Genomic DNA, 72,089 nt, shown 5'->3' with positions numbered 1-72,089 from the left:
GGACATACCATAAACCTTTCTTCCTTTTTGCACAACCATAAAAAGTACAGAAGTGTAAGATATCATTAAAGGCTTGCAAAATATACAGACCAGCTTATCACAAATCAGGTCTTAAGGTAATTTTAGTTCTCACCTGACCCAGGATCCTTTACCATTTGGCATTCTTAGAATTTTGGTCATATACGTTTTCACTGAAACTACAAATATAACTACAATCCTACGCACAGATACGCCATTGTAGTGAACTGCTTTAGGCACACCTAACTTAGCAATGAATTATATACAAGAGGCAAATGTCTACGGCAAAGAAGCCTTAGAACAGTACACTTTAATATTACACCACATGTCAATTTAAGAACTTTGTCATACCACAGGTACCACTTTCCAGAATGACTGGACTTCAGACATTACAAGAATTAGTGAAAGGGCAAGCATATTTTACATACCACAAGTTTTTTTCCTAATTTAGGTGTAAAAACAATAAAATTTGCTTCAATATCAAGATGGATGGCTCCCAGATCATCAATTATATCACCCAGTTCGTTTGTTATTCTAATGTCATCATAAGCCACAGGAACGCCTTGAAAACTGCAAGATAAGAGAAACCACTTGCTGATGATCAACATGGAGAACAAGACCAAAAGCACTTGAAGATTTTAAGGGCACTAAAATTTGATCTTATTAAGAGGAATTATTGCATAGGGAAAGGATTCACCACTAAGTAGAGTTAAGAACTTCATAGGGATGTTTGTTCTGGCCCTTTTTTGACCATGGAAAAGTAAGAGAAAGATGTCTCACATCTGCTACAGATCAAACTTTACATTTTTACTTTTAAGGAATACTGAGAATCACATATAGCCATGAGACAGGCAGAAGATTGGCTGTGGTTTAAGTTTTCCCTCAGTGCTTAAAGAACCCTTGTCATGCCAACCAAAATCCACCTGGAAAAGCAAAAAAAAAAAAAAAAAAAAAACAATCCATCAGGTCATATGGAAAGCAAAACTGCAACAATTTGGTGCACTAACAATGCCACCCTAAGCAGTTATACCCTTCTGTGGTCTTAGAAGGCTGAAACTATGCTCACGATGGCCCTGTGAATGTAATAACAGAAAAAAAGAGAATATAACCAGCCCTTTAAAAGATACGGCTTAGCAATCAGACAATACGCTCTTCAACCTTTCGTGGCAGGAGAGACACAAGCACCTTAAAAGCTAACAAGATTTTTGAGGTATACGCGTTTGCTAGTCAAAACTCCCTTTGTCAGGTACCAGTATCTTATAAAGGGAGTATTGACACTTAAAAGTTTATACCCAGAAATCTTGCTAGTTTTTAAGGTGCTACTGGACTCTAATATTGCTCTTCTACAGCAGACCAACATGGCTACCCACCTGAAATGATCTCCCGAAAAAGACAAAGAACCCTGAGCAAATGCAATGCAATAGTGCTGCCATGGAAATAAAGAAAACCCCTCATAAGCCATGGTAGATACTGCAGGAGAAGCTTGAAACAAGTGCACATAGCAGCAGGGTGTTGCAAAACTGCAGCCTGATCCCCAGAGGCACAAAAAATTCACCTCCCAACCTACGTTGATGCCTACCCAAGGCAAGGATGAAATGCATTAAACAATTAATGGTAAGGATTTATCTGCCATTTATATATCACTGAGAGCGTTTAACTGTTGCCTGCAAAACTGGCAAAGGGCTTCCTGCACATCCCAGGATGGTCTGTGCCTGCAGAACATTTGCCAATGCTGGCCCTACTGTCAACAGTCTGTGCACAAGACTTGAGTAGAGCTGAAAATACGTAACAATATGTATGCAACTAGATATAACATGGTCTTGTTTTGATGTTTGATCATTACAACACTGTATCGATACCTTAGGGTTTTGTTTTCATTTTTTTAAACAACAACAGGAAGGGGACTGTGATGTTACCAATGACACCGACACCCTCCCTTGAAAATCCTCATTATATGCACAAGAAAATAAACTGACTCCACAACTGTTAAAATGCACAGGGAGAGTAGACATGCAAAACAAGCATGCCCAAACCGATTTTAACGCTTGTGGATCAGCAACCAAGAAAATCAGGAATAGGTGGAGTGTGTGGAAAAGTGTTCAGATGGGTTCAACTGTACCACATTACCTCTCTGCCTGTGACGTTTATACTATATGCCTTCCTTTGTTCCACCTGGGCTTTAGCTCCTCCAAATGGACAGCAAGATCCCTGCTATTTCTGGCAGGAGCCTAAGGAAGTTAAAATAAGAGAAGGGACACAGTCTGGCTGTGGCCCACGAAGCACAATCTTATGACTGGCTATTGGGAAGTAAGGCCCACTCTATTCAGTGGGGCACAGGAACACAGCCTGCATGGGCTGCTGGGGAGAAAGGAGAAGGCCAAGCAATTCAAGTGGAACCTACTTCTCTTCAGCCGAATGGCAACGGGGATCTGCAGAAGAGAGGAAGGCAGAATGTTTCCCTTCCTTAGCAGACACCCGCTTGTGTAATAAACATATTATGCTTGTATACAAATAAAAACATGTTGTCATCTTTTAAAGGCGCCTATACACCCAGGCAGGGTTGCCAGGTCCCTCTTCACCACCGGTGGGAGGTTTTTTGGGCAGAGCCTGAGGAAGGCGGGGTTTGGAGAGGGGAGGGACTTCAATGACATAGAGTCCAATTGCCAAAACGGCCCTTTTCTCCAGGTGAAGTGATCTCTATCGGCTGGAGATCAACAGTAATAGCAGATCTCCTGCTACTACCTGGAGGTTGCAACCCAAAATCAAAGCACTTCTGTGCCACTACCGTAAGGTTTGGAAAACAGCACAGGAACGATATAGTACAAAAGTGACAACAACTATATTGTGTTTAAACATGCAGTAATAAACAAGCAAGTGGGAATACACACACGTAGCTCATTTACAAATATATACAAGATATACAATCCACGTTTGATACAGTCTTTGTGCAATACAATTTTCTTAATATATATTTGTAGGAATATTCATTAAAAAAGTCCATAAGGTACATATATGAATAATCACTAATTATATTAGGTACATATATGATTATTCATATATGTACCTTATGGACTTTTTTTAATGAATATTTTAATGAATATTTAATATTTAATGAATATTCATTTAAAAAGTCCATAAGGTACATATAATTAGTGATTATTCATATATGTACCTTATGGACTTTTTTAATGAATATTTTAATGAATATTCCTACAAATATATATTAAGAAAACTGTATTGCCCAAAGACTGCATCGAACGTGGATTGTATATCTTGCATATATTTGTAAATGTGCTACTTGTGTGTATTCCCACTTGCTTGTTTATTACTGCATGTTTAAACACAATATAGTTGTTGTCACTTTTGTACTATATCGTTCCTGTACTACCTGGAGGTTGGCAACCCTACACCCAGGGCGCTCAGGTACCTCTCCGAATAGCGCCGGAGGTCAGCGTCCAGCTGCACGCGGATCCCCGTCCGCTTCCGATGCAAGAAACGAGGCGGCAGCGCGATGTGCCTCCGGTGCGGCGTGATCACCAGGCAGGAGTAGCGGCTCCGCGCCAACGCTTGCGCAGCCTCGAAGGGCGGCAGCTCCACGCGGGGAGGACGAGGCGGCGCCGGAGCTAAGGCGACCGTTGCCTCCGCCGCCGGGCCCGTCCCGTTCTCCCCCTCGGCCATGGCGCAGCAAGACCCGGCCTCTCGGCAACTGCACAGCGCGACCACGAGGTCCTCCGTCGCTCTCTCGCTCGCTCTCCGTCGCTCAAAAATGACGTTGCCGAAAGGAAACGCCTTCGAGTGACAGGACAGGGAGGAGACTCAGTGACCTGAGGAGCGGGTGCCTGGCAGCCATCTTGTGTGTGGCTTGTGCGGCGACGACAAAGTAGGATTTAGCATTTGAAAGCTCCAGCTCTTAAGAAACGGCATAGTTTGAAAGACTCGGTATTGGCTGGTTGGTTTTAAAGCAACAGATTTAACACACCTGCCTGTCTAGAACGTGTTGAAAACTATCCATTAGAAGTCCCGCCTGGGGAGGAAACAAGAACTGCCTCATCCGGGTCCCTGCACGAACAGAGTTTTCAAATAAATGGGGGGTGGTGGAATGGGCTGTCAGCCGCGCATGCGCCCTTGGAGTCGGACGCCACGGCTTGCCCAGAATAGAAACTCCTCCCAACTGTGAGCGATCAGCCAATCGTTGTCTTTCTTGCGTTTGTTTAGTTGTACCTGTCCGGTGCAGCTCTGCTCATATTTCCAGCGTTGGGGAAGGGGTTTGGGTTGCATGTTTTTTTGTTGCGCACGATTTGTTTTTCTCACAATATTTATTATTAGTAGATGATGTGTTGAGAGTTAGGCTAAATGTTTGCTTTTTCCCTGCTTGTGCTGTAGTCTCAACGCTTACGAGGGAAAAAGCGATAAACGGATTTCAAATAGCTTTTTTTTTAACAGCAGGATCTTGTTAAAGGGGAATAGCACTTTAACTAAACAAGTTGAGGAAGGAATTGAACTGATAGGAAGGATAAACGATTGTCAATCACCTTTCTCCCATCTGTCCTTTCAATACACTTTTAGTGATTTTTAATCATTTATTCTCCTGTTTCCCTGTCTACAGCAGCATCAAATATCCATCAAGCCATAGTTTAAAGAAACAAAACAAATAGGCTATATAAGCCAGGTCAGGCGAATTTAATTTATGCAGGTATATCTATGGTATATGCATATGACAGGGTTGCAAGTCTCCAGGTGGCGGCTGGAGATCTGCTATTACAACTGATCTCCAGCTGGTAGAGATCAGTTCACCTGGAGGAAATGGCCACTTTGGCAATTGGACTGTATGACATTGAAGTCCCTCCCCTCTCCAAATCCCACCATCCTCAGGCTCCACCCCAAAAATCTCCAGGTATTTCCCAACCCGGACCTGGCAAACCTACACACAACACAGAGATCTCCAGCATGCAAGCTGCTTAACATTAAACTTCGTTTTTTAATATGCTGTGAGCCAGTTTTTTAAGAGCTTTTTTGGGGGGTGGGTGGGCAGAATCTAGGATCCCGGGCAAGGCAGGGTGAACCTTCAGAAAAAGCGAATATTCTAAAAGAGCTGTTCTCCATACTCAGGGAGGGTAAACCTCTGAACACTGAAGCTTTGACCTCTGGTTGGTTAGACCTTCAGTGCAATTGTTTGACAACCATGCAATGCAAGATGCTGGAGTAGATGGGCCACTGGTCTGATTGCAGGGCCCTTCTTATGATCACTGGCTGCCAGAAGTTATTGCAAGTGGGATAAGTAATCCTGAATGCCCCCCTCCATTTGTCAGTTGCCCCCAGAACTGCTTGTGGTAGTACCTTTAAAACTTGTGAGAAGTAGGCAGAAGAAAAATCCAAAAACGAATTGCTATGGAGGACTTTTTATTAAGACCAACCAAAATGACACAAAACTGTGTGCAGATTTAGGGACTTGGGCGGTGCTCGGTTGTCATACCATGCAGGGAGGGGGGATTCTTTCTCCTCTCCAATTGGCAATATTTTTCTTATCTGAAACCTCTTTAAAGTATATAGAACCCCCTATCTTGTTTGTGGGCAACTCTGGCTTTTTTTTAACGAGCAAAGTTTATGCGTTTTAATTTTTAACCTTTGGAGAAAATATGATAAACTTTACAAAGATTTTAGAATTGGGCAAGTGTAAATTTAAATGTATAGGTAAATATCTACATGAAAATGCATAAATGCAGTTTAGGAAAGAATCACCAGATGGCATAATTGAGCCTTGAAAATATATCTAAGCGTCCTTGTTTTTAATGAAAATAAAATCCCAATTCCACTAAAATCAATGGCAACATTTCCTATTGTGGTTTATATCAACATTTTCAAACTCTGTATCCCTCAGAATATCTGCTGAGTTGCGACTTCTCAGTCATCACAAGGAAAGATGAAATAGATACATTTGGATGACCGCAGTTCTCTTCCAGAGGGTAGCCATGTAAGTCTGCTGCAAAGAAACAAAACCCAGAGAATCTTGTGGCACCCTTAAAGATTAATTTATTGTGGCATAAACCTACAGATGCACTTCTTCAGATGCATGAAGTATTATTTTCAGCAATTACGTGTCTGCTGATTTTCATCTGGTTTATTTAGGATATCAGTATTGGGGTATTTCTGGGAGAGTCTTTACTTTCAACCATTTTTTTGTCTAGCAAGCCTTTGAATATGGTGGTGCCCAAGACATTTTCATTTAAGTCACTTAAAAAAAAAAAACAGTTGTGTATTTCAAAAAGATTACAAAAAATAAACCTTGATATAATCGACAGGTTTCTTTTCTCAATGTATGGCGTGATTCAGTACTCACCTTCCTTAAATGCTATTAGTATGCTCTTATTAATCAAGTGTACAGCCTAATCCTAACATATGTGCTCAGAAGTGGGAATCCTGAATCTACTGTAAAAGCTTGCTGGGTGACTTTGGGGCAGTGAGTCACACAGTCCTATCATGAACACATGAAGCCACCTTATACTGAATCAGGCTGTTGGTCCGTCAAGGTCAGTATTGTCTGATCAGACTGGCAGCGTCTCTCCAGCATCTCAGATGGAGGTCCTTTATATCACATACCATCTGATGCTTTTAGCTGGATATGCGGGGGATCAAACATGGGACCTTCTACATGCCAAGCTGCTGTTCTACCACTGAGCCACAACACCTCCCTTTAATCTTGGTCTAACCAACCTCCCATGGTTGTTGTGAGGATAAAATGGAGGAAAAGAGAATTATGTGAGTTGCTTTGGGTCCCCATTTGGGGGGAAAAGCTAGGTATAAATGAAGTAAATAAATAAAATAATATGTCGAATTGATTTCAATTGATCTTTGAAGTCAGTGCATTTAGTTTGGTATTTGGGGTACCAAATACCACTTTTCTGGTAGTAAATCTCATTGAATAGACCTGTGTAGGTTTATGACTAGGCCTGCTTAATTTCACTTCAAGATCTATAAAATATTTACAGTTGTAACCCACAATCCTTAAACTAGCAAACTGAAAGTTGAATTACAATGATGAATGGGATGCTATCATAAAAAGAAATTATTCACGAATGATGGAAGTGGTTGAAGGGTGTAGGCCACTACCCTAAGGATAAAATTGGTCAAATTCAACAACTGATGGCGATCCAAACTACAGCACGGATTGGGTACATTCATGCCTTACTTTCTAAAAAAAATTCAAAAGGATCTTATTACTATTTATCTGATATGACTCAGGTAGTAATAGAGACAGTGTAGACAGCAGGAGACTGCAAAAAAGGTAATACCAGTGAGTGATTTGTACCATGATCACTTCCATTGAAGGAAGGTCTCATCATGGTGTGCTGCAGAAGAACCCATTCTGCATAGAGTTAATGACCGCTTCGTTGGAACATCTAGGATGCATAACAGAGAGTGAAGAAGAGCAAGTTCTCAATGTAGTGTTTGTCTGCACAGTGACTGTACTCTGGTCAGTACTAAAATGAATCTGATTTAACCACCTGCTGGCCTGCAACATCTATCCTGAATACATCTGAGGCGGCATTTAAATTTCATCTGCAACTGTATGCACAATCCATCACACTGCCCTGAAAAGAGATGAATATAAGATAATTCTATACTTAGAGAAATACCCCTATCTGGTCACAGATTTGGATGCCCAGCTCCAAGGGACTCGGTTGAACCCAAGGGTATGTGGATAACTCGTGGATCTTTCTGGTATTGGAACATTCCAGTTAGCTCTTTGTTTCTTTTGGCAATGACAACTATTCATGGCTTTGTTTTGAGCCAAAAACAAAGTTATTGGGATACGCTGAGCAAAATTATTCCATTGCATTTATGACTTGAAGCAGGAAGTTTTAAAAGTCTCATGTGATTTCTATCTCATTTACGAAGCAAAGAAGTTTGGATAAACTTTCAAGGAGAAATTTGTTCCAAATCAAACTTTGAAATGTTTTTTGAATCCATCTCCATTTTTTTCTCATAGTGATGAAGAAGGTGCCCCCATAGCTTCTTCAAACAGAAAGGAAGAAGTCTATAACAGGCTTATTACAAAAGGTCTTGTTGGTGAAATGTACGGCTTAATGATACACTTCTTCAGTTAGTTTAGGTCCCTTTGATTAAATGTAGTCAAATCGGCATAAATGCACGTGTGCTGTCTTCCACACCTTGAAAATTGCCACGTCTAGCTTTTACCGTTTCACCCAGATATCTCTTTCAAGTTTTGTTTGTAAAAACAGTTGTTTTGTAAAAGCTGTGAAAACGGCCTAGCAAGATTAATTTGCTTTGGGTTTTTTCCTGTACCAATTATGAGCTACTTGGTATCAACTAATAGGTTTGGATCTTAAATAGCATTCATGAGGCATGGTTTCTGGATTGCTCTGAATAAAACACTTGCAATGCCAGAGCCAATATTTTGTAAACTCAGCCAGACTCCATTTCTTTTTTACTTGGAAGGAACTTGAAGCCTCCTTACTCCTGAAGGTACGAAAGGTCCTGCTGAGAATTCACTTGTGAGAGCTTCAGTGTTGCATTAACCTCCTTGTTGTTTTGAGATCTTCTGTTGTTCCTCTTCTTCCCACTCAGCTCAAGATTTAACTTGGCAGCCCTCTAGGTTCTCAGTGTAGTTGGTTCCACCATCCCATTCATCCACCCACATGCAAAAAACTAAAATCCCAAGATGTTGAAAGTCAACACTGTATTTTTTTTTTTTTTTTAGAAAAACAAAACACGAGAATCATGGAATATCTGAGAACTGTGGCAGAGAAATAACCTCTGTGCGCCCACGTATTTGTAAGAATTCTGAAGGAACTGGCCTGCAGGCTAAAGCTTTTTTTGCCAGGTTGTTTCTAAGTGACTTGGTAGGAAATTTGCTCCACTGTTGTGACTACCATGTGTTTTGAATGTGGGACCAGTCATATGTATCTTTCATGTGCTTCCAAATTACAAAAGTATTGTATCAATGAATAAAGGCCAAATAAGGGTAAGTCCAAGTAAAGCATTTTTAAGTGCCATGGATTTCAGTTGGGGAACTGAACACGTGCTTACGGCTTCCCAGAGAAACTAGTGGGATGCAAACATTGATTGGGACAGTTCTTGTAGGTTTCCTGCGAAACGTCAGGAAAGAAAATACCAAGACCACCGTCACACAGCCCGGATAACCTACAAGAACTGATGAACTCTGACCGTGAAAGCCTTCGACAATATATTGATTGGGACATTTGGCTGGATTTGAAGATTGCAGCAATTTCCTGCCCCTTTTCTATGGGACTCAAAGTGGATGCAGTCTGTTTGGATAAGTACAACTCAGTGGTTATAACTTGAACTTGTGGTTATAGCAGAACTTGTGTGTGTGTATTTAGTATCTGATTTGAGGTTTCAAAATGTAACAATTAATAAACTTAAAAATGCATACTCAATGTCCTGCCAAAATTAAACAGATTATCTATCTGTCCATTCATCCATCCGCCCCATTTCTAGTATTCTGTGGTGCTCTCCCATATTCTGTGTTACTTTCAAGCACAACCACGGCTCAGAACCCAGGGTAGGTCTGTACAGTGCTAGTGTGGATTGTAGTGGCTCCCATGGAGTTTTTTGTGTTAAACAGGCTGCAATCTGTAACACAGCTAAGGCAATAACCCTGCGGGTGACAAGTTCGTCACGAGTCCTTGAAATGTATTTTTTTTTAATGCACAGAGCCTGTCCTCCACCCCATCTTCCACAATTTACATTGCCATTTTGCTAGTTTTACAAGAAATGTCTTAATTTTTGTTATACAATGATCTCTTTTTCTCATTTGAATTATCTGCTGAGTGTATGTGTGTGACCGGGTAGGTGGGCGAAAAAATAATATCCTGTTTCCTGGAATATGCCACCAAAATATGCAGCTAAGCTGCTTGAACGTTCTGTATGTGAAACCAAAATGGATTTCCCTGAGGGCTACAATTACTGCAAGTACACTGAGATTAATAATGGAATAATGGTGTGTGGGTGTCTGAGGTCATTATTAGCCAATAAGTAGAAGATTAAGAATTGATTTGAGGATTTAATGGCTGCTTGAGCTAAAGTCTCACTAAGGTCCTCCCCCCTTCCCCCAGGACTCTTTTATCCGAGAGACCTGGCTACCTGCAGGACTTAGTCATCTAATATAACTTATTTTTAGAAAATAAGCTCAGGCATAATAGCATATATGGTGAATTTTCCCCAATGTGTTTAGCCTGTATAGCTGTGAGTTTATATCCGGAACTTTCTATGTGTCTTATATTCATATATGAAAATAATCCAGCCAAGCTTAATTAATGTATTTAAACTCCATTAATTTCAATTAAAGAATTAAGCAAGTGCTGAAATCTCTTTCTCTTTAAATCAATAGCAATTTAAAGCACTTAACTTTGTCTAGATGTGCCCTATATTATTAACATAAGCATATGCATTTGTGTATGCCTTTCTGAAGTCAAACTAAACTATTTCCTGACATTCGCATTTCAGGGGGAAAGTTCCCTATTTTAATGTCAATTGCTTTACTTTAATCATGCATTTATTATTATTATTCACTCCCTCTCCATTAATGGGAAGATCTTACAGCACTGATGTATTGATTTAGTATGACTGAGATTCCTACCTTTAGCTATCATATGTTTTTGGTAAGAAATGGTAGATGTGCTTCCATGGTAAAGGAGCAAGAGTTCATAGATTTACAAATGAGTGTACAGCTGCCAAGTTACAAAATAATATGTAGAAGTAAAGTTTGTTTTAATTTCTGCGGTGCTATTACAAACATGAGAAGTAAAATGTCAAAACCTAGCTCCTTTGAAGAGGGGGGTTACAGTATTAGACGCTTGATTTTAAATAAATGTACTGTTTTGACAGTCACGCTAATATTTGTCAGGAAACTGGAGAGGACCCTCAAAAAAGTCAAATACTAACTAAAACATCACTTCAGATAACATAAGAGAACACCAGCATGCCCCATATAAAACACACACCGACTTCAGTTAAAAGCTCTGTGGAATAAAACTTAACTTGCCTTATCAAAACTTTGTCACAAAATTTGTCACAAAAATTTGTGAAGAGTTCCATAACTTGGGTGCACCACTGAGAAAACTCTAGATGTTGTTGTGACTACTTAGGGCGGTAAGGGACACTCAGCAAAGAAACTCCTTAGCTCAGGGATGGGGAACCTCAGGCCCGGGGGCCGTATGCGGCCCCGGAGGACATTTTTTGTGGCCCTCGGGAGCTCTGGGGCCCCGCCGCGGAGGCTCAGCATAGGGCGGCCCTCCCTGAGGGTGTCCCTGGGGCCACGGCTTGCAGGGGTGCTGTGGTGCCCTTTGGACCTCCTCTCGCCAACTGACGACTGTTGGCCGGCGAGAGGAGGGAGAGGGACGCTTCCCCCAAGGTTGCCCCCTATAGCCGCAGCGTGCAGGAACGCCGGGGCACACTGTAAGCCCCTCTTGCTGCCTGTCGGCTGTTGAGCAGCGAGAGGGGGGGGACAAGGCCCACAGCTCCCGGCGGCAAAGCATGCACGCAGGAGCCGATCGGGCTTCAGGGGGCCTTTTGTGGACTCTGGGGCGGGGAGGGCATGGAGCCTGGGGCCAGGTCGCGTGGGGCGTGTGTGTGTATGTGGGGGGAGGCTTTTCTCTCTCCCTCTCTTTCTGTCTCTTTCTTTCTCTGTCTCCCTCCGTCCTTTTCTTTATCCCCCTCTTTCCATTTCTTTCTCCCTCTCTCCCTTTTCCTCTTTCTCTGTTTTCCTTCCTTCCTCCCTTTCCGATTGACCACGGGCTGCGCCTCCCTGGCGCCTCGTTTGCTCAGGCCCACCGCTGGCTGCCCTCCCGCCTGGGAGGGGGGGAGGACCAGGGGAGCCCTCCAGGCCTTCTCTACGTGGCCTCCCCTGGGGTTGCCAACCTCCAGGTGGTGGCCAGCGACCTGGCAACCCTAGCCTCTCCCACTGGGAGATCTACACCTGGTTTGGCCCCCGAATGATGTTATAAATGTGCAAATGGCCCTTGGCAGGAAAAAGGTTCCCCACCCCTGCCTTAGCTGATGGTCAATTTTTGAGAAGGACAGTATGACATGACAGAAGGTGTGTCTTCAGGTAAACTGGGCCAGCTGACCAATGGAGACCCCATAGGGTTTTCAAGGCAAGAGACATTTGGAGGTGGTTTGCCATTGCCTCCACATCACCCTGGTATTCCTTGGAGGTCTCCCATTCAAATACTAGCCAGAGTCAAGGCTGAGAGTGTGTGACCAGCCCAAGGTCACCCAGAAATCTTCCATGGTGCGAGTGGGGTTTTGAACTTGGGTTTACCAGTTCATAGTGCAACACCTTAACCACTACCCCACATTGGCTCTGTAGGGCCAGGCTATACGGAACTTCAAAACAGAATCCTGAACAGCACCGAAAAGAGTTGTATGTCTTCAGGATACTAATAGTTATTTCTCTATGTGTGAAAGCTTTGATTTAGGATGTTCATCAACATGAATAGAATCTCAAAGCAACATATTGTGCTGTACCAGTATAGAGTGGTTGCTATGTTTTTGTTATACCATTTCTCCATAGGGGTTCAGATGCACCCCAAGGCTGAATACGTCTAGATGAAATATCGGTACCACTTTTGATGGAGCTCACTTCTTCCACAGATATAGCAACACGGTGATGGGTGAGATGGCCACATACGGACAAGCTCCCATACCTACAATGCTTGCATACAAGAAGAAAATACGGAAGATGTATCATATGCAGCATGACATGTTAGCGTTCTGGAAGGATAAGAAAAGCTACATGCCCTGTCTCTTTGCATCTGGTCACACTAGCAATGCAAGGTGTAGGTTTGGCTCAGACCAAGATTTGGCACTTCAACAGTGAGTCCAGAAGGAGCTTTGGATTTGATTGTGTTACTCTCCCCTTCCCTCTTTCTCTAATGGACCATGATCTAATTAATTACTTTCTGGATTGTGGCATACCATTCTTTACCACTACATCCGGAGCAGCAAACCCTTTCCTCCTTTTCATGATTTAAATAGTTTCTCCAGAACGATTAGCTATATCCATAGCTAACCACAACATTGGAAGGATTATATATAAACCAGGCCCTGACTTGGATGGCCTAGGCTAGGCAACACTCATAAGATCTCGGAAGCTAAGCTTGTTTGGGAGACCAGCATGGAAGTCCAAGGTTGCTACATGGAGGCAGTTCATGTCTTGCCTTGAAAACCCCATGAGGAGTCACAGTAAGTCAGATGTAACTTGACAGTACTTCCTATTACCACATAAACTATGGAAGAAGCATGGGAAGAAAGAGTTATATATCCTCCTACCAAACAACCCTCCCTTATCTTCAAAGCAGCCATTTGGTGCTACTAATTAATGTTTTGAAAGAAACACAAGAATTTAATCTCATCTATTTTTACCTGCATTCATAGCTAACTGTACACCAGCATTGTGTAGTGGTTGAGAGTGGCGGACTTTAATCTGGAGAACCAGATTAGATTCTCCACTCTTCCTCATGCAGTTTGCTGGGTGACCTTGGGCTAGTCACAGTTCTCTCAGAACTCTCTCAGCCTCACCTACCTCACAAGGTGCCCGTTGTGAGGGGGAAGGGAAGGTGTTTGTAAGGTGCTTTGAGACTCCTTTCTGTAGAGAAAAGTGAGGTATAAAAACCAAGTCTTCTTCTTTATTCACATTAGCAAATCTCGAGTAATGCTTTTAGAACCAGTGAAGAATCTGCTTTGATGGGTTGTTATCGACTTGATGAATAAAGCATCCCCGGGTACCAAATTAATTTTATAGCAAAATTAAATCCTATAGATAGCATTTAAATGTTAATATGTGTGCATAAGCTTTTCTGTAATTAGGGCTTCATACTACAGAAAACATTATCACTATCGAAGCATACATAGTGTTGGCCAGAAGGCCCTTTGTTTAGAAATGTTAATGAAAGTGTGTCTGTTTTATTGATTTTTTTATCTGCAAGAGGCTTGGGCCTTCTAACGTTAAGCCCTCCATATCTAAAACACTATTTGCAAATAAGAAAAACCCACAGCCAATTAAACACACATACACAGCCCCATAATGGGCAATCATGGCTACCCAAGTGTCCTCCTTTCCCCGTAAGTAGAGTAGGTATATGAGCCAGAAATCTAACCTCCAGTGGCATACCTTTTAACAAAGAAAGCATATAAGGGCTATACTATATTAATACTAAACCTGCATAAAAATAATGAATAACAAACCTACTGTAAACTTGAACCATTACAAATGCCAGTTACAGCCCCAAGCTCAAGAGAGGAGGAAGATAAAAGCAGAATGAAATACATTTTATAAGTCTGCCTTATTGTGCTTAATTTCATTGCATTTTTCTTTAACTGCTCCGTTCCCTTCCCTTACTTGTAAGGAACCTCTGGAAGAACACATGCAGACAATGTATGCAAATTTCTACACTCACCCTCTAACTCAGCATGAGGCCTTCTCTAATGATCTGCTTTAATAACATTAACAAAGTGCAGCCTCTCTTTGAGCAAGAACCCACAGGGACTTGAGAGAGAGGATGTTGCGACTGGGACCGTGCTTTCCAGTTTCTGGCTTTCCAAGCCAGTGTGGTCTCTCCCCTTCCCAAACCCTGCCCTCTGCATCCTCCACCCCCAGATCTCCAGGTATTTCCCAACCCAGAAAGGGCAACCTGAGCCCAGACTGTTCACTAAAGGCAAATGGATTTTTCTTGAAGCCATGGCCCTTATCTTTTTTATTTCACTGTTATATCACAGTCATATCACACCCATTGTGGGGTTCAGGGCAGTGAGTGTGGGATGACCTCACCCAAGCACTAACCAGAGCCAAAAGAACAAGAAAAAACTAAACAGAGCCAACCTTGTTGAGCTCAACCAGTGAGGTTGCTGCATAGAGTTGCCAACCTCCAGGTACTAGCTGGAGATCTCCTGCTATTACAACTGATCTCCATCTGATAGAGATCAGTTCACGTGGAGAAAATGGCCACTTTGGCAATTGGACTCTATGGCATTGAAGTCCCTCCCCAAATCCCACCCTCCTCAGGCTCCACCTCCTGCCGATGGCGAAGAGGGACTTGGCAACCCTATTGCTGCATCATGTTTCTTCCAACCACACCCTGTGACACCCATTTTTACTTGACAGAGAGAGAAGCATTTGCGTGTATGTGTGTGTGTGTGATATTTCATATTTTACTGTGTCTACAGTCCCATAGGAGCCCCATGGCGCAGAGTGGTAAGCTGCAGTACTGCAATCCAAGCTCTGCTCACAACCTGAGTTCGATCCCAACGGAAGTCGGTTTCAGGTAGTGGGCTCAAGGTCGACTCCGCCTTCCATCCTTCCGAGGTCGGCCAAATGAGTACCCAGCTTGCTGGGGGTAAAGGGAAGACGACTGGGGAAGGCACTGGCAAACCACCCCGCAAACCAAGTCTGCCTAGTAAAGATCGGGATGTGACTTCACCCCATGGGTCAGGAATGACCCGGTGCTTGCGCAGGGGACCTTTACTTACTTACTTACAGTCCCATACATGAGTATTGGTGAATTTTCTTGCCGTGCATGTCTAGTGTCAGTGCTGCCTGTGAGTCATACAGTGATGTGGCTGGTTTGGGGACTGATACGCTCCTATCTCATCCTCTAAAAATGGAAAATTTACAGGGCTAAGCAAGTTTGGGGTTGTTTTTTTAAAAGAAAAAATGTTCCCAAGCTATATTACTCAGAATCCAATTATATCACAACTCTTTATTACAACCTGACAGCTGGGAGATAACTGGGCACGGAAAAAACCTGGCCTCAAGGAGAGCTCTTCATTTGACTGCTGGCCCGCAGGTCTGATTCCAAATGGCTTTGTGTAAGCTAGGCCTGGAAATTCAGCCTCCTGCTGCCCAAGCAGTTGCTGATTCACCTAAACACAATTAATCTGTACTGGAGACAAGACAGCGCAAAGCTGCTAGCCGTATATCATATGCCCCAATTTGTTCCTCGTAGTCTATGCTGGGGTTTCTCTTCGAATTGTCCAAATTTAAACCATCTTCGCTCATGAAACATATAATTCAAGTCGCATAAATCAGCAGGCATTACATTTCTACAGTCTGTCAAAATGTTAATGTGCACCATAAGGGGAATTTTCACATCATTCAGATACACTTAGCTTAACCTTTGGGGAGTCACTTGAGACTATCTTGGTTCTTCATTGCAAGTTACAGCTAAGGGCTGATTCACACAGTACTTGTGACATAAAATCGGAGAGGCCCTGATGTATATGTCCCTACTTTCTGATGGATAGCTACCAGAGATAAGGCCTTCTCTGATTTAGGGAATAGTAACAGTAACATCATGCAAGTGAGATCTTTGCAAGTGAGATGTTTGAGTCATCCCGACATCAGGAGCATACTCTTAATAAAAAGGTAAAGGTCCCCTGTGCAAGCACCGGGTCATTCCTGACCCATGGGGTGACGTCACATCCCGACGTTTCCAAGGCAGACATTGTTTGCGGGGTGGTTTGCCAGTGCCTTCCCCAGTCGTCTTTCCCTTTACCCCCAGCAAGCTGGGTACTCATTTCATTGACCTCGGAAGGATGGAAGGCTGAGTCAACCTTGAACCAGCTACCTGAAACCGACTTCCGTTGGAATTGAATTCAGGTCATGAGCAGAGCTTAGACTGCAGTACTGCAGCTTAACACCCTGCACCATGGGGCTCTTAATAGGGGCATGAATTATGCACATGGATACTGGCAAAGTCTTTTTCTTTACTACAGTTATTGCACATATATGTTTTCTATACTATATTTTGGCTTTTGATTCCATTGGCAATGATTCAGTTACCACAAAGAACACAACAGAAAAATCAGACTTACCTTGCTTTAATCATTTGAGTACTCCATGCGCTTCACATTGATAATTAGTGCCAAATTACAAATAATCTGAGTAGTTTTGCATCTGAGTGGTTCTGCTCCCTGGGGCAGCATTCAGCAAAGCAGGCAGCCACTCTCGGCAGGTACTCAAAATGACAACCATACCACAGTCCCTTCAAACAACTGAAAATGTGCGCAGTGTTAATGGGGAACGTTAAATTATTCTGCATGGTATTTCAGATGCTCTGAGCACACATGTTCTCACAATGCTTCCCTACAGCTCAGCCCACCCCCCACTGGCATCTGAGCTCACCTGGATGGTGTAAGTAGGATGGCCGCCAGCAGCCATCCCATCCCACTTATGCCGGCGCAGCCCCTTTTTGGCTTCCAAAGAACTTTCGTCCTTGGAGGTCAGGAGTGGTGTGTAAGAATGTCCTTCCCCTCCTCTTCCCACAACAGATACCTTGTAAGGTAGTTGAGGCTGAGACAGTTCAAAGAGAACTGTGACTAGCCCAAGGTCACCCAGCTAGCTTCCTGTGGAGGAGTGGGAAAACCAACCAAGTTCACCAGATTAGAGTCCACTGCTCATGTGGTGGAGTGGGGAATCAAACCTGGTTCTCCAGATTAGAGTCCACCGCTCTTAACTAATCAAAAATAGAAACCAAATTGTCTCTTTCAAATCCAGTTCTCAAGAATAATGAGAATTAGTAGTCTCTGGAAATGACTGTTGATTATTTGCTGTCTTAAGAAAATGCAGGAACTAGCCTAGTCCAGAATGGAAAAGTGAAGAAAATGATGTAGCATCCCTTGCCTGCATATTTAATTTTTTAAAATTTAAACATAGGCCCTCCCCCCACAGACCGCTTGAGGATCCTGGAAAAGGAGGAAAAAATCAGTAAAATGCCAGAGTTGCCAAACTTTGCTCTGGAAGTAAATATTTTAATGGTCTCGGACACAGCAAGACTTCCTCCTATCAGTCGGAAGCTTGTCAGGCAGCAAAATCCCTTAGGTCCAAACCTTGAGGCTTTCATCTCAATTGGACAGGGGGAGTTACAGCTTAAACAGTGTTGCTTTTTTGCTGGCGCAGCCACACTGCTCTCATTGGGGCAAAATGCCCCATAAAAATTTTTTAAAAGCCAATAAAAGGCTTTTTAAAGCCTTTCGGAGGCCGGGAAACGGCTTTGGCGCTTCGGCCACACTGTCCCCGGCTGCCGAAAGCTCAGGAATGGCTGCCTGTTGGTTGAATTCTCCTTAAAAGGTAGAGAAAATTGACATATAAAAACTAACTCTTCTTTTCTTTGAATGCATATCCCTAGTACTGGTCTATGTGATTAACTTTACAAGACTCTCAGGATTTCCTTATGTAAAATATTTCTCTCCCACTCTCTCAGTCAAATATTCTTGAGGTAAGTTCATTCTATTGTATTAGTAGAGATTATTGGAGGGGTAAAGCTAGTCCTCTTCAAAAGTATTTCAAATAGGGGAAGGCTGTTTATATAATATTTTATACATCTAGTAAAATAATATATAGGGTATTCTATTTGAATAATATTTGAATAGGCTTCACACATATTTGGTATTTTAGCTGAATATGTTTAATATATAGTGATGCTTCAATAAAAAATGACATCTCTGGAATATTGTTTTTGGCAGCCAGTATTGCATAGGTCAGAGCTTTCGTCCTGAGCATAAATGTATTACAGAGTCCGTTGCCTACCTGTCTGTATTCCATAAACCTGGCAGCAATGTCTGAGAAGGCAATTTAATTATATTTTGGGTTTATTGTCCTTGGCCCAGATCCTACATTTTCAAATCTACACGTCGTAGATTCGTGTGTCCTGAAAAGTTGCAGAATTTGTGCCATCGTAGTCCAGGACCTGGATATCATCCAGATCATCTTTCTTTGTCAGCAAAAGCTTCAGTGTAATTCTTATGGTATATTGTGCAGAGAATTACCTCTCTCCCTGCAGCAGCCATGTTATCCCAAGAATACCTCAACAACAATGGTATGGTATGGGAGGCTCACTGCATACAAATGGATGAATCCAAAGTGAGTGACCAGATGTCATAGAAATGGAAGAAGCCCAGTGGCTATGGGTGGCCAACATGTGGTATGGTTGTCAAGACCCCCTAATCCAAGGGATGGGCAGTAAACACACAAACTACAAAACTTCAAGGTATGAATCTTCACTCCTCAGTCTTGGTAGCTGCCACCAGCCCCTTTCTGCCCACACAGCCAGAAGGCAAGGTGGAAAGCTTCTAAACCTCCTGGGATTAAAGTCAATAAAGTCACCCCTGGAAGGTAGACCACTTGCAGACCACTTTCACAAGAAAACAGTTAACTCAGTAGGTGCAGCCAAGTCCCAGTCTAGGTACTAAAATTAGATTGAAGCCTCCTGAAGACAAAACACTATAAGATTACAATTAAACTGATTTTGCCATCTGCGCTACTCGAAGGCAGATTTCGGGAAAATCCCTCTGTCCGACAGGCTTTGCCCTTGTGGCAACAATTGTACTGAAACGGTTGCTCATGTCTTATTTTATTGTAGTTTCTATACAGAATCTCGTAACAAACTTTTAAGCCCCCTGTTGGTTAATAGACAGAATGTCTCAGATTCTTTTAACGTTCCCTATTTATTGAACAATTGTTCGCCCCAGATATTGGAGATGGTGGCACAGTTTTTAAAGTCTGTTTTAAAAGCCCGCCACAGTTAATTAGATGGCAGTATCAACGAATGGCGCTATTCGATGTAACTGTCTTTTAACTATTCCGTAAAGTGCACTTTTTAATATCTCCATTCCTTTTGTACCCTTCTGTATTATGTTTTTATGCTAATAAAGGAATGATGATGATGAATTAAACTGATTTATTAAAATAGAGCCAGAATATTACTAAAAGAACACTGACCAGTGAAGATTTTTATTCCTGTGAGTGGTTGTATATGTAGGAGCCCCGGTGCACTGCTTTGCCCGGGGGCCTATAATGGTGTTCCACTGTGCAAATCCCATCTATCAGTGGAAATTAATGCTCGGTCCAACCCATTACTTAGGCCCATGTGAGAAAAAACCCACAAAGACAGCGGTAACCCTGCCATTTCAGGTAGAAAATATCAAGGTATCTCTGATGTCTTGACAGGTAGAATGGCAAAATAATTTACTCCAGTGTGTTTAAGGAACATTTCCCATATTGATCTAAGGTCATACAGAAATCATTGCATTTTTGAAGGTTTCATTTTATTTGACATCTTTTTATGAACAAGTTATGAAATATACTTCACAAATTGGAAATATTTACAGATTCTTTTTTTTTTTAATATGTACAGTTCCTTTACAGCAAGGCATTGTTCAAATTTTGACTTATGGCACCCTTGAAAGCATTCTGTCTTTCAAAACAAAGACATCAGTGTGGTTGCAGCATGCTCATGATTCATTCATTGGTCTCTGTATCTGAAAGGCAAGGCTTGCATTCCAACCACTGTGCAATCCAACATTTGAACTCTCGCCATTGTCATGTGTTGGCCAAGGGTTTCCAGAAATCATCAAGAGAGTAAGCGTCCACAAAGTCAGTTTCAGATCGTTCCAAAGAACCATGAAAAATTATTTAGACCCAAAAAAATAAAAAATAAAGAAGTGATAATTTCTGCTTATTTTCCAAATACGTAGTAAAATATTTCCAGACTATGGAAAAGGGAATCCCAAGAACCAACTGAAATGGGATGCCACTGTGCCATTTTAAAAACTAAAATTGGTGTAGATCAGAGCCAAGATTCATTTTGTGCCTTCTTTCCAAGTTGTTGGCATCTCCATTTTTCCCCATCAAGAGAATCCTGAAAATAGTTGTCCCGTAAACAGTGAATCTTTCAGTATGCTCTTCCATTATAAATTAAATGTGGTCCTCCATTGCTCATGTTGTCTGTCATTTCCTGTAAGAATTGAAAGCACTAATTAAAATGAAATGTGATTTAGTGTCAGTTTGATACATAGCTAATTACAAGTTTTAATCCATGCAAAGTCTGCAGCCTGGATTCAGCTCATTCTAGGTTTCCTTTTGAGAAGTATGTCCCCCCCCCACACACACACACAATAACCACCCTGCTTAGGGTTGCCTGATCTGGATTGAGAAATACCTGGAGATTTTAGGGGTGGAACCTGTAGAGGGCCAGGTTTTTGGGAGGGGAGGGACTTCAATAGGGTATAATGCCATAGAGTCCACCTTTCAAAGTGGCCATTTTATCCAGGTGAACTGATCTCTGCTTTCTGGAGATCAGTTGTAATCCCAGGAGATCACCAGCCACCACCGGGAGGTTGGCAACCCTGACCCTATGGGTGAGTTGCCCCACAGTGGCAGCGGGGGGGGGGGGTAGTCATCTGCAAGGGAAAGCTGAATGTAGAACTGCAAGCCTTAGACTTTTACATTGCCTAGCATTGGGGGGGGGTCTATATGCTTAGACGCCTACAGGATGATGCGATACTGGTTATCATCAATGGTGATTGCATGAGAGGCTCTGGAGGCAAACATCCTCCTAGCACAGGGGTCTGCAAACTGCGGCTCCCGAGCCGCATGCAGCTCTTTGGCCCATTGAGTGCGGCTCTCCGAACTTGGTTCGCAGCCCCTGCTCTCGCGCCTGCTCACGCTGGCAGCCAGGCTGCGGAGCCGGCGCGCCTGAGAGAGAGCGAGAGAGCGAGCGAGTGCAAGAGAGAGAGAGAGAGAGAGAGAGAGCAGGCGAGCGGGCGCGCTGTCTCTCACCCCCCCCCGGGTCCCCCTTTCCCTTGCCCTCAATGGTTGGGAGGCTAAAGCCTCCCCTCCCCTCTAGCCGCGTGATTGCTGGGCGGGGGGCTCTGCGGTTCCTGCCCCCCCGCCTATCAGCTGTTGGGCTGGGCGGGCTTCCTTTGGTAAACCTGGCCTCCGGCGGAGTCCCATTGGGAGGCCATGTCTACCCACTGGCTTTCTTGGCGGTAGACCTGGACTCCGAGGACTCCTTCAGAGGCCAGGTCTACCCATTGGCTTCTATGGGCCTCCGGAGGCCAGGTCTACTGCCAAGAAAGCCAATGGGTAGACCTGGCCTCCCAATGGGACTCAGTAGGAGGCCAGGTCTACCAATAGGCTTTTATGGCGGTAGACCAGGCCTCCAGACGAGGACTCCGGACAGGGAGGGGGAAATGGCAGGGACTTACAATTTAATTTTTATCAATAAATAAGATCACTATTAACTATGATATCAAGTTTTATTAAGTGTACCTATAGTTTAATTAAGACTTAAAACTTTAATTAAAGATTATTAAGTTAATAAACAGTGTACCTACCTATATAGTTTAAGTTTAAGAAATTTGGCTCTCAAAAGAAATCTCAATTGTTGTACTGTTGATATTTGGCTCTTTTGACTAATGAGTTTGCCGACCCCTGTCCTAGCACAACATGGAAGTATGTTACAAGAGTGGCAGAAGTTTCTGTACCAGTGCCAACCTTAGCCATTCCAGCATGTAGGCAAAACATTAAGCAAGACCATCCGCTACAGCCCTACACCAGAGCTTAAGGTTTGGTGGCCTGGTAGGTGCCCACCATAGCTTGTTGAGTCTTATCTAGTCTTTCCTTCCATTCCTGTGTTCCTCACTAGAACTTTTGCTTGACTTTTTCCCCTCGTGGTGGTTCTTGCGTTGCACATTCTCTCCAGGTGATGACAGCTTGCTGCTGCTCACCTACACGGATCTCACCCCAAACTTGGGCCCTCATTCCCACTTCTGTTGGAATCCCTTCCCTGGTTGCTTCATGTCTCCACACAAGATCTGGCCCTCTGTCGCTTTTTCACCCACTGATGTGCCTGGACAGCAGATTACACTCGAACAAAGGCAGTACAGCTAATGAAAACTCTTCACCTGCCATAAGCAGCTCTAGAAATGGTTTCCCTAAGCAACTCTTCCTTGCAAGTCCAGTCCTAGCTCTACCATTTCAAATGTCTGAAGGAAGATATAGAGCACATGTTCTAATTATGAAAGAGATGGCTGTTGAATTTCAATTCACATTTATACCTTGGTCTCTGCTAGGATTTCCAGGAAAGGTGCCAGATAATGCCGGTTGAAGGGAGGGTTTGGTGAAGAAGACACCTGTCTGCTGGGAAACAGAGTGAGATCAGTAAACTCACAATCCCATCAACTATTAAACAGCCTGTGGATGTGGTTCTTGAAAGCAGACAAACAAAGATCAGAGGGGGGCTCAGGAATTCTTTGGCCCCCTAAGTCACTATCTCAGCTTACATTTTTCCATTTGTAAAATCAGAATCATAGAGCTTGTTTACATAATCAGAAAGAGAGAGAGAGAGAGATAACAGAGGGTATAGCCATGGCTGGAAATTCTGGACTGTTACCGAAAATCAGCCATTTTCCCCTGGCTTCATTTCTAGTTCCAAGAATTCTACCAGAGTGTTTTAGCCTTACACTCTCATGCTCTTCCTTGGGTCAGTTTCAGGTTACAATGATTTTGCTCTGCTCTTGAGTACCACCATCTCCAGGTATTGACCATGTTATAGTTCATCGCTACACTAAGCCATAGGAAGGAAAACAATTCCTGATTATCCAAATATACATTGTCTTCCTTGCTTCAATCTCAGGTATGTCTTCTCATTACTTAAACAAATCCAGGTTTGAAATGAGATTAAAAGTTGTTATTTCATGATCAGATTGTATAAACAAACTCCTAATAGCCTACCTCACAGGAGTAGAATGAGAATGGACAAATTAAGGATGGTAAGAAAAGTTCAATCTAACATTTATTCATAGTTTTGCTGTCTTTGCAGCTAGTGAGCAAAAATTTAAACCCTCAAATTGTTCTCATTAATCACTGGCATAAATGTAATTATTTGAATGGCCCTCCCAATTCAGTATGAATGTTGGCAGTCGTTTCTTTAATTTTAAATGTTATTCATTACATTACAGCCATAATTTAGTTTATGCACAGAGTGGATTGGATCAGAGAATTCCTTTCCATTATGTTTTCCTCCTGTGGAGCAAGGACAAGGGAATCCTTGGATCTAATCCAGTGGGCTTTTGAGTGCAATCTGGGGAGGGGGGTTAGTTGTGCCACGGCTGGGGACAGCACAGCCACAGCACAGCTGAGCCACCTCCTCAGTGGCTTGCTGCACCGTGGCCAGCAACCTGGCAGGGATGCTCCCCCAATGCCCATCGAACTACCTTAAGCAGCTCCATAGGCTGCACCCACAATTTTGCCAGCATACGTTCGTGCCAGCAAAAGTGGGCGTTCCTGGGGCAAAAGGGCTCAGAGAGCTGACTACTGCATGCCCCGCCCCTGGGAATGCCCCTTTGGTGCTGGCACGAGCCTTTGCGCTGGAGGTTTTCTGCTGTCACAGCTGTGCCAGCACTCATGCATGGCACTGCCATACTACTCCCCAGAACCAGCGTTAAGTGCCTTGGCGCCAGCGTAAGTGCCTTATGCCGTCACAAGTGGCATTTGCACTGGTGCCATGGTCACACTGTCTCCTCACCGCTTTCACCCCTTCCTGCTTTGGATTGCGCTGTAAGGCATGAAGCAGCTAGTAGAAAAGGTGTAACTTTAGAACACTGGCACATCCAAGAGAAATCATTTGGATGCTTACAACTTGGAGCAATATTTTAAATGAAGAACAGATTTCTAAACGTTAGAGTTCTAAGACTTCTGGGGGTGTGCTCAAATCGTCAGCCAAGGTGTGACTATGTATTTGTCTGAAAAGCAGAACTTCCTAGGGTGACAACATAAGAGCATTGTCACTTCCTAGAATTCAGCATACCTGGGAAGCAACTCTGGTGTCGGGGGAACCACCGGGCAGCTGGGCAGGTCGGTTATTTCAATCCCCCTCAATCTCTAATATAAATATAACAGTTATAAATAACCAGAAACATACAACCAGAAACAAATGCATATGCATGATGCTACATCAGTAACAACACATAGAAAGAACAATTTGTTGTAAGCTAAAGATTTAGCAATAGGTCTGTCATAGGACTGAGCTTTGTCGTACTGTGAGAATGCTTGGAGCAGATGTTTCAATGATCCCACTACTTGCAGACATCCTACATTCAAACCTGTCATCTCAGGGGAGAAATGTCACTGGAACCTTTCTCCCTGAGAAGCTAGGGGAGAGGGCTAGGGTTGCCAGCTGCCAGGTACTAGCTGGAGATCTCCTGCTATTACAAATGATCTCCAGCTGATAAAGATAAGTTCACCTGGAGAAAATGGCCATTTGGCAATTGGACTCTATGACACTGAAGTCCCTCCCCTCCCCAAACCCCACCCTCCTCATGCTCCACCCCCAAAAACCTCCCACCGGTGGCGAAGAGGGACCTGGCAACTCTAGAGGGGGCATTCAACCATTTTGATTCCCCACTAGCACTGTGCATTCTTATTGTCTGACGAATCTTCTTCCAAAAACATATCCAGTTTGTTTGTGTCATCAACACAAATAGGAAAACGAACCCCAGGTACTTCTTAATATCAATGGCCCTGCCCTGGCTCCTGTGCATGCTGTGTAACTCTGCCTATTCATTTATGGATTCAAAAAAATTCAGGCCTCAGTACTTGCTCTGCCAGACTGCCTGCCTTTCTTAGAGCAACAAATAAAAGCCACAGCCTGGCAAGTCTGTTCTCTTGCCTCCCTTCTTGGAGTTCCAGATGTGTCCCTCTGTTCACAGTGTACCTGTGCCTGCTTTCCAGAGAGAGCCAGACATTTGTTTTTGTTTTTTTAATAATTATTATTATACACCACTTTCCCCCAAGAACTCAAGGCATAGGCTTTTAGGTCCCCCTTCTCCTTCAGCAGGAGGTTTTTGGAGTGGAAGGGGGGGGGGTTGTGCACCCCCCGAAGTGCTGCATCGCAAGAGGCCTTTACCACTCAAACTGGGAGTTTGAGTGGTAAAAGGCCCATTACGATGCGGCACTTCCGGGTGTAAAACACATCACAAGGGGCCATTTACCACCCAAACTCCCAGTCTGAGTGGTAAAAAGCCCCTTGCAATGCATTTACACCTGGAAGTGCCACGTCGCAAGGGGCCTTTTACTATTCAAGTCAGGAGTTTGAGTGGTAACCGGCCCCTTGCGATGCGGCTCTTCGGGGTGTAAACTGGAAGTGACGTGTCACAACAGGCAGGCCCACGTGCACGCATTGCCCACCAACCCTCAGCTTGTTGACGGGCAGGCAGGTGGATTGGCGGGGATTTGCTTGCCACCACCTGGCATTTGGCAACCCTAACAAGGCATCTAACACCAGAGTTCAAAAGCATCCAACAAAATCAGCAAGCTATGAACAATAAAAGTTCAAGCTCATACCTTTGCAACCAGCACATATCAAGGTTCAAGAGAAAGAGCACTTCACCAAAACATTCTCTGGAAAAGCAAATTTTGGCAGTGCTTTCTAAAAGGGGTGGAGCCTGGTACACAGCCTCCAGGAGGCCATTCCAGAAAGAGGGAGCAGCAGCAGGAAGGGCCTGATTTTTTTCAAAAAGCAGTCCAGCTAGCCTTGAGAAATGAGCACTGATCAGGGTATGGTGTACAGACTGAAAGGGGCGCATAGGTTCATACCAGGTGATCAGGCCCTTCAGATATGAGATATGATACATTGTGGAGAGTTTTAAAGGTGAGTACCTTGAACTGAACCTAGAAACAAATCAATAGGCAGTGCAATTGCTTTAACACAAGGCATCACTTTCATATTGGCTGAACCCTGTAAGTTAGTGAAATACAGAGTAGGATATCATCAGCATATTGACGGCTCCAGACTATCTCACTGAGCTGCCCATAATGGATGTTAAACAACACGGATATGTAGCTTTGCAGAACACTACATTTAATAGGTCATGCAGCTGACTCTTCTGTCTCTGGTGGAAACATTCTCTGTTAAAAAGACCAAAACTATAGTCTAGTAGCTGTACTTCCCCTTTCCTATCAATGAAATAGAATGAAATGACCCTCCATATCGAAGACGGCCAACAGATATAATAAGGTCTAATAGGATCAGTAGAGAAAATATGAGGTGACTCATCTGTCAACAGAGATGATCCCCTAGTATATCTAAGACTGTTTCCCCAGTCCATGCCTAAAGACAGGTTGGAATGGATCATGGGCAGAAGTATCATTCAGGAAAATTTGACACTGTCCTATCATTGGCCAGTTTATCTCCTCAAGCTCCACCCCAAAAACCTCCTGCCGGTAGCAAAGAGGGCCCTGGCAACCCTAGACATATTAATGACCCTAGCCAACCTGGCAAGGTTGAATGAGCTAGAAAGGGTAGGATTTGTTTGGCAGGTGATGGTCTTCACAAACCCAGGGACGCCTGCTAGTGAGAAGTTTTAACTGCCTACCAAATAGGGATACTTTCACTAACCTGCACTACACTTCACTAACCTACCTTCACTGAGAGCTTTAACCCAATTTTGTCAATAAAACAAAAATACTCTGTAAAAAGGGGGACCTTTCTTCTATGGCTGTGATTTGGCAGTGAAAGATTAATTTGGTGAGAGGCCCAATCCCTGAGCATTTCACCCACCCTGGATGGTAAGCATGAAGTTACAGTTTTTGCATGTGTTTCCTTTTGAAATATGTCTCCCATTAAAAACAACAGGGAAAAAATGAATGAATGTAATAGATTAAAAAAAAAGTATATAGAAATGAAGCAAAAATTGAGAAAAAATATTGTCTATTCCCTGTTCTTCTGCTTGCAGTGAGAAGCAGTACAATCCAACAATAGATAACACTGCTGATTGTGTCACTTGACTTTCTGTACAATTTGAATCTGTGGATAAGTCCCTGATTTGCAAACAACTTAGCAGAGGACAGAAAGGAATTTAATACTGTCATGCAATGAGGCATATTGAGAAAGGCCCATTAATTAAACAGCCTTTCCATTCTTTATGAAGGTCTATATTTAGCGACAAAGCGCTTAGAGAAGTTATACAATGGAACAATGCAGATAATGGATGTATTTTGTTGAAATGGGTATATTGCAAAAAAGATACAGTATCTAAAAATTGCTTTCCATAACAGAATGAAACTTATACAGCAGAGCAGTATTTCATTGTCCCTGTTACTCATATCTGAAAATTGAATTCCCCGGCTGCCACTGGAATATATTAGAACATTGAGTTGCTTGGGGAGAAACATAACAAAATCAGGACATTTTCCTAACTTACTTTCTCGGCCATTTCATGGGAATGATGCAGTGAGTGCTCTCGTTCCGAAAACATTCGCCTTTGCTCATAGCTGGCAAGCCGGCAAGTGAGCCATGACGAAAGGGTGCAGCCCCCAATCCCGATGCATGCCAGGGACATGGATGTAAGATGCAACGAATAGAGAACCGAGGATTTCTTTGTCAGTGCGCGAAGGAACTGGAAGTTTAGTATTCCTCCAATGAGTCCACAGATGCAGCAGGCTGAAAAAAGGATCATCTGGTAGGAGACAAGACAGATCACATTAGCACGAGGTTATCTGGAGGAGAAACAACAGAGATGTCTATCAAATAAAAACATGTATGAACAATGTAAAAAAAAAAGTGGGCACTAAGCATTATGTAGAACTATCAGCTACTTTGTTCAGCCAGTCACCACAGTTGGCCAGCACAGGTGGATGACTGTGACTTGATCACTTGGGCAGGTACCTATAGTAACCTGCCCAAGGCCACACAATAACAGTTGTAAATATGGTACAGTCCTCTCCGGTAATTTTATCAACTGAGATTTCAAATAGGTGTTTGGTTTGGTTTGAACAGGGAAGACTAGTATGATAAAAGACTCACTCAGCTTGCTAAAATATTTTGAATGGGATTGTTTTAATGGTGGAAGTAATTAAGGGAGGGGTCTACCAATGGAAACCTATGTCATGATTGGTGGAAAGTGAAGGCAAAGAAGTATAGCCAAGTTGCCTTCATTAGAATTGGACTATTTGGGGGAGGGGATATGTAATTTGTGTAATTTTAATACTTCTGGTCCCACAAGGATAGGAAGAGTTCAGTCTACAGCAGTACCCCACCATTCCACATGGCCAAAAGGGATTATGGCAGGACTAGTACAGACGGCATAGTCTGCCCTATCCATTTCCTGAACTCACTGTGGGGGTATACAAGGGGGAAAGGTACTTCCTACCCCATTATGAAGATAGATCATGATGATTTGCAGTAGTGTTCAAAATCCTCTACCATTTGCATTTCACCCAGTGATACATATTGCAAGTCATGTGAAAACTTACGACAAGTCCTGTTTTTTTTTTGGCACACAGAATTCCACATGCTCCACAAAGCAGAAACTGTAAAGAGAAGAAGGGTAATTATTTTATAGCTGAAAGCCTAGATCAATAAGTAAAACCCTGCTATATTATAAAGCAATGCAAGAAATCACAGAATATTCATTGTTTCAAATATATCTGTATCTGGATTGTAAAGTTACTCTTTCAAAGAAAGCAATTTTATATATACTTTATAATTAAGGGAACATTAGGAGGGCATGTTATTAGCCTTGTTATTAGGTAAAGGTAAAGGTCCCCTGTGCAAGCACCGGGTCATTCCTGACCCATGGGGTGACGTCACATCCCGACGTTTCCTGGGCAGACTTTGTTTACAGGGTGGTTTGCCAGTGCCTTCCCCAGTCATCTTCCCTTTACCCCCAGCAAACTGGGTACTCATTTCACCGACCTCGGAAGGATGGAAGGCTGAGTCAACCTTGAGCCGGCTACCTGAAACCGACTTCCGTCGGGATCGAACTCAGGTCGTGAGCAGAGCTTTTGACTGCAGTACTGCAGCTTAACACTCTGCACCATGGGGCTCCTAGCCTTGTTATTAGCTATTGCCTTATTTCAGAAATCCGCTCCTTTGCTAGTCTGTTCCTGAGTACATATGAAATTATAAATATTAACCATTCTAGAGCATTTATTCTTATTTGCAGTCAAATAATCTTTGTCTATCTACCCTGGCCTTCCTCCAAACAGCTCAGGGTGCCATACATTGTTTTCCTCTCCCTGATAATAAGGCATTTGAAACTCATTGGCTTGATTCAGACTTGAGAACGGCACCAGTGACAATTATTGTCATGAAGTAATAGTAATAATAATCTGAAAAAGTTGACTGCTACATTTCAGAATCCAAAACATTTAATGAAAAAAATGGAAACTTAAAAATGCAAAAGTGGGCATTAAAATTTCAAGAGGAAGTCTGTCTTCTTTTGCATGTTTTGAACAATAGAACCACACCAAATCTACATATCACATCCACATAAAACTTGCCCTCCCTCCAAGAGCTTACACTTGAAGATTGGATTGCATCAAATGCCACTATTTTATACTTGGGAAATTCAACATCGTTCATGGTTTTCTAAAATGTTCAGTTCTATTTCCAGTGTAACCGAACCCAAACCCTGAAATTTTAGATAACCTCAAAGTGAGTTGATTGTCTCAATCAACTCGAATCCCAGGACAACATCAAAGCCAACTTTTTCTCCAGATCACTTTTGCATACTTTAGACACATTTCTGGATATTAGTCAGTATCCCCACATCTAAGTGTTCTTGAAAGGAAGAGTAGTCTTCCCCACCCCCAGTAGTGCCATCTTCCTTTCAGGGCAATATAGTAACTCTGCAGCACTCATTCATGCCGTGAGGTGAAATCATGTGCAGTGAAGTGCGGCTTTGGAATTGGATGAATTTATGATGAATTTCTGGATCAATAGCAGTAAATTCATGTCTACTCTTTTGTACAGTTCCCTTAAAGTCATGCAATCATCTCATAATCATAATAATCTCCCAAACCATGCAAAACCTATAAATTAATCCCAAAATAGACCCCAGGGAAGACAGGCTTGGGCAGAAATAATGCTATTATGATGATCCGGTGCAAATATCCCAAACACAGAATGTTGAACAGGATGTAGTCTGCATAAGCATTAAAAGTCTTGATGGGATTGGCAAGCATCACTCAAATTTAATCACAGAGTTTTCAGAACAGGGCACATTTGATATATTTTCCACTGATAACCTGTTATGCTGAAAATTCACACAAAATCGGAAGCAGTTCCTTCTTCAGGATATATATCTCCCTAGTAATTCATGCAATCTTGATAAGACAGGCTAAATAATTTAGTTTTATTCTCTGATGGAAACAAACATGCTATTAATAAGTAAGCCTATATATTTGCCCTGACCTGGATAGCTCCAGGCTAGCCTGATCTCATCAGATCTTGGAAACTAAGCAGGTTCAACCCTGGTTAGTATTTGGATGGAAGACCTCCAAGGAATACCAGGATCATGACGTGGAGGCAGGCAATGGCAAACCACCTCTGAACATCTATTGCCTTGAAAACCCTACAGGGTCTCCATAAGTCAGCTGTGACTTTCCATTATATATCTGATCTAGAATTTTCAAGAATAATAATATAAATCTGTACCCAGCAGTCTCAGGTAATAATTACAGCAAAAAGAAATAAATCATTCACTTGTCAATTTAAGGCAGGAAAATGGAGACAGTAATGAACCTAAATTGCTCCTTTTCCTTTTGCAGGACTCCTGGGGGCTTGGCATAACAAAGCCATAGCTGCTGCTATTTCTTCAGGGGCTGTAGCAAACCCAGTATATAGAGATCACACACCAGATGTGCAAGTTAGATTTGGCTGAGAGTGTGTGACTGGGCCAAGCCCACTCAGCAAGCTTTCATGGAGAAGTGGGGGTTTGAACTTGGGTCTCCCATAGTCTAACACTCTAGCCACTAGCTGGTACACTTCCCCCTCCCCACCACCAATGTCACATCTAATGTCACAATAGCTTTGCGCAAGCCCATTGCAAGCATTCATGGGTTTTCCCACAATTCTTTGGTGAGGAAGCAACCATTACAGACTGTAAAAAAGTAAGTACTTTTAAAATTCTCTCAAGGGGCATTTTTTGAGATAGAGTCACCAAATTTGCAGCGTAGCTGCAAGGGACTATCTTTGCATGAATCCCAAAGTTTGGGTTAGGGCAGGGGTCGGCAAACTCATTAGTCAAAAGAGCCAAATATCAACAGTACAACGATTGAGATTTCTTTTGAGAACCAAATTTCTTAAACTTAAACTATATAGGTAGGTACACTGTTTATTAACTTAATAAACTTTAATTAAAGTTTTAAGTCTTAATTAAACTATACACTGAATAAAACTTGATATCATACTTAATAGTGATCTTATTTATTGATAAAAATTTAATTGTAAGTCCCTGCCATTTCCCCCTCCCCGTCCGGAGTCCTCGTCTGGAGGCCTGGTCTACCGCCATAAAAGCCTATTGGTAGACTTGGCCGGCGGAGTCCCATTGGGAGGCCAGGTCTACCCATTGGCTTTCTTGGCAGTAGACCTGGCCTCCAGAGGCCCATAGAAGCCAATGGGTAGACCTGGCCTTTGAAGGGGGACTTTTTTCCCCTCCTCGGAGGCCAGGTCTACCGCCAAGAAAGCCAGTGGGTAAACATGGCCTCCCAATGGGACTCAGCCGGAGGCCAGGTCTACCAAAGGAAGCCCGCCCCGCCCAACAGCTGATAGGCGGGGGGGCAGGAACCACCGAGCCGCCCGCCCAGCAATCGCGCGGCTAGAGGGGAGGGAAGGCTTTAGCCTCCCAACCATTGAGGGCAAGGGAAAGGGAGACCCACTCTCTCTCTCAGGTGCGCCGGCTCCGCAGCCCGGCTGCCGGCGCGAGTGGGCACAAGAGCAGGGGCTCCGAACCAAGTTCGGAGAGCCGCACTCAACGGGCCAAAGAGCCGCATGCGGCTCTGGAGCCGCAGTTTTGAGACTCCTGGGTTAGGGGGTCCAATTTTATGGGGTCCTGAAGGGGTCGACCCCCTCCTCCACAGAAAAGCATTGTAAACTTTACCATGCTTTTCTATGGAGGAGTGGGGTGACCCCTTCGGGACCCCATAAAATTGGACCCCCTGACCCAATCGTCACCAAACTTCATGGTTCATACAAGGAGAGTCCATTGAAGCTACTTGAAAATTTGGGATGCCCCCACAGGAGCTTCAAAAAATCCCCATAGGCTAAAATGGACCTGATTTTTTTCCAGTAAACCTGGAAATAAAGCCGAATACCCCTTTTCTGGTATGCGTAATCGGCTTTTCCCGGGTTTACCAGAAAAAATCAGGCCCAGTAAACCCGAACCCAAAATTTACTGATTTGTTTTTTTTGCACAACCCCACATGAGAGTCTTATTGCACATATGGACCTTTGTAGACTCATTTTGTATGTGTCAAGGTTATTTTGCATTTCCAACAACTTTGAATGCATCCCTAGGGGATGAGGAAGGAGATGGTGGGTATAGTCCCACTGTATATTAGTGCAACAAATAATGTATATAGAGGTCTATTTTTCTCTATCAGACACAGTGGCAGCTGAATGTGGACTGGATGCGAATGATGCAAGCATAGAATATCAGTCACATGGGAGAGTGTCATGAGAAAGTGGCTACCATGCATTTGCATCCAGATTTTGACAAGATTAGCTTTGCCCGAACCTAACTCTCTAGTTAGTGAGAAAACTGATGAAAGATAGATCCAGAGAATGAGAAGTAGTTGATTCTGTTTTGACAGTTACCATAAATGAAAATAGCAGTCTCCTCCTCTCCTCTCTCTCTTTTTAAACTAATTTCAGAAATGAGTCATCAGAAATTTATGTAGAAGTGACAGCAATGCCAACCTGCCAAGTTAACAGTTCTGTTGGTACCCTTGACCTTATTCTCCCTATTTTTCTTTGTTACTCTCTTTTGCATTGTGCCCCATATACCTATACATATGACACTACCTTGAACTGAGTCAGGCCATCAAGGTCAATCTCATCTCCTCTGACTAGCAGCAGATCTCTGAGTCTCAGGCAGAAGTCTTTCTCATCACTTTCAGCCTGCTCCTTTTAACTAGAGATGTCAGGGATTGAACATGGAACCCTCTGCATGCCAAGCAGATGTTCTACCATTGGCCAATCCTTTCCCTCTAAACTGATTTTCTATTTGTTTTTGGTAAATGGTTTACATAAGAATGCCACCATAGGCCCAGATTGCAGTAGGAGCAGTATAGTAATCGAAGGGGCAGTCAAAAATGTACCAATGAGGATCCAACCAAATAGCACCCATTCATAAATGAGGGGAATGCTCCCATTCTGGACGTATTATTTAAGACATTTTAGAATGAGTGGAAGCATTCCTTGCTGACAAATATCCTGGAGCTTGATCTCTGGTTTTGATTTCTCAAGTTGTTGGAAGGGCAACAAGGGGAAAGGGAATCAGCAGGTGATTGAGATATTCTCCTTCCATCAGGCCTGATCATTCTGATTGCATTACTGTGTATTCCATTAGTATTTCCCACCAATCATTTTGCCTCCTTGGTAAGCAGAGGGGCATTCAGATTTTACACAAGCTCAAATTCTCTTGCTAATGTCTGCTGTTCAGATTGTGGTGGGAAGCAGAGTTGGACAGAAGCTACTCTTTGCCTCTCCCTCCATGTTAGCTAAGCAGTGCCAGTCACACCTCCTGTTTTGCAGTGGTCAGAGGGAAATGTTTCACTTGTATTCCATATCAAGTAGGAAACACTGCAGAAATGTGGGGAACAGAGTATTTTTGCACTCTGGAATTACTACCCTAGCAATAGGCAGCCCATCTTCCCAGCAAATAGACTGCAAAGGGGATTTTTTAAAATATATATATATATATACACCACACATATGCCACACTGATTGAATAAGGCATCACGTCCCTCCAATAGTAAAAGCATAGCGATGAGATGTGAGTCACTGATGAGGAATGATCAGATCACTTCATTATGTGAAAGAGAACAACTGATTCAAGAGTAGAAATCTTTCAATACATAAATGAACTAAAGGACTTTATCTTTTCTCCAATACAAATCAGATACATCCTATTAGTCTCAGTAGGGGGGAAAGACAGGCATCTCTTTCTGTTCATGTGTAAAGTAGAGCAAGTGTAGGAGGGAAGGGGTATATATTTAAACAAGTCTCCATCTTACATCTTGTCCCCCATGCTACCCACCCCATCCTACATCTTATTCCAGGGTTTGAAGCAGCCCCCCCCCCCAAGACTTGCTGCAATATGGACAATCAGCCAGGTTGAGGGAAAACTATTGAATTAAACATAGTGCAGCTTCTTATGGTGGAGATTAGGAAATTAATCCATGCCATCCCCACATGCTCCACATTTGGGGGGAGGGGAACACTTGGTCCTCCTAGTCGTCTTCTAAACATAGTTTACCTCTTGATAATCTCAGAAAAGCTCATCCTTATTTATTTATTTTATTTCTATTCCACCCTTTCCTGACCAAGGTCAGGCTCAGGGTGGCTAACAGCAAGCTTCAATCATTTAAAAACATATTGCATAGAAAGTATACTTTAAATTATTTTTAAAACCCTCTGTTCTATTAAAAATTCTAGATAGTACCCTGAAAACCTTGTACAATAATGGTAAGCGGGTCAGAGGATGGGGGTGGGGGGAGAGAGAAAAGGAAAAAACAAGGGATAACCAGGACAAGAAAAGAAATAGGGAATGAAAGTAGATATAAATGATAACTCACTCTCGCATGTACCTGCTCGGCAAATCAGAACTTTTAATAGCCAATGAAATGGAGACAGAAAGGGAAACAGTCACAAGCTCCATTCTCACTTGTCTGGGAGTTTGAAAAAGTCCCACAACTGTCCCAGTTTCCACTTGGTGAGGCAACCCTTGTCCTTACTCCTGGGTTACTCTCTGGGTAGTAACCACAGTCACCAACAAATATGAAAGAGCATCTCCTACTGCAAGGATTTGTTTTTCCAGCTGTGTTGCTGCTTGAAGGGGCTGCCTCATTGCCCCATCTCCCACTTTGCTCATGCTAGATAGCGTGGGGACAACTGATTGCACTTTTGCGCTCGTGTGTCTTAGGGATGGTAAGCTAAACTGCTGCCCCTCCCCTTTACCAGTCCTCAGAAAGTGGTACCAAATAGACATGGCATGGGTACAGAAGTCAGGCATTAGGCTTTCAAAATATAATAAATTAATAAGAAGAGTACACGTGGTCTGTACAAGTATGTACATGGTCTGTACAAGTCCTCTAAATCCAAACCCTATACTTACCTAAACAATGCTAAATTAGGACAGGCTAGTATCTCTGGAAGTTGCAGCATTTGAAATCCTCCATTGCATTAGTTCTCAGACTTCCCTCCATTGTCCCTCAACATCTGGTCAAGATGGAGTCCCTGTGTAGAGGATTAGTCTTTCATGGCTAGAGCCAAGAGTCAGTGTAAAAGTACGAGCAAGATAGCTGCTCCCTCGTGTCCTGAGGATTTATGATCTCCCCTCTGGGGTCAGTCCAGTTATTCCTGACCCACAAAGAAGAGACAATCCATCATTATGGTTTTCTCAGTCTCTGCCTTTTTGGTGTGACAATCTAGCAGAGGTGTTAGCTGGTAAACCTTTTGTCTCACTCCAGCCAGAGCCATTTGCATTTGAACTAGAGTACTTGGTGCTTGAAGGGTGACTTGGAGGATTTATGATTCATCCCCTCTGTCTTTCCTCTTTGCCGGCTATGAATATGCAAGCTGGGTTCCAGTACATAGACAAAGTGCAGACCCGATTATTGGAATATAAATGTGATCTCTAGGGTGGAGGACATTTCTCAACAGGAGGATATTTTTCCACAGGAACCACTGTGTTTGAATTTTTTTTGGGGGGGGGTCCTTTGGGTGAGGAGTGCAATCCCCTGTGAATTTCATCCCATTGCAGGGGATGGGGTGCAGTTGTACCTGGAAATGTGTGTCATTGAAAAGAAAGGAAAATACCATTGGGTTGATTTCATAATATTCTTATTTCTAACAATACTATTAAAGAATCCAATATAAGGTGTGTTATTTTTAAAATAACATCTTAAAGCCAACTACAACTGGTGGTTTTTGTTTTGTTTTGGTTTTTTTGCATACATACCCTTACACTATAGAAAGTTCTTCCAAAAGTGAATGTACTCATGATAGGGGCTTTACATGCATACCAAGAACGCACTGCAGTGTAAGCTGATAATAGCCAGTGTCCTCACGCAGGGTGTTGTCATGTGTAATAGACCAGGAAAAAAGCCTAGGCTTAACTGAGACCAGAGTTCAATACGAGCCAACCCCAGAATTTATTTTCAGTGCCAGGGCTTAACCTGAAACATTTAAAGTGAAGACAGGATTATATTGTGTGACTTCCCAATAGCAGTTAGTTCATTATAGCCTGCCTTCCACACATTTTAAATTAAAGAGCTTCTTGATCCAAGAGTAGCTTGGAGGCAGTCTTCATCTCAAACACACCTCCTTTGAGAAGTTAAACACTGAAGAAAGAGAGAATCTGTTGACAGTAAAGTGTTACTAATGATGTAGACTGTTCAGGGTGGTGGTTATTTTTAAATAGCATTACACTTTTGTTCTTATGCATTCTGTGTGATTTTGTATTCCTCTGTAGGTGTGTGTGTCTGTGTGTAACAGCTATTTGTATGCATGTTGTCATCTTGCTAACACTGTGTGTCTGTGCGTTCCACACACTCATATGATTGGCTGTGCTGTTTCTATGGAGAACTAGCTCATTCCGTCAGAGTAGTGGATTTTTTAAACACAAAAACAAAAAAACAACTCACTGTTCTTCTATTTACCATCGGAGACTAATTACAGTTCACATTGTATGACTATGATGAGCCATACAAGCAGAAAACACTTGGAATGGGGTAGCTGTTTTCATGGGCATCAGAGTTAGCATCATTTTAACACCTTAGCTTCTTCCATAACTGGGAGAACAGACACGTTCACAAACAACTGGAAAAAAGAGGCAAAGCCCATTGAATTAAATGAGTGATTGATATTCAATATCTTTGCCTTCGTAGAGGCTGTTTTCTAATATACTGAGAACCTTCCAGAATTTTGACCTCAGAAAGGCAGTATCAGAAGGCCAGAGCATGGCTCCTCTTCTCTCATGCTTTCATGTCAAAGATGTTGAGTATTCTGGTTTCAATCCAGGAAAGATCACAGTGGCACATTTGTCATTAGTACAATCACCCCATTCCAAGGACCTTTGCTGGACCCAGGAAGAGTCCATGGCATCTTATTGGATTTGAACTCTGTATAAATGTCTTGCCCTGGCCTGGATGGTCCAGGCTAGCCTGATCTTGTCAGATCTCGGGAGCTGTTCAGGGTCAGCCCTAGTTAAGTATTTGGATGGGAGACCAGCAAGGAAGTTTAGAGTTGTTATACAGAAGCAGGCAATGGCAAACCACCTCTGTTTGTCTCTTGGATTGAAAACCCTGCAGGCTCATTATAAGTCAGCTGTGATTTGATGGCACTTTCCACCACAATTAATGTTTTATATATAGTTGATCAGAGTTGACACTAAACAGCTATTCTCTATTTGTCTTCACTTGACAGAGTACAGGGGCATAGTTCTGCGGAATGGCATGTGGGTTGCAAAGAGAAAGTTCCCAGTTCAATCCTTGGCACCTCCAGTTAAAATATCTCAAGGAGCAGGTTCTTGGGGAAATACCTGTCTTCAGTACCTGCATTGATCCAATATTGTACTGTAGATTCAACCCATGTTTCTTAGTGCTCCTTACCCTTGCCCAAGCATAAAAAGCTGTTGAAGTCATGTTATTCTTGGCATAGAATGTCAGTGTGGTATAGTGGTTAGAATGCCAGACTAGGATCTGGGAGACCCAGGTCCAAATCATTCACTCTGCTGTGGAAACTTGCTGGATGATGTTGGTCCAGTTACTGTCTCTCAGCCTAACCTACCTCACAGGCCAGTTATTTTAAGGACAAAATGGAGGAGGGAGAAATAATGTTGTAAGCCTCTTTGAGTCCATATCGAGGAGAAAAGCGGAGTATAAATATCTGAACAAGTCAGTCTTAAAATTCCTAAAGGATATGGAGCAACTGACATGATTTGTGTGCTCTAGGTTCCTACTAGATATCAGATATCAAATAATTTCTTCAATTTTAAAGCCAAACTTCCTAGTCCCTTCAGTAGCACAGAAAAGCTTGATAATGTAAGGATGATGTATTTCAAAGACTAGTGCAGAAAGCAAACAAGAGCCCCCTCCAATTTACTTTTAGATCTCAAGATTCTTCCAGTCAAATTATATCAACAGTGAGAGATCTTGGTCCAGCCAGGTGTCCGAGTGGAATACTTAAAGTTATAGGGTTTGCCCATCACATTTATGGAGACAGTATTAATTATAAGTACTTAGAGTATGCACAATATCTGTAATACATCTGCCTCATAATATGTTCCCTATTGTAAACAAATTGTCCATCATATACAAAACGCCTAATCATCATCTCTGAGTAGATTTAATGTTGTTCATAGGGCAGTTCCATTGATGCCAGTATTGAACAGCAAGCTCATGATGAACTACCTTTTCAGAACTATGGTGAAAGGTGGGTCAACAAAAGCAATCTAAGCCTCAAATGTGAACTCTTAAGTTTAAATAATTGGGGCTTGGTGGTGGAGGAAAGTGCCATTCAGTCACAGCTGACTTATGATGACCCCGTAGGGTTTTCAAGGCAAGAGACATTCTGAGGTGGCTTGCCATTGCCTGCCTCTGTGTGGGCTGAGAGAGTTCTGAGAGAACTGTGACTAGCTCAAGGTCACCCAGCAGGCTTCATGTGGAGAGTGGGGAATCGAGCCCGGCTCTCCACATTAGAGTCTGCCACACATGCCAAAATATTACAAGGACTGGATTTCCTGTGTGCTAACTCTGAATACATTATGTTGGCTGTTGCCAATATTAATCATCTTACAGCAATAAAAATATTTAACATGGTCACCTAATAAAGTACGTGTGGATAGTGAGGCAATACGTGATATGTGTGTGTGATTTAAATCCTCCTAGAACAAGATTTCCAGAGTTAAGGTTTCCATAGTAACCTTCCTTTTAGCCCCTTATGTGTGAAACTGGGCTTCTATCTAGTTACAGCTATTTAAAGACAAAAATGGGTCAAAGGCCTTTAATTACATTTCCGTGGTATGTTATTTTAGGAAGTGTGCATACTGATAGAGCTTTCCTGTAATGGGTGTGCTCTCCTGAAGTTTGGTAATTCATTTCACTCCCTTCCCCCTCATCTCTTTCATTCAGTGTTATTCAAACTACAACAGATAAGACAAAGTGTTTGGTTTAACCCTGTTATGCTGCCATCTCAAGCATTCCTGTTTGGAATAAAGTCTCATTAAACTCTGGGTGAATTTCAAGAGCAAACATACATAAAATTGACTTGTTAATTTGTTTAGAGTCAAGGAGACTGCCAATCCATGCCACAAATTTACATTGCTTTGAAGCCATTAATAGGGCAGGTTCATAAAGCAACTGCCCCCTTCCCAACCAGTAGTTTTGGAAGCATCTTGGGCCACTGATGAGACCACTGAGGAGATGTACATCCTGGCCAGGATCACATTTTAACCAGCGACTGCACAGGCCACTGAGAAGGAGACCTCCAACTGTAGAAAACATTGGAAGGTTCTACAAAATGTTAGGAGGTTCCAAGTAAGCATCCTCCTATGATAGAGGAAATGGAAGGCATCCCTCCAGACAGAGATGCCTAATGACCTCTTCTGAGCTACTTCCTCCCCCAGTGAAGTGGAGGAATGCCAGAAGTGGCTGTTTGGAAAAGAAGCAAGTGGGTGCCAGGAAACAGGTGGCTTGGCACCCCTGGGCACTATGTTGGGGATCAATGTTCTAGGCTATATTCTAGGTGACATAAACAATTATGAATCCCTGTGGATGCACACATAGACAACTGGCATGGAGGCCCTGAAAAATAGATCAGTGCAAGAACCTTACCCAATTTTGTTCTGTGCTGTTACACCAACACTACTGCTGAGTGCAACTCCTATAGGAAAGCATTTGTTTACATCCAACTATCTATAGTTAGCAGTTGCTTATCCTCAACTTTCTCTATTCTGTACTGCCAGTCAAAGGTTTAAGTGTCACCGCCTGGTCCCTTTGACAAAATTATACCAACAGAAGTATAGTGTCCAGATCACACAAAGTGATGGTATCTCTTTACTCTGCTCTGGTTAGACCTCTCCTAGAGTATTGTGTTCAGTTTTGGGCACCACAATTTCAGAAGGATGTAGACAAGCTGGAACATGTCCAGAGGAGGGCAACAAAGATGGTGATGGGTCTGGAAGCCAAGTCCTATGAGGAAAGGTTGAAGGAGCTGGGTACGTTTAGCCTGAAGATAAGACTGAGAGGTGATATGATAATCATCTTCAAGTACTTGAAGAGCTGTCTTATAGAGGAGGATGCTGAGTTGTTTTCTGTTGCCCCAGAAGGTTGGACCGGAAACAATGGGATGAAATTAAATCAAAAGAGTTTCTGTCTCGACATTAGGAAGAATTTTCTAACAGAGCAGTTCCTCAGTGGAACAGGCTTCCTCGGGAGGTGGTAAATGCTCCTTCCCTGGAGGTTTTTAAGCACAGGCTAGATGGCTATCTGTCAGCAATACTGAATCTATTACCTTAGGCAGATCATGAGAGTGAGGGCATCTTGGTCATCTTCTGGGCATGGAGTAGGGGTCACTGGGTGTGTGTGGGGGAGGTAGTTGTGAATTTCCTGCATTGTGCAGGGGGTTGGACTAGATAGTCCCTTCCAACTCTATGATTCTATGATATCCTACTGAAAGCTACATCTCTCCATACACATCCACACAAACACGCGAGCTATCTGAGGGGGTGAAAAGGTGATTCCCAGCTACCAAAATCACCTATTGGTATTTTGGCTGCTGCTCAAGAAAAAGAGTTTGCTGGTTTTTCAGATTTCATGAACAAGTCAAAATATGTACAAATTATACGAACTAGAAATTTAAACAAAAGACTGTGCAGCTATTGAACCTAAAATAAAAAAAGGAAATTAGGCATGTCTATTTTCAGTATTATATTTTAAGCTATTGGTTTAAAAGAGGAGAAGAAGATTATAAAACCCTGATACAGTCCAGTTTTACCTTCTTCCCTTCTGATATGATTAGAACTAGTGGCAAGCAAATGTAGAGACAAGTCCCTTGCATTTCAGAATTTAAGAAATATACATGTTCAGACCAAAATCCTCAAATCAGCTTGCCCCATGGATTTCAACTGAAGGTACAGTTGCTGGTCCAGAGTAGCAGCGCTGACAATTACTGTTCATCAAAGCCTTAACCACATGGGACAAAATCCAGAAAGGGGTATGTACATCTAAACCCAAACACACAACCGAGAGATCCCATTCATTGCACTGGGAATTAAAGGAGCTTAACTTCCTCATGGCTGTATGATTTAAGTGTCAAGAAATTCCACTGAAACAAACAGTTCCTAAGAAAGTGTTTAGGTCTAGCGTGCCTTGCTACAATCCTAAACACACTGCAAGCCTCAAGAATCCCAACAGCAATTTCTATAATGTAAATCCAACAAACCATCCATTAAAATTAATGTAAAAATGTCATCCTCTGTGTTGAGACATTTGATTTGCAGTCATGAAAGATGTCAATCAAATGATGTCAGAATGAAAAGTGAACCTGTTGGGATGTTAAGGGAGTCTGTCCACATTTTTAATCTAATCCAGACTAGAAGGTGCTGTTGCTCCTGACCACAAGAAAATGATGTCATGCGTCAAGAACTCCCATTTCAGTTTTTCTCTCTTTACAAAAAGAAACCACTCTCAGAAGACATGCCCTTGACCTTATCTGAAACCAGCCTTTCTATCTTTAGACCACCATCCAGTGGTGTGCATGGAGGGGAGTGAGGGGAAGACGTCTCATGACCCACCTGACAGATGGCATGCACGCAAAGGCATGGACCCCAGTGCTCTGCCATCTGGAATCGCGGGGGGGGGGGTGAATTACATGAGATGGACGGGGGTTCAAGTCAAGTTCGAGATTTCGCGCTACAAGACACGGGGGCAGGGGCGGGAGCAGACGGCATCCCGGATCATGCACCTGGGCGCTGCACAACGCATGCACACGAGAGTGGCGACCCCGGGAGGGGGACGGGGGTCGCTGGAGGGGCCGCCACCAGCACAGACCGAACATCGTCACCGTCAAGAGTTAAAGAGAGAGTGAAATGGCTAACGTACACACACCCCGCTCCATACCGGAGAAGAGTCTCCCAGCTGCGGCGGCTGCTCGGCCAGGGCCAGGCTGAAGCTGACCGCCCCCACGGCCACGCTGGAGACCCCCAGCCCTATCTCCAGCACGGAGAGCACCAGGAGGCTGCCGATGATGTGGCCGCTGGTGCACATCCTCGCTCGGTCATCGTTCCTACCCGATCAGCTCGGAAAGCAAAGCACTCGCCTCCTCCGGGGGTGGGGGGTGGGTGGGGGTGGGTGGGAGGGGGGAAGCCCCCCCCCCTCTGCCGCAAACTTTTGCCTCTCCTTCAGCAGCAGCCGCGGGAGAAAGGCGGGCGGCTGGCCGTCGAGGCAGACAGCGCCGCCTCCCTCCGATCCCGGCTTCGGGTCCCGAGTGCGAGTCCGGCGAAGGAACCCCGCGGCGGATTCCTCCCCCCAGCCCCGGCCCTTGACGCCTGGGGTAGCTGGAGGCCGGCGCGGAGCGGAGCGGTCCGGGCTGCTGAAGGCTCCGCGGGGAGCTGTCCGAGGTGCTGAACGCCTCCTCCGAGCCCGCCCCCAGGCGCTCGCCCAGCGCCTCCAGGCACTTGCGGATCACACTGCGCTCCTCAGCGGCGGCATCGACCCCCCTTCCTCCCCAGGGCCCCGCTCAAGGGTTCGGTGCGGGCGCGAGTGTCTCTCTTTCCGCCGACGCGGGGATAAAAAGCCGCTGTATCCTCCAGGCCGGCGAAGAGAGATTAAATTCAGCACCACGCTCCTTTCCTACAAAGCTGGCGTCTTCTCCAGGGAGGGAGAGCAAGTCGCCCTTGTCTGATCGCTGCCTTCGCTCTCATTGGAATGACCTCGCCGAGAGTTGGCTGCAGGGAGGGGGCGCGGAAGGGGGAAAGCCCGGCCCCACAAAGAGTTGGGCATGGATCTGGGCGCAGCAGGCAGGCAAGGGAGTTCGTAGGCAGCTGAGCCACCGAGACACCGGCTTAGACCAGCCTCAGCCCCAGAGCTCATGCATATTTATATCTCTCTCCAGCCTGCAAGCGGTGGGTTCCTGTCTGTGACGCATTCTTCAGGGGAAAGATGCCCCGGAGCGAGTGTGAGAATACCTTTTCTTAGTCCCGTGAAGGGCTTTACAAAATTCAGGAGGCAACGTGGCATACACGTTGGCATACACTTCTTTGGTGGCATACACTTTCACAGCACAACCAACCAACCAACCAACAAATTAAAAAAAAAAACCCACCCCAAGTTAATATATTAATAAAAGCAGGATACGTTATTGGCCTCATACTAACTAATCTGATTCTAAAGGAGGAGAGCCGAAAGGTTTTGGCAGGGACATTATTTGAAAGAGTGTTGGGGGGGGGGGAGTCTGGCTTTTCTTGGGATGCTTCCAGATGGAGTGATTTGCGAGGGTCAGGTGCACTGAATAACTGTGACCAGTTTTTGGACAGTGCCAAATCCTTGTGTTTATCATTGCTACTTTAGCATGGTTAGAAACCATTTATGAAGTAGTTTCTATAGCGGGGAGCTCCGTCCCTCACCTTTTACAAATGTCACGGTTTTACGATAATTTCTGTGTATGACCTTTTTGTTCCAGTGGTAGTTGTCTAAGATCGACAATGACATTATTTTAACAATGTGATTCTTTTCAAGTTCTTTGTCGAGATGAGTACATTTTACACATGGCTGGTGTACATTATTGAATGTTTTCCTTGCCTGGGATATAGCAAACCTCTGCCCCCTTTGTTACCTGTGGATGGCCCAGTATAACTGCATGGCCGATTTGCATCGCCCTCAAAACCAAATATTTCCAAAGAAGGTTCACAGGCCTGTATCCAGATACACTTTCCTGAAAACAGAAGGACACAAATTTTTGGAAGAGACAGTAGTACCTTCCACCAGTGCGTTCCCCCACTGCAACCCTTTGCTTTCCACATCATAAAGAAGTTTGTGGCACCTTTTAAGCAGAGGCTAGATGGCCATCTGTCAGCAATACTGATTCTATTAACTTAGGCAGTTCATGAGAGGGAGGACATCTTGGCCATCTTCTGGGCATGGAGTAGGAGTCACTGGGGGTTTGTGTATGGGGGGAGGTAGTTGTGAATTTCCTGCATTGTGTGGGGGGTTGGACTAGATGGTCCCTTCCAACTCTATGATTCTACAGATAAACAACCCATCTTCCAGCTTCCTGGTGCATCCTTCGTTGTTCCTCTGCTGCTCTGTGTCTGTGGGCACTGCAAACACATAAAAAGCAGAGTACGAACAAATGAGGGGGTTGCAAGAGCCAACAGGAGACAAAGCCAAACAAAACAAAAGGCAAGGGATGGAACAAATATACATGGGAGAAGTGTTCCACAAGACTACTTTCTCTGTGGCATGCCAGTTTTCTATATGTATGGAGTTTTGAAGGCCTTTTTTAAAATAGAGGGGAAGCCCACTAAAGATTTACCTTCTTAGTAAGAATTAGGCCTCAATGCTAACATGAACAATCTGAAAGTATTGCCCTTCCCATTCACTGCTTCTTAGGTAGGTTCTAGAAAGGAGGTCAAGAAAGGAGTCACAACAAAGAGTTTCAGCTTCCAGGCTTCTAGAATAATCCATATTCCAACACAAATGCAACAGAGGCATTTTTATATTTACCATACAAGGTATTTCTGTCCCACTCTCTCAGTTTAAAATGGTCACAAAGTGGTTTGCAGCAATAATGGAATGAAATGCCTACTATCTAGCCAGCAAACAGCAGCAATAGATGCCTGTTGTTGGATGCTGATCAGTCAAAGGGGCCTTGTTCTTTTTCCTTCCCTTTCTGCTGGCTGGCTGGCTCCTGATGAAGTCCAAGAGACTGGCATAGTAGCTGGTGAAAGGAAGGAAGCTGGTTCTTCCCCCCAGTCCTTCGGCAGAATTTCCCCTTTCCTCTAGTGTAATAGCATCTCTTCTTTAGGATCTCTTCTATCAACCCACTGTAGTTTTTCCCTGCCTGTGCCAATTTGTTCATTTGACTGTGCCATAATCTCCTGCAGTGTGGACTGAAAAGGAAGATAAATGTGGTAAAAATATGTCAAAAGTATTTATTAGGAGCCCCAGAATCACTAAAATTATTTCCTAAAGGAGGAATCTGAATACTCAAAAGCACCTATCATCTTGATCAGATTGAAATGAACTCTGATTTATGAAAGCTTATGCTGAAATAACTTTGGTTAGTCTTTAGTACCACTGGACTCCTGTTTTATTTCACATCATAAATGTACCTCTGTACCTCTTCAGTAGCAATATCAGTGAACTGCTGGCAAACCCAGATTGCTACCTTGATCTTACATCTATTTGCTTAGAAATGGATATCCTTTCCTTTTATCCCTTAGAAGCTCCTTGATCAATTGATCTTGAGCAGCATATATCTAGTGTTGGAGGGATATAAGGACTGAAACAAATCTTGCCACTGACAATGTAGCCTTGGGGTCCCTATCACTTAGTAAAAAAGGCATTATGTCAGTCACAGAGGCATTGGATTTGTATATTAAAAGGGGGAAAATATAGTGCGATCGAAGTTCCTCGTAAAAGCGGCATTCCAAAAGGGCATGGGCTAATGAGTCAATAGAGCCAGAAGAGCAAGGGCAGATCCTGTCTGAGTATGGTATATTCAGAATTCTGCCCTGCATTACCATAGAAGGGTTAGCATTCAATCTAGCCAAGCAAAAAGCTCTACAGAGACGAGGAGTTGTCAGATAATATGTATAGGCAGGCAGACCACGTGGAGGGGGTATTCCGAAGAACTGGGAAGAAATGGATATCATGAATTTGAAACTGGCAAGTAGGTATGCTTTTGTTCACAACCTTAAGAGTGACTTTATTTTTAGACTGGATGGGTCTTTCATTTTGACAGCTGGATTTGATTTCCTAGGAAGAGAGATCAGAAGGACCCCCCAAGGAATCTGCTTTTAATTAAACTTCAAACTAGTATGAAAGGCACAGTTCAACTCTGGAGGATCATACCTCCAGAGAGGGATGTGTGGTTCCCCCAACCTTCCTTTCTTTGTACATGAGCATACGCTAACACATACACACTCACAACTTTAAAGCCTGATTCCACTCTGAAGAACCTGAACAGAGTTAAGTGCACATCCACAGAAAAATCCTAAGCCACTACCTCTAAGTAAGGCTTTTTTCTTTATTTCAATTTTAGTACAGATTTCCATTAAATTCACCTTCAAGGCCATTTCCTAAAGTAATCAAATCTTTGGCTTCAATATTGCAAGACTGCACAGTTCCATCCACATCCGTCACATTTAAATCAATGGGCTTAACAGTCTTTACTCTTCGGTCATGAAAAATTTGCTTTTGGGTCATGTACATAAGTGCAAGCACAATCTGATCATAGATAATCGCTTTTAAATCCCATTTATTTCACGAGGAGAATTTACATACATAATTCACTTCAATGGAAATCAATGGTACAAAAATGCTTAGTCTGACAGGATCATCCCCTACATTTGTATCATAAACTAAACAACTGCCTGGCATGAAAAAATCATTTCAAAGTTTATATGAGTGAATGAACAAAGGGCATGTTTTAGGATGATGGGATTGGTCAGGGCCTTTGTCATACTTTCCAGCAATTTGGATTTTGTAACTACCAGCCCAGTGCTGGTTGGATCTTGCCAATTTCACTACTGATTATGAACTGAGACTGGTTTGACTCACTCAGCAGAAAAAGTGCAGTTTGGACTAAATTCCCTGCCCTCAGAGAGACTATATTGCAGACAAAAAAAGAATTGGCCCTCTTGCTGCTCCCCACCCCCATCTTGCTGACTAGTAGCTGACATCTAAAAAATAAAAATCCAAGGATAGCATAAAAACCCATAAAGAACAATATTTGCGTGGAAACAGAGAATTTTAAAGCACCCAGATGGCTGGTAGATGGTATTGCTTATAGTACCTTTCCCTATTACAATCTGTATAAAAACTATCAAGCTTTGGTACAAATGATTGTCATTTTTCCTCATAAAGCAGTAATATCATGTGATGACAATTATGTCACAGTGCATGTAAGGAATATGGGTAGAAGATGCAGCCAGATACATCTGGGGATCTTGGCACTCCTGGGGTTGTAATTATTGTACATGTCATCTCTGGGGTCAACCAGCAGACTTTTTATCTTGATTCCATTTATCTTCATTGCAAATCTGTAAGGTAGGTTACAGGGTTGCCCATATTATATTACAAAGGCTAACAATGAGAGTGAATCCATTGCCCACTTATGTTAGATCCGCGTCTTCTTAAAATCCAGAGTGGAAAATCCCAACGCAGCTCAGAAGCTTGCTGGAAGATCACCTCTCTTTCAGCCTATCAGGGTGGTTGTGAAGATATCTCATAGAATCATAGAGTTGGAAGGGATCACCAGGGTCATCTAGTCCAACCCCCTGCACAATGCAGGAAATTCACAACTACCTCCCCCCCACACACACACAGTGACCCCTACTCCATGCCCAGAAGATGGCCAAGATGCCCTCCCTCTCATGGTCTGCCTAAGGTCATAGAATCAGCATTGCTGACATATTTCTGTATGTATCATTCTGATCTAACAGCACTGTTTTTTACTTTTATAATTCCATTTTCTGAATTACTTGACATCTCACATCTGATGCTTTTTTGCACTCTATAATTTTTGTAATTCTACTCTTATGGCATTGCTTATTGGATCTCTCGTGATATTTGATTGCACTGTTTTAAACCATGTAATCCGCCTTGAGTCTCAGTGAGAAAGACAGGACATAAATAAAGTAAGTAAAATAATCTAAATAAATGAAGGAAGGAAGGAAACACAAATCATGTCTTACACTCTGGTTGGTATAGGTACTGGGCTTGTGCACAGTGACTGCATCAGTTCCTTTCAAATAATGGGAGATCTCCAGCCAGCCTAGAACATCTCCATGGCACTATGCCAGGGAAAGTAATTTAGTAGTGACACATGTATTGCTGCCACATGCAGTCCTTAGGATTTCATATTTCATGCCTTCGGTGTACTGGGAGGAGAACGATGGTATCTTCCTACTGACAGAGAAAAACAGGCAATATAATATTCTGCCAATGGGGCAGTTGCTATCGTGGCCTCTCCAGTCTCTTACTGAGGCCAAATACCTGCCATTTGCCCTGCATGTCTCAAATTATGGAATAGCTGCTGAGTACAAGACTGATTTTTGATGAGCAGCCAGGAAACCCTTACATTAATCACTGTACTTGTTCCTTCAATCATTTTTTTTTTTACCTTCAAGATTCCTTCCGCCTATACTTTGTTAGGGCTTATGCACCTGGTTTTTGATAATTAAAAATAGAAACACTGTAATGTGTGTGGGCTGATACAAGAAGAGTTGGCTTTTTATACCTCGCTTTTCTCTACCGTAAGGAGTCTCAAAGTGGCTTACAATCACTATCTCCCCCCCCCCCACAACAGGCATCTTATGAGGTAGGTGGGGTTGAGAAAGTTCAGAGACTGTGACTAGCTCAAGGTCACCCAGCAGGCTTCATGTGGAGGAGTGGGAAATCAAACCCAGTTCTTCAGACTAGAGTCCCTCGCTCTTGTGGAGGAGTAGGGAATCAAACCTGGTTCTCCAGATTAGAGTCTGCGGTTCTTAACCCCTACACCACACTGGCTAGAATATTGATGAGATAATTGGGGGCAGTTACACCTCATTGGAGGTTTCCAAGCAGAGGCAGGATAACCATCTGAGGCTAGCCAGGTGGCAACCCCAAAGGGCTTTCTCAGTCCTGCTTCCAAAACTATGGAATTCCCTCCACATGGAGATTCATTTGTCCCCATCTATCATTGTCTTCTGCCAGCGGATGAAGAAGTTTCTGTTTTGTTTTGCATTCCCTCACTGATTCCTTCCTTCCCATTCATATATTTATGAAGACTTCTTATGGAAAGGAATCTTTAAAATGTTTAAAATAAATTAAAAAATGCTTCCATGAGAATGATTCCAAAACTATTCCCAAAAAATATACTGTTAGGTCTGGAAAACCTACCGTTACTTTCTCAAGGTCATCCAGATTTATAGCTAAACTGGCATATGAATCAAGCTCTTCTAGGCCAAGTCCAAACCTCTGTTTAGAAGAACAAATTGGCCTTGTTTGACAATTTTTTATCCTTGAGCTGAGGTGTCCCATTTCAGTTGTTTCTATTTATCCCCAAATGGTGTGGTTTGCTGCACAGTTTTCAGCATTTGTTGACTTGCAGTGGCTAATTAACTGGGATTTAAATCCTGAAACTATTCAACAGTATTTAAATCTTTTCTTCCGGTTTTATTGTAAACCTCCTACAACCGGTGGAATAGATATGGGCATGGATGTCCATGTGTGAATTTGCGTGTGCATGTGTGTCTGCGCACACACAGCATATTTTATTTTATGGTCCCAATTCACCTAAAGCTAACCCTGAAATCAAGACTACAAGTTAATGTTGACCAAGTCAAGTCCTCTTGTTTTCACTGGAATCTCATCATGAGTAACACTATTAGGAGTGAAGTCTTCAAAGCGTAATAACCTGAATATCTTTTTTAAAATGGAAGGCAGTAATGATATTTAGCACTTATGTAACTCTTCCAGTGCTCAAAGCATTTCACACGCATTATCTCATCATAACGTCTTATAACACCTCTGAAAGTGAGGCCAGTATTATTATTCCCACATAATAATAAAAGACAGTGGCTTGCCCAAGGCCATTTGTTGAATTTCTTCCTGAGACAAGGAGACTTCCCAGATCGCAGCTCATTCTCTGTCTACTATACTACACCAACTCCTATAATGCCAGCATTATTCTTCAGCCACAATCAGTCACCAAAAGCACAATTAGTCACACATGAGACCATAAAAATCAATATATTATTGTGCTTTCTTTTTACTTTTGTCAGTGTTATAGTCCTACCTAAGGGGAAGCCAATGCTCTGCCAGGTGGACAGCTAAGAGGACATCGTAGATAAAGCCACTATGACAGTCACACAGTTTCAGGCTTTTTGTCTACTGCATGAAAGGTAGAAACTTGCACATTTTGAAAAAAAAAATTAAGAGCCGAACTACACATTACATAGGAGATCTGTAATGGATTTTTTTTTAATGCTAAACAGCTGTGGGACATTTGCTTGGGGACCACAGTGGAAATTAGGGGTGAATGCTTTCCCCCTGCGCATTCTGAGTGAAGTTACCTGTCCAGAGGCTGCTATTTGTAGGTGAAAATAGACAACTTTTAGTAATCCTTAGTTGGCTTCCTTCTTTCTCGGAAATAAAGGCAAGCCATCTTTTAACAGATGTATGCCGTCTGATTAACTGCCTAATCAGGTTGGTTTTGAAGGATATCACGTCAATTGCTTGTACAAAAGCCATCCATTGTGAGTATTCCCCAGTGGCATATTTAGTTGTGCTACTGTATGAAAAATCTACTTTATCACTGCACATTGAGCATACATCTACTGCCAAAAGCAGGGGTCCTCAAACTTTTTAAACAGGGGGCCAGTTCACTGTCCCTCAAAAACTGTTGGGGGCCGGACTATAGTTTGGAAAAAAATATGAACAAATTCCTATTCACATTGCACATATTTTATTTGTAGTGCACAAAAAATAAAACAATGCAATATTTAAAATGAAGAACGATTTTAATCAACATAAACTGATAATATTTCAATGGGAAGTATAGGCTTGCTTTTGGCTAAATTTTAAAAGGGAGAGGGAAAATAAGGATAAATAAGGATAAAAATAGAGGTAAATTTAGGAGGGGAAGTGGGAAAGGTCAGTTTGAAGGAGAGGGCTGCAGGGCGGGTTGCCAGTCTTGCAGGAGGTCGGCTTGATACTTCCTGGGCATGCTGCTATATGGGGCTTATTTATTTTAAAAAAATTCTATCTCAGTGCAATCCTAGGGCCGCTCTCTAGATGCACATTTTCCCCAGCCAAATCCTCAAAAGTAAAAAAATAAGCCCCTATGCAGAGTTTTTGAGAATTCAGATGGGGGGAAATGTTTATGCGTGGAAGGTTTTGCCTTGGATTTGCCGCTCCCTAGATGCACCTTTCCCCTATCTGAATTCTCAAAACTCTGCACGGGGGCATATTTTTGGTCAATTATGCACGGGAGGTTTTGCCTTGGATTTGCCCCTCTCTAGAGGCACATTTTTCCCATCTGAATGCTCAAAGCTCAACAATAAGCCCCCCCCCCATGCAGAGTTTTGAGAATTCAAGATGGGGAAAATGTGCCTCTAGAGAGCGGCAAATCCAAGGCAAAACCTCCCGTGCATAATTGGCCGAATTCGGCTTAGACGGGAGCAACTACGGACAGGAGGCGGCGGGCTAAGCTCTACCGGGAGTCAATGCGGTTTACTCCTGAGTAGGCGCACTCGGGACCAGGCGAAGGAGGGAGGAGGCTAGACGGAGGGGAAGGGGTGGGAGGGAAAGAGAGGAAGGCCGGTTGCCCCAGAGGCGAGCCGTTGCCCCCCTTACCAGCTTGAGGTCCGGGTCGGCTGCCTCCGGCTTCTTCCCAAACCACCGGCGGCGGCTGCAATTGGCGGCAGTCTCCTCAGCTCCCTCTTTTGGAGGGCTGGACGAAGGCAGGCAGGCAGGCAGGGAGGGAGGGGAAAGGAGGAGGAGATGGTGACAGCCGCCTCAGGTCACAAGATGGTGTCCAAGCGGAGCCGGTCGGAGGCCATCCCCATGCGGAGGCCGCAGAGGGCCGCTTCGAACTACCGCTCCTGGCATGCAGTGGGAGGGGGAACAGGCTTTCTCCCCCTCCTGTTTCCATCCAGAGGCGGGCCACTCTGCATCATGGGGCTCGTAGTTCCCAGCGGGGAGGCGTGGCGCTGGTTTTGGGCCCGGCCTGAGGGGCCGGGTTCAAGACCCTGAGGGGCCGGATCCAGCCCACGGGCCGTAGTTTGAGGACCCCTGGCCAAAAGTCTATGGTCCAATTGTTATGTTATGGGAGCAGGGTAATTGCTGCTTCCCCAGCATTCAATCTCATATAGTTCCTGTAGTGTGGGATGTGTAATCCACAAGGATCAAGGCCAGTGCTAGTGCGAGAGATCTGATTGGAGAGGTGGCATTTGCATGATTCTTCCCATGTGTACATTACCGGTTGCCTATGGGACTACCTTGGAAAAGTGTCAAGACACTTCAACTAGTCCAAAATACAGTGTTTCATTGAAACATCAGAGAACATATCTATTCAGTTCTGAAAAATCTTCATTGGCTAACAGCCAAATTTTAGATGGTGATGTTGACCTTTAAGCAACCCTATAATTCTAAGCAGAGTTGTTGATGGTGGAAAGTGCTGTCAAGTCATAGCTGACTTATGGCAACCCCATAGGGTCTTCAAAGCAAGAGACATTCGGAGGTGGTTTGCCTTTGCCCTCAGACTTCATGTGGAGGAGTGGGGAATTGAACCCAGTTCTCCAGATTAGAGTCTACCACTCTTAACCACTACCCCACCCTAGCAAAGTTACACTCCTCTAAACCCGTCACTGAATGTAGAATGGTGTAATTCCACTCAAGAGTTCACCACAAATGATCTAGAAACAGAGTATCTACAGGATCATTCCTTTCCTTGGGTGCCTCTCATTTTTGGAAGTTAGATGGGCCTCTTCTGAACAGAGACTTCTGTTATGGTGACAAGAAACTCTGTCCCTAGAGATTTGCCAGACACCATGGTCTTTCAAGTACCAGATTAAGCCTGCCCTTTTTACATGAGCTTGTGACACTGATCAGTGCTTATGGTTCAGTAACTGGTGGCTCTTATTCTACTGCTGATGTTTTATGCTGCTGTCTTATAGTATTGTTTTGATGATCATGTGCTGTTGCTTCCTTCTTTATGTTATTGATTTGTTTTAATAGACTGTATGGACTGTAGCACTGTGTGTGTGTGTTAAGTGACGTCAAGTCGCTTCCGACTCATGGCGACCCTATGAATGAAAGTCCTCCAAAATGTCCGATCTTTGACAGCCTTGCTCAGATCTTGCAAATTGAAGGCTGTGGCTTCCTTTATTGAGTCAATCCATCTCTTGTTGGGTCTTCCTCTTTTCCTGCTGCCCTCAACTTTTCCTAGCATGACTGTCTTTTCCAGTGACTCTTGTCGTCTCATGACGTGACCAAAATACGATAGCCTCAGTTTAGTCATTTTAGCTTCTAGGGTCAGTTCAGCTTCTAGGGTCAGTTCAGGCTTGATTTGATCTATAACCCACTGATTTGTTTTTTTGGCAGTCCACGGTATCCGTAACACTCTCCTCCCACACCACATTTCAAAGGAATCTATTTTCTTCCTATCAGCTTTCTTCACTGTCCAGCTTTCACACCCATACATAGTAATAGGAAATATAATGGCATGAATTAATCTACGGTAGTCTTGGTGGCCAGTGACACATCCTTACACTTCAAAATATTTTCTAGCTCCTTCATGGCTGCCCTTCCCAGTCTCAATCTCCTTCTGATTTCTTGGCTGCAGTCTCCCTTTTGGTTGATGGTGGAGCCAAGGAATAGAAAGTCTTGAACAATTTCAATTTCCTCATTGACGACCTTAACTGTAGCACTAAATAGTCCAAATTGCCACGAGGGTTTATTCAAGTGGAATGACCGGATTAAAAATATCATAAATAAATAAAGCCATACCTTAAAAATATATAATGCTATGATGAAAGATAGGAACAAAACATGTCAGAAGTCAATGTGGTATTTCAAGTTCATGCAGCATTCTACTGCCTTCCCACAGTTAAGAGAAGAAAAGGACATTATTCTAACAATGTGACAGCATATCACCCAGTGCCTTTCTTAATATATTATCTGGTGACCTGAAGTTCTTGGTGGAAGCAAACTTCATTGAAAGAGCATGGAATTAATGGAAACTGGCCATGTAAAATATTTGGAGTGCTGGTTATTAATCTTCCTCCTGTACAGAAGGAATCACATCTAAGACATAAATCTTTCATGGGAAAAGATATATTATGTTGACAGTGCTAGAGATCACATGTATCCAATTTTTTAAAAGTTGCATAATGCAAAGTTGTTAGAGAACTGGTCTCCCTCTTGATTACGTTAAATGCTGTTCATTGACAAATCTGAAGGTCCCATATATGTCCACATTGCAGGGCATTTTCAAGGTCAAGTTACAATGTTTTGTTAAGAACCTTCGGCCCCAACAACTGTATGCTAAATGCAACAAAGAAAAGAGAGTACATGCTGCAACCTACTGGGGCCCCACATGTTATGGGAGATGCATGACCATTGCAACCCTCTCCCAGTCCATCTGCCAGGTAATATTGAGTAAAAGAAAGATGTTATCATATAGTGCCGTGTTTTTTGGTGTTTCTCCTCGGTATCATTTCATTGGCTGTTGCTTGTAGGAGGGCAGGAACATACTGGATTTGACAATGTCATATCATAAACATTACTAGAGAGATGACTGAGGCACAGTGCAGCTCAGCCACAGCCAGGAGTTCCCCCATAAAGTGAGGCTAGAAGATGCCTTTGCTTTTCTGCTGCTTTTAATTATGCTGATGCTGAGGGTTTTGAACAGTAATCTACCTTCATTTGTTTCTCTGAAATTTGGCATAGTAAGAAGGAGAAAGACTCAGCTAACCATCCAAAGGTAAAACACAGACCAAAATGAAAAGGAACCAGGATTTCTTCCCTTTCTCTTCCATTCGATGTCTGTCACTCTGGGCAAAAGATGAGATATAACTGGTCGGGGAAGTATTGTTTTTCAGCAGGACGTGTCTGTGTCAGCCTGCTGTTCTGCCTGATTGAGGCCACAGAATGCACGAATGGGCAAAAGAAAATGGACCAAAGAGACTGTACAGAAGGTAGAGTTGATATTTGGGAAGGTCACCCCTTCCTTATAGCCGTAGCTACTTTGCATTGAGGAGCCCCATGGCACAGAGTGGTAAGCTGCAGTACTGCAGTCCAATCTCTGCTCTAGACCTGAGTTCGATCCCAACGGAAGTTGGTTTCAGGTAGCCGGCTCAAGGTCGACTCAGCCTTCCATCCTTCCGAGGTCGGTAAAATGAGTACCCAGCTTTCTGGGGGTAAAGGGAAGATGACTGGGGAAGGCACTGGCAAACCACCCAGTAAACAAAGTCTGCCTAGTAAACGTCGGGATGTGTCGTCACCCCATGGGTCAGGAATGACCCGGTGCTTGCACAGGGGACCTTTACCTTTTTACTTTGCATTAGGATGCTGGGTTAGCTGTTCCCTGTGGATACATTCCCACGTTTCACAGAATTATTCTGCCCTTGGCTTCAGTTACTCTAGAAGTTGAGGGTCCATATATGGATTTGATGGGAGGAGTCTGTTTTGGCCACCGATGGTGTCCATTTCTGCCGGAGTATGTATGGGTACTGTAACATATGTGGCATGGTTCTGAACACTGCCTGCTCTGCAGATGGGCTGTGGAAGCATAGCCACCGTCTCTGTTTTCCCATCTCTTTGATCCTTGTGGCTTCTGCTACCATTCTGCATGTTTCTGTAGGCACAGCAGGGCAATCGTGTCTGTTGCTGATGGGCCTGAGTGATTGTCTCACATCCCAAAATTGAAAAGATTATTAATGGAGCGGCGGTGTAATGTGATTCATTGTTTACTGTGCTTCCCCCCCCCCCTTAAAGGTTATTCAAGGGAAAAAAATGTCACTCAGCAAAATTATTTGTTGAACAAGCGTTTTAACTACAGCTATTTGAAGAGTCATGTCGTGCAGGCACATAAAGGTTAACAAACGATGGACTCTGAATTGGCCCCATCTGGCAGCAGTTCTCCTAGACTAGAAACATGGAAAATCACCATCTCTTGTTCTAGCTCATAAAACAGTAGGCACTAATTAGCTGGCTCTAACTGATTCTAGAATTCTCTGATAAAAATAAAAAACCTCCTGTGGTTTATGAGAAGAGTTAAGGTTCGTACAAATTTGTCCACTCCCCTAAAAGTGTGGTAAGTGCCTCCTATCATAACCATGTAGGCACAGCTGCTGGATAACTAAGGCATGAACATTATTAACATTTTAACGTTACAAATCAGAAACACATTTATTCTTTATTTGATAAAAAGTTAATAAAATTTGCCCTATCAGCATGAAATCTAGTATGGAAAATTTCCTTGCTGAGATGTATAAAACTGACCAGCTTTCAGGAAAAAAATCATATGAGAAATGGCTGTATTGCAGCCATTTAAACTTTTTAAAATTGTGTTATTGATAAATACCATTTCTTAGCATCTTACTGTGTGTTTTTTTTTTTAATCCAGTATTCCAATGACCAGGGAAGTTTCTGTTCCAAATCCAGGCCTGAATCCAGATAAAGCATCTGTATAATCCATCTTCTCCAAGACCACCTAAAGGCATGAAGCCACCTTTCATGTGTGCTACTTGTTTCAAAGTAGTTGAAACTACACTGTCCCACAGAAAGGTTTTATTTCTACTCAGAGTCACATCACCAGCCTGACCCAACTAGGCACTGTGTATGCGGCAGGAATGACAATATTCAATCGGTAAACATTTTCTGTTAATTTTCTAGTGATCTCAATTAAAACTGGAGTGTAGATACAATATTATGTAGGACCTCAGAGTCTGGATGAATCCCTCTCCCCAACTAGAACTGTTGAAAAAAAAATCAGTGAAATTCGGATTCTGCAAAATTCCGCCCATTTTTATTCGGGAAATGCCGAAGTCCGAACTCCCCCTATTCGGATCAGTGGAATTCGGCATGAACTTCAGCGTTTCTGAATAAATTCAGCTGAATAAAGCTGGCAGCGCGGATCAGTTTAAACACCCACCAGCTTGCCTTCTCGGGGCTCCCGAGAAGGGGGGCAGGTGGGTCTTTAAACTGATCCATGCTGCCAGCCTAGTTTAAAGACCCACCCGCCCCCCTTCTCTGGGCTCCTGAGAAGGGGTGTGGGTGGGTCTTTAAACTGATCAGTGCTGCCAGCCTTGGCAGCATGGATCTGTTTAAAGACCCACCCGCCCCCCTTCTCGGGGCTCCTGAGAAGGGGTGGGGGTGGGTCTTTAAACAGATCCAAGGCTTGCAGCGCCCCCCTTCTCGGGAGCCCCGAGAAGGGGAGCGGGTGGGTCTTTAAGCAGATCCAGGCTGCCAAGGCTGGCAGCGCAGATCTGTTTAAAGACCCACCCCACCCCTTCTTGGGAGCCCAGAGAAGGGGGGCGGGTGGGTCTTTAAACAGATCCACACTGCCTGGCAGCGTGGATCAGTTTAAAGACCCACCCCCACCCCTTCTCAGGAGCCCCAAGAAGGGGGGTGAGTGGGTCTTTAAACAGATACGTGCTGCCAAGGCTTTGGCAGCATTAGGGGCCCTGAAGCTTAAGCTTCATTAGTTTCATAGTAGATCTTCCACTGCCCTACCATGCTCTTTTCCCCTGTCAGTTTCACCGCTGAAGTTCCCTTCCTCCAAATCTGACACTGCAAATGCTAAAAAGTTACTTTTTATAATTGGAATAAACAGCATGACTGTACCACTCGCTCCTGAATGGCCTTTCAGTACCTTCCCTTTCTACATTTCATGACCTTTCTGGCCATGTCAGATGTTTCCATGCTAGCCTTGTTGTCCATTGGCGACCCTCAGGGCTGACTCTCTGCACAAGTGAGACAACAAGCAGCCTCTTGGGGTGCCATGACAATACAAACACCTTGGAACAAGCTCAGCTATCTTTCTTGTTGCTCCTGCACCCCCAGGCCAGTGAGAGCTGGCTGTCTGGCCCACTGCAGAAGTCCTTTATACCTGTTCTCCGACTGTCTCTCCCTGCTGATCCCCCTTCCTCTTTTCATTGAAGCTGAACCCAAGAACCTCACCAACAGCTACCTTTCCCAAGTGGTGTATAGGTCTCTCTTAACTGAAGCCTTTCAGTTTATAGTGTCATAACTGCCATTCCCCTTCCCCTTATGAGTGTTGATTATTACACAATTAACCGAAGCATGTAAAGAAACAGGCAAACAGTACAAGCTCAAACAGATCCATCTCAAATTTGGTGCAGTTCATAGAATGCATTCCTGAATGTTCTGCCATCAAGAAGTTGGCAAGAACATTTCTGCCTTTTGCTCTTTCAAATAATGGTTACCATCGTTCATGACCTTTTCATTAGTGCAGGGCAACCCCACGTGCGCTATTCTTTCCAGGCTGTCTCATACACTGAGTGTTCTTCAGCCTGTTCCTGTCTGCAGAGCCCCAGCCTGGATTCTGTTTCTTGGAGCTTTAAAGAAACATATACATGAAAAGATCTGGATTATGTTTTTAGAGTTGAAAGGCAGGATCTATCGCATCCAAACAGGCACAGATCATAAATATCTAGCAACAGGGGGAGACAGAGGCACCCTATGGTAGCTATCCATCAAATGCACATCATGACGACATGTTCTTGGCACCGCTGACAAACACGTATTCACAACAAATCCCTTTGCTAACATCCACACAGTCATGATGATGTTCTCTAGGGGGTAAAAGTCGGCAACATCTCTTGCTGCAGAGATGGGATTGCTATTTTATGCTTCCTTCCTTCAAAGCGCACACAACACATTTTCAAAATTACCTGTTTGCTAGGTGAGTGCATCTCTGCATATTTGATCAAGTCCAAATGCAAAATTCCCATCTCAAGTCAAACAGTGGTCACTTTTCCTACTCTCCTGATCACTAACTTCACACTAACCATACAGAGGATGATAGCAGCTACTTAACCTGCAGTCAAATTCCACAGAAAGGAAAGAGCTTCCAATCTGAAACACAATAAGTTAAGCATACCTAACTGTATCTGAACTGAAGCCATCACCCAGAAGAATGCTCTGTGGAATTTAATTAAATGTTATGTGGTTGTTGCTGTTGATTTTTGGTGGGCTGGGGTTTTTATTTTGCAGTCAAGTCACATCTGACAGCGATCTTAGTTGGAGTTTTGAAGGCAAAAGACATTCAGAGGTGGTTTGCTATTGCCTGCCTTCGGATCATGACCCTGGTATTCCTTGGAGGTCTCCCATCCAAATACTTGGCAGGGTCGACCCTGCTTAGCTTCTGAGATCTGACAAGATCAGGCTAGCCTGGGCTATCCCAGTCAGGGCTCAATGAAATGTACCTGTATGCAAATAATGTGATGGACTTACACAGATGCTTTGTTCAATATATGGCTTCAACTCAGGTGTACAATATTTATATGTTTGGCTTTCTTCCATGGCCCATTTTGGTTTCATTGTATCATAATTAAAATTATATGGTGATGACATATATATTATATTTGGTGCGCTGGCCATCCAGAATCGTCCTGTGGTATTTGCCATAAATCTCCCATCACCATTCAGTTTATCACCCTTTCTCATAAATCCTCCATCTCTTATCTAATCCAAACACAATTTGGGGCCAGGCAATATATCTCTTTGCTTTGTAAGTTTAATTTCTGTCTCTGTTCTACTGCCTGCCACTTTGTTCTTAAATTATGCAGCTGTAGGATCTTGCACACATTCTTTTAATTAATATTATTGAACAAACAAAAAAATGTGCTTTATCATGAAAATGGAAAGGTGATCATTATGGTAAAACAAGGGATTTGCAAATAGTAGCGTACCTTATGATTCAATATCTACAGAAAATCCATAAAAGGAAAATGAGAAATCTATAGAATATGCTTTAAGTGTACACTGCATCATGTATTCAGTGAGGAAATATCACCACCTTTTATTTCAGTTTCTCAGTTGTATATTGAGGACTAGCAATATCTTCTGAGCATGTTCAGATACCTGTGATGAGAAAACAAGCATTGTGGCATAAAACACAGACATATGATTTAAATATCACAAATTCAACCCAATGTTTAAGCTCAATGGAAAACTCTAACAGCACATTCCTCAAATGCACTGGCGGCTGCAGCAAAAGGCCTTAGGAGGCCTCTGCTGGTGCAGGGGCCCACACTGCCAGCGCCTGGACAGCGCAAGCCGGCGTGAGTGGCCCCAGCACCGGTGTGCAGGCCCGGACACCAGTCCTCGGCCGCGGCAGCACTGGGCCCGGCCGCCACCGCAGTCTTCCACTAGCCTCTGGATGGCAGCACAGGCCACAGTGGCAAGCAGGGAGGTGCAGCGCCCCGGGAGGTGTTCCCGGGGCATAACAGCGCCGGGCAGGGGGTAGGGCTGTCGATTCGGTTCATCCCGAACCGAAAAACAGCCAAATTTCCCCTGATTTAGCAGTTTTTAGTTCAGATGGAACCAAACTCAAAAAAGGCGGGAAAACAGGGAGCCAAATTCAACGAGTCCGGGGTGTTCAGCGAATAAATTCAGCAAATTCGGGATTTGGCGCAGCAGCATAACCGTCAGTTAGTAAGCAGTATTCTCCCGCGGCCAGTCGGTGGCCAAGCTGGGTCTTCTTCTGGCCAATCAGTCGCGATTGAGTGCATGAGCCCAGCTGCTGCTTGGCCCGGGGAGAGAAAGAGAGAGTATCTGTTTGTGTGTGAGAGAGATCCCCCTTGGGGGGGGGGTGTGCTTGTGCACATTCAAGCCATTCCGTGGCTGCAGGGGGCGCATTTTTGGGGGTAGAGCCCCCAAACTTTCAGCATAGCTTCAGAGGACCCTTCTTGCAAGAACCCCCAAGTTTTGTAACGATTGGATCAGGGGAGGCGAAATATGGGGCCGGGAAGGGGTTCCCCCACCCTTAATGTGCATCTCTGACAATGGGGGGTTGCAATTAGCAGAGCTTGCCTCCCACGCCCAAAGCTCCCAGCCCGACAAGCAGCTGAGCTGCGGGGCGCAAGGGCGGGGCAGGTGGGAAGAAGATGGAACAGAAGACATCCACAGTAAGACCGATTTTGGGGCTTTTCTCTATAATTTTTCTCCTGTGTGTGTGTGTGGGGGGGGGAAGCAGAGTCTGTGTGTGGGGAGGGAGAGGTTTCTGTGGGGGGGAAGCCAAAGGGGGCTTTTGCCTATTCTGCCTGGGGGTGTGCCCCGTCGAGTCTCTCTCTTCCTGGTTTGAGGGAGGGGCTTCAGTTGTGTGTCCTCAGGTTTTCCCTCATTCATAAGATAGGTTAGGTCTATTTTGATGCTTGCTCAAAACTGGTTTTCAAATTGTGACTTAAAGAATGCATTTGCCTGGTCCCGAGTCCAATGCAAAAGGGGAAATTCCACCCCCCCTGCTCCTTATGCATAGCTAGCATGCCTCTGTCCCTTTCCATGGTTTGCAAACTCCCAGGCATCACGTCTTGCTTTGCATGGTTTGCATGGTTGCAAATGTGTTGCTTTGCAAACTTCTTCGCACCTGCCCAGCCCTTGCTCCCCCCCAGCTCAGCTGTTTGTCGGGGCTGGGAGCTTTGGGAGTGGGCAGCAAGCTCTGCTAATTGCAAACCCCCATTGTCAGAGATGCACATTAAGGAGGGGGGACCCCTTTTGGGGTCCATATATCAGCCCCCCCGACCCAATCTTCACAAAACTTGGGGGTTCTTACAAGAACAGTCCCCTCAAGCTACGCTGAAAGTTTGGGACCTCTACTCCCAAAAATGCCCCCCCCCGGAGCCGCGGAAAGGCGCAATTGTGTTTTAATGGCTTTATTTGGCCAAATTTTCCCCCGAACTCCGAATCTCATGCCGAATTGCACGGACCCGAAGTGGGGGAGTTCAGACTTCGGCATTTCCTGAATAAAAACGGGCCGAATTTTGCCGAATCCGAATTTTAGCGAATTTTTTTTCCAACAGCCCTAGCGGGGGGTGGGGCCGACATTAGTCGGCCTCCCGAGCCATTTCGGCTCAGAAACGCCCCTTTTTGTTTGGGTTTTTGGCTCCGGGTAGACACTTTTTTTTTGACGCCGCTGGGTTGCCTCCTAAAACCAGCGCAGGCATTCCTTTCAGGAATGAGCTATAAGGCTGCAATCCTAAGAGTACTTTGCTAGGAGTAAGCCCCTTGAATAAAAGGGGTCTTGCTTATGAGTAGACCTGCTTTGGATTGCTTAAAGGGGAATGGTATATCACGCCAGAGGGCCATCTAAGCCAACAACCTGTTCCCCACAGTGGTCAACAAGGTGCCTTCAGAAAGAACATAAGCAGTCAGCGACCTTCCACAGCAGCCCTGTCCTGTCTTTGGAGCTGTGTTGCCTCCACCCATGGAGGCTCCCTTCCCGTGTGCTTCTGTTGGCTATGTTCTGCGTGTTACCAATGAATTAAAGCAGCCAAGAAACCTCTTCATTCATCCGAACAAAGTGTTTTTCTAAATATTGTCTTCAGTTTATATTCCTGCAACCTGCCCTCCACATAGGCACACATGAATGCAACTCTTCCCCCTCCCCCACAACCCACACAAACATTCTCGCCAGGCAGCGGAGCTGACAGATGGTTTGCTTACAGCCTAGTGACTGTACTTGTTAGAGTTTGCATACAATGGGAAGTTTAACAGAACCCTCCTGCTCTTCCAGCTTAAAAGATGATAAACACCAGATATCCAAGATGTGACAATTTATCATCGAGATACATTTTGTTCATAATACAAGCTGTTAAATGGTTACAGCAGTGGTGGTTTTTATTAACACCAGGGATCTCTCTATCGTTGTTAATTTATTTACTGTTTGCTTCATTTATTATAAGCCTGCCTTTCTCCCCAATGGGGAGCCAAAGCAGCTCACATCGTTTCTCCATTCCTGCATTTTATCCTCACAACAACCCTGTGAGGTAGGTTAAGATGAGAGTGTGTGGTTGGCCCAAAATCACTCAGCAAGCTTCTATGGCAGAATGGGACCTAGGTTTCCCAGATCCTAGTCCGACACACTGACCACTACACCACACTGGTTCTCACATTTTTATCCTGCTTCCAAGGCGTTCAGGGCAGTATATGTGGTTCTACCCTCCCCATTTTATTTTCACAACAACAGTCCTGTGAGGTAGATTAGGTAGAGAGAGCACAACTGGCTCAAGGTCGTTCAGGTCACGGCTGAGTGGGGATTTGAATGTGGGTATTCCTGCTCTTAGTTTGCAATTGTAACCACCGCAGCACACTGACTCTCAGTTCATGGGTGGAATCCAAACCTCCGGGATCTTAGCTGTCCATTGATCCAAAGGTGCCCTCTATATAGGGAAGGTCTCTTTGCTGTTTCAAATTTTACCATTGCCTGGGGAAAATGGTACTAAATCCAGGGATGCTTTTTCATTTGTGGAAGAGGTGGTGCCTACTATAGAAACTGCCCATCATACCACTGGATGAACTCTTGCTCAAGGTCTTGTGCAACACCTTGCAGAATGGTGATCACTATTGTATTTCTGTTCATGGCTCCTAATTTACAGTTGGGTGTACTGAACAATTTGCAGTTGTGTGTACACGACGCATTGTTAAATTGTGGAACTCCCCACCCCAGGATATGGTGATGGCTGCCAACTTGGAAGGCTTCAAGAGGGGAGTGGACATTTTCATGGAGGAGAGGGCTATTCATGGCTATTAGTAAAAACAGATGCTAGTCATGATGCATATCTATTCTCTCCAGGATCAGAGGAAAAGGCCTATTATATTAGGTGCTGTGGAACACAGGCAGGATAATGCTGCTGCAATCGCCTTGTTTGTGGGCTTCCTAGAGGCACCTGGTTGGCCACTGTGTGAACAGACTGCTGGACTTGATGGGTCTTGGTCTGATCCAGCATGGCCTTTCTTATGTTCTTATGATATTTCACTGAATTGCCTTATGCTCTCACCTCTTGTTAGAGGGTTCAGATACCCTCTTTGTCTCTTAGCCCAGCTTGCCATGCAGTCATGCGGGGGAAGGGGGCAGCTTTGATTTAGTAATGGTGAGGATCCTACGTCCTTTACAAATCCTACAGAATGACAGAAGTGTGGGAGCCTCATCAGGCAGGCCATTCCACCAGATGAGAGCCACAACAAAGAACCCTCAGGCACGGACTGCTTTTGATAGTACCCATTTACAGGGTTGCACCTTCAGACATCTTTGCTCACATGAGCAAATTTGTCACAGTGGAGTCTATCGGGACAGGTGATTCTTCAGGTATGTGGATCGTAGGCCTCTGCTCCAATTAATACAGCTCTCCAGTTTAGCTCTCCCTGACACCCTGTCCTGCTTCTCCTAATTTTTAACACGGGGGTGGGTGGGTGATAATTTCACATTGTTACAAAATGGTGGTATCAGCAAAATAGCTGCTACTCTCAATTTGACCCTGCTAGCAACCATCTTGACCCCAATGTCCAATCAGGGCCAGCTCCAGGGCTGGGGGAGTGGAGTGTATGGCACGATGGGCCAATCCAGTGAGCCCATGTCCCCCTCTCCCAACCTAACAGCAGCTAACATTAATTTGCCTCCCTCTGCCCCTCTGACAGTGGCTGCTGCTTCTGGTTGTCGTCGCTGTTTGCCTGGGATAGCTAAAGGACCACGCTTGCTGACTTTCTTTCTGCAAGCCAGCAAAGAGAAGGTGCAGTGACTGCTGCTTGCTGCAATTGGCATGCCTGCTCGCCTGACCAGCTGCCCACCCTATGTATTCCAAGAGAAGAGAAGGATGAATGTGCCTCAAGTGATGAATGTGCCTCAGGAGGGGTCGGGGGTGGCCCTCCCAGGAAATCAGGGCCTCAGTCAGCTACTCAGCAATGCTGATCTCTGACGCCAGCACTGTGTCCAGTATTAATGACCCACCCTGATATAATTTGGAACAGGGACCATTACTAACAAGTCCCTGAGGAAATGGATAATCAGTCTTCACTTTGAGCTGTGACAGCAGACGGGAGGCAGAGAAGAGAGGATGAACAGACATTCTGGAGCAGGGGAAGTGAGCATGCAGTAAAAAGTCATGGGGGCCGCATTTAAAAACAAGGAGGGAAATCTGCTTTTGCTGCAGTCGGACGCACCATTGTACTTAGTTAGCTGAGTTACCTGGCAACCTGAAAGTCAGCGAAGCTTGAAGGGTTGAAGTCAGTAGGGGAGAGAACCAAAGCTTAAATGCTTCTAACGCCAAAGGGATAAAAATGTGGTCCCTCTCAACTGTGCCTTTTCCAAATCTAAATGCACTGATAGCTCCACAGGTTTGAGCAAAGCACATAGCCACTGAATAACCTACCATAAAATGAAATGATATTTGAGGTCTTCATTCCTGAAATGCAAAACAAACACACTTCACACAAGAGTGCGGCTGTTCGTAGTTCGTCTCTCTGGGGAACCAGCTCCTGTCCCTACCGCAAAACCATCCTCCTGAGTATATTCAGGTCATTTTGTACACTAGTCAGCCTCTACTGCGAGTCATCTCAAATCAATATTGGCTTTATGTAATATTCATCATGCGGGTGCTATTTTCAACTTAGCCATCAACATTCAAAGGATCTGTGGTGTATTTTCAAAGTCAAAACAAGGTTTGGATAATTTGTTTGGACATTTAAAACAAATGAGGCATCACCCAACCAGAAAGATTTGCAGAACTGGTTGGCGAAAAAGGAAGGAGGGATCACCTTTGATCACCCAGAAAAGCTATGTTGGGAATCATGGGGATTGCATGTGCAAAAGTGATGTGGGACGGGGTCTTTAGCAGGGAAAATGCATGAACACATGAAGCTGCCTTATACTGAATCAGACCCTTGGTCCACCAAAGTCAATATTGTCTACTCAGATTGGCAGCAGCTCTCCAGGGTCTCAGGTAGAGGTCTTTCACATCACCTACTTGCCTAGTCCCTTTAACTGGAGATGCCGGGGATTGAACCTGGGACTTTCTGCATGCCAAGCAGATGCTCTACTGCTGAGCCACAGCCCTCCCCAACTGGGAAGAATTGGGAGAGATTGAGTAGAAAAGCTGTCTGGATCCTGCCCAATGGCTTTGCAGTTTTATCTCACAAAACAAATAAACTAGACAAAAGGGTAGGAGGAACTGAAGTAAACAGCCTGCAGTTTTTAAAAAGCATGTAGCTGTAAGATCTTTAGGTTCAGTTTATTGGAATGAGCCCTGTTTACCCATTGGCTCAACTGCTGAGATGTTAGGCAAAGTAAGGGATATTATTACATTTTTCTAATACATCTAGCACAACAGTAGGAATAGTACACTATCACCCAGGCAAACAACTCCAAGTCTTTTAAACTTTTCAGTAATCATTCCAGTAACTCTACTTTCCAGTTTGAATTCTTCCTTCTTAAATGAAGATGATCCCAACTGGACACAGCATTTTAAAACAAAGTATAGGACTAGTCTTTCCTTCCATACCTTATGAAGTCTCTCAAAGAACTGCATATCACTTCTTTGGCTCTACATTTCCACTGACACTGGCCATGAAGGTCACCAGTGAAAGTCTTGGTGGGCCAGGGGCCTGCAGGGGCCACCCTCCCACTGGGGCCATCTTGCATGAAGTGGGAAGGAGCCACTGTGGCTGTGAGGTGGTAGCCCCTTCAAGGGAGGTAGGAACTGCCACAGCCATGAACTGGCAGCCCCCCCCTCCCGGCACAATGTGAGTTGGCACAAGCTGGGCAGAAAGGGCAATGAAATTTATATCCCCCCCAACTTGGGGGGGTTGAGGGTGGGGCATGCTGGGTCCATTCCCTCCTTCCATTCCTCCCTCCATCAGGGTAATGGGGTCAGGGGCAGGCTAAAGAGGTGAGACCCTTTCCAGGGCCATTTTTTCCTCTCAGTCTGTCCCTGCCACTGGCTCTTTATATGGACAAAGACCTCGAAGTGCTGAGCTCCTAGTTGTTAACAAAAAAAATGTCGTAATTCCCCAAATGTAAGACCGTAATAGAGTACTATTCAGTCCCTATCTTGCCTCAATTTATCTTGAGTGTAAAAAGCCTTGCAATAACCTTTCCGTCAATACTTTCCCCCCATTCTAATTAGGAAGGTACTTTTAAAGACCTGCAGAATGTGGACTTACATAATTGGGCAATGATTGTTTTCAGTTAACATCTACAAGTGGGTGCCAGGGGGAAATCGAAGCATTTCTCATTTACAAAGGGCCTCATGTGAGTACCCTTTGAGGACTCTGAAGCGGTGCTCTGGAGAATTTCACAGAGATTAGAGGAAGAAGCCACTGCGTGAATATTTCTTTTCCAAGGCTATGTTCATAGCAGAGTTATGCGGTCTACAATCATAAGGCTTTCGTTAGCCCAAACAAAACAAAAATGCAGAATGCGTCCTTGTCGAAGTGTGTGCGCAGCTGCACACGGCTCTGAGGCTTCCAACTCTTTTGTCTCTTTACCAGTAGCCTGTTCTCCATTACACTTGAGTCACAAGAGAGACACAATCTGAAAAGGCAGGAAGCGCGGAAACAGATGTTCCCCCCCTTTAAAAACAGAGTGCCAAAGAAGGCCTTGCAGCTGATCTCTGTATGTGTTGCCTCGGTTAACATGCCAGGCAAATTATTAAATTAAGCTTAAGTTGTACACAGCTTGGGAATGTGGTGTCGTGGTTGAGAGAAGGAATTCTAAGTTTTAATCTTGGCTCACATAGTTGGATGTAAGATAGCCTTCAGCAGCCCGCAGTGCATGCTTTCCAGTGTTTCCGAAACTGAAAAGGGAAAGACATGGGGAAGATTTCTTCCCTGCCTCCCAGGAAGAACACCATCTCCAGGGGAAGATCTGCCTGGCTCTTGCCCTCAGTCAGATCAACCATGAGGAGCTGCCTTGTCCTCTCCTTGGCAGCAAGAAATCTCCGCTCTTCTGGCAGCTGCTCAAGGAGAGCCGGTGTGAAGGAAAAGATGTCCTGGCCTCTGCCACCAGCCAAGGGCTGCTGAGTAATTTTTAACAAATTGCTGTTTTTTGCATTTGTAAACTGCCTCGAGGACCATTTGATCAAAAGGAGAGAGTATATCAATCTTTAAGACAAATAAGTAATATAGAACTAGAAGGCTCAGTGCAAAGGTACAGTATGTTCAGGAGCTGAAGGTGAAAGGTAATTTGCTTTCCCCTGGTTATCAGGATTCCAAAAGAACATAAAGCACTGGAAACTCCTTTGTTAATGCACCATTCTAATTCTTCTTGTGTGATGTTTTATCGGCCATGGTTTATCAACACAGAATGTGATTTTGTCATTTTCTGTATTTGCTTGGGAGCATGCCTGCTCCTCTTCTGGCAGTTTCCCGCTCTCTTCCAACCAACGACAGCTGAGAAGAAGAAGCTTGTACAAATTACCAGCAGTCATCCAATGTTGATCTGTAGTGTACCCAGCAGCTTTTGGGGTGTATTAAGGCCAAGATGTGGATCTAGATCTGAAACTTGTAGTACTCAGTAGAGAATTGTGCTGAGACTCTTAAGTACACAGCTTTGTCTAGGATAGACATACCTGGGTGGCACAAGTCCAAACATCCTTAGCCAGAAGAGGTGATCAGACATGCAAGTACTTCAGGACTGGCAGAACATTCTTGATAGGATTCATCAAAATAACCTTGTCCAATTGGTACTCTTGCCCAACAAGTTCTAAGTTATGAAGAGATAAAAAACAAGTATATAAAGAGATAAAAGTATATATAAAGTGATAAAAAAACAAGTATAGTAGGACTCTGGGTATCTAAACATGAAATCTGCCCAAGATAAATAGAAGGATCTATACTGTGTTCTGAAATTTCCTGGCACATAATTGTGAAATTCTAAACATAGAGAAGAAACGTAACTAAGGCAGCCGACATATGAAGGGGTTTTTATTACCCCAAACCATTTTTTCCTGATTTTTTGCTTTATGTTGCCAATACATGCCAAATGTCTTCCATTGTAAAGCACATCCTAAGTTTAAGGAACTACTGGCCACTTCAAAACACAATATGTGTGTAAAGCGCCATCAAATCACAGCCTACTTGGCAACCCAGTAGAGTTTTCAAGGCAAGAATTCCTTGGTGGTCTCCCATCCAAGTACTAACTAGGGCTTGTTAGCCAAAATGCCCGGTTATGAATTGTTATATGGGGGAATTAGCGACTCAATAACCGGCAATGGGCATAACTTGAGCTGGGATGCAACCTTTATCTACCAGAGTCCATACCATGACCAGTAAAGAGGCAGAAGCAATGGAATTAGGTTAAAAGTAATTTTCTCAGATTATATGTTCACACGCACATACAAAACTACACATACACATCACACAACATACAGAGTCTAGGAATCAAAGAGAGGAATAAAGGGACTTTTGCCATGTGGCAGGTAGAGGAGAAAATATACTGTACCTCTCTTCAGATTAGTTGTCCGTCCTGAATTCCATGCAGTTTTGGGGGATAAAAAGGGGACAGGGGGGGGCTAGGTGTCCAAGCATGAACACCCACTCTGGCAGAGTGCCAGGCAGTATGGAGGGGAAGGCCCAAGGAGAGAGAGCGAATGGGCTCAGAGCACCCTAATTATACTGTTTTTCTGGGGGCGGGGAGAAGGGCTTTACCCCTCCTAGGTTCCCAGGTGACAAAAGGTGACAAAAGGCTTAAGCTGTGGCTGCCAGGGCAGGGCAATGAGAATTTGGAAATCTATTCTAATGCCAATGGCTTGTGCAATCCCAGGAGAAGTCAGTAGTCTCACTGATTGGCTTAATGGCTTGAAACAAAAGGTGCGATCGCTGCTAATGTCTGGAGATCATTGCTGAAGAGCGAGTCATTGTTATCTTAATGTCTGCTGAATGGCTTTGCTGAACTAGTCCGATGTTGCAAGAGGGGGGGGGGGTGCTGGTGCAGGCTACATGCCTGGACATATTCCCTATAATATGGCTTTCACTAGAGCAGGATACACAGGAACATGGTTGCCCTCTGGTTTGCTGGAGGGACTGCTTTGGCTGCTGCTCTTTGACTGCTGGTTTCGAGGGATGAAGAGAAGTCCTTTCCATGGTGGCACAGGCTTGCCACTTGGTCTGGAGAGGCTTCTGCACACATCTGCCAGGGTTGCCATGACCAGTCCAGGAGATTGGCAACCCGTTAGGCTACAATTCCCCCCCTTGTTGACGTCGACACTTCTAGTGGAGATGTCAACACAACTGGAGAAGACGACCTGGATACCTGCTTGAAGACCTTGATTGAAGATGCATAAACCTGAGATGCACAAGCCAAAGGGGTCTGGGAACCATTTGACTAATCTAAAACCAGGCCAGGTTAAACAGGGGACTGCCTATGGAACTCAGTACTCTTTAGAGAGGAATATGAATTCTTGAATTTGCAAGCCTATTTAAAACAACTACATTGGATGGCTCAATGCAGCAGGTTCAATCTTCAATACATTCAATACAGATAAACAGCAAATAAAGCAATGCTCTTACTAAACTCAATTTACATTTTTAAACTATGACACTAAAATCAGCACTTAAATATTTGTATACAGGTATAGGCAACTTAATGATTACTAGGCAATACTTAATTAACTAATGTGAACATAGAGTACAAAGGGGGAAAAAACCTTGGGCAAAACTGCCAGATGTAAAAAGGAAAAAAACTTTGCACCTTTTAAAGCTATAGCAAAAGAAATAGTGAGATAGACCGCTGGTGATTTGCTGAAGGTGCCTTGGAAAAGGAAAGAATAAACCAAAACATCACCCCCCCTGGAGTCCAAAATGAGCTCAAAGTTCTACAGTCAGGGAAGGGTTAAACAAAATCTTAATGGTTGCTTTCAACCGGCTGGAATTGGCTCTTCTTCTCGAGGCAGATTGGCTCGGGCACTGCACATCTCATTTTCATTCTTGATCATATGCCTTGCAAGAAAACGATTTTATTTGGAAAAAATAAAGACTTAAACCTCAAAGAAAATTCACACGGAAAGTGCATGTCTCTAGTTGTAGGGGACTAGGGTCTTATGCTTGAAAGGTTACTACACAATGATATAAAAACATATGGGAGATTCACAGACTTAAACTAGGCAAAACAAACATAGTGGCTCCAAGGGGCAGTCCCTTGCAGCCTGTATTGTACACATTGAAGAATACACATATGAAATCACCCCTCTCCCTCCTTGGTGAGAGCAATCAAAGCAGTGGCCGCTGGATCTTGGATGTTTTCCTTGGGGCATGTCCAGGTCTGTCCAGGAGGCTGGCACAAGAGAGAGCCCTGGATATTAATATCAGCGCAGGGTCCCACTTGAACCATTTATGGCAATACATAGATATGAGGGTTACACAGAAACTGCTACCCTGGCTATATGGGAGGGGGAGACACTTGGTTTTAAAGCAGAGATCCAGTTTTTAATCATGCCCTGTTAGCAAGGAAAGATTTCTTAGTTGTTCCCTTCCCTGTGTATTCTCGCAAGCCCATTGTTGACTACCCTCCCTCCTTTGGCGA

General features: G+C 43.9%; 2 protein-coding genes across 7 annotated transcripts in view; both read right to left on the bottom strand.

Moving 5' to 3' along the window:
* POLR1F (RNA polymerase I subunit F) overlaps positions 1 to 3,696 on the bottom strand; it is a 5,090-nt gene extending 1,394 nt beyond the window's left edge. Inside the window, exons 1-2 of the mRNA XM_056857763.1 lie at positions 3,446 to 3,696; positions 447 to 588 (exon numbers count right to left, since the gene is read on the bottom strand). Of these exons, the coding sequence (XP_056713741.1) occupies positions 447 to 588; positions 3,446 to 3,696 (393 nt within the window). The remainder of the gene's footprint in view (positions 1 to 446; positions 589 to 3,445) is intronic.
* A 16,939-nt stretch (positions 3,697 to 20,635) lies between these two features.
* TMEM196 (transmembrane protein 196) lies at positions 20,636 to 43,172 on the bottom strand. 6 transcript variants are annotated; one of them, XM_056857712.1, is made up of 6 exons: positions 42,947 to 43,172; positions 29,093 to 29,149; positions 28,042 to 28,296; positions 24,648 to 24,721; positions 22,897 to 22,978; positions 20,636 to 20,792 (listed from the first exon to the last, which is right to left on the bottom strand). In XM_056857712.1, exons 1-6 carry the CDS (start codon positions 43,109 to 43,111, stop codon positions 20,730 to 20,732), a joined length of 696 nt encoding a protein of 231 aa, XP_056713690.1. In that variant the 5' UTR covers positions 43,112 to 43,172; the 3' UTR covers positions 20,636 to 20,729. The 6 variants fall into 6 exon arrangements, with proteins under 6 accessions (XP_056713690.1, XP_056713691.1, XP_056713692.1 ...); XM_056857713.1 differs by having other exon boundaries at positions 22,897 to 22,975; XM_056857714.1 differs by having other exon boundaries at positions 42,953 to 43,172.
* Positions 43,173 to 72,089: the final 28,917 nt, after the last annotated feature.

This window comes from Euleptes europaea, chromosome 11 (assembly GCF_029931775.1).
Source record: "Euleptes europaea isolate rEulEur1 chromosome 11, rEulEur1.hap1, whole genome shotgun sequence".
Taxonomy (NCBI): domain Eukaryota; kingdom Metazoa; phylum Chordata; class Lepidosauria; order Squamata; family Sphaerodactylidae; genus Euleptes; species Euleptes europaea.
Note: the sequence above shows the minus strand (reverse complement) of the source record. Positions and strands in the feature narration are given on the sequence as shown.

Excerpts from the sequence above, each read along its gene's own strand:
- TMEM196 (XM_056857712.1), bottom strand. The coding sequence starts at position 43,111 with ATGTGCACCAGCGGCCACATCATCGGCAGCCTCCTGGTGCTCTCCGTG. Across the intron at positions 24,722-28,041 it reads CCCATGAAATGGCCGAGAAA|AGATTGAGGGGGATTGAAAT; the intron begins GTAAGTTAGGAA and ends TATTTATATTAG. Across the intron at positions 22,979-24,647 it reads ACACCAGAGTTGCTTCCCAG|CAGACAGGTGTCTTCTTCAC; the intron begins GTATGCTGAATT and ends TCTGTTTCCCAG.